The sequence below is a fragment of the Phocoena phocoena genome, chromosome X, assembly GCF_963924675.1.
Source record: "Phocoena phocoena chromosome X, mPhoPho1.1, whole genome shotgun sequence".
Lineage (NCBI taxonomy): Eukaryota > Metazoa > Chordata > Mammalia > Artiodactyla > Phocoenidae > Phocoena > Phocoena phocoena.
In genome coordinates this window covers 45,394,281-45,466,217 of record NC_089240.1, presented here as the reverse complement: position 1 = coordinate 45,466,217, position 71,937 = coordinate 45,394,281, and the positions used below count along the sequence as shown (strand labels likewise).

Sequence of the window (71,937 nt, the reverse complement as noted above, 5' to 3'; positions counted from 1 at the left end):
CGCCTAGACCTGATCTCTGATGCCTCCTCCGTCCAGGCTGCCTGAAGTAGCCACATGCTCTAATCGCTCCTGTTTTCCGGAGGCCTCCTGCAAATGAAGACTTCTATGGACAGTGTAGGGGAGTTCATTTGCTTCACACCCTCATCAACTCTTAGTATCCAGTCTTTATAGTTTTCTTCTTTCATGTGGTCATTGGGTGTGTGCACCCCATTTCACTTCTTGAACTTTGTAACCCGTGGGTAGGTCACCCGTTTCAAAATATATTGCATGTATTTGCTGAACCCCATACTAGGGCAGCTGGCCTGGAAAGGGACTGTTGTGTCACCCTCAGGTGTGCGAGTCCATTTCTGATGAGGATGCTGAAGCGTTGGCCTCTCCAGGACACAGGAGTGAGGATGTGTCGGGAGGCTGGGTGGGCAGTGGCAGGCCTTAAAAGCCCACGATGAACCTCAGGGGCAGGGAGACCGTGAAGGGTGGGGTGCTGGCTCAGTGAAGGGAGATGGGGAGCTGTATGGGTTGCCCGGGTGGTCAGGAGGGTGGGTGTCTGCAGAGAGGGGTGAGAGTTGGGGGTGTCACCCCACGACACTGTGAGTCCCTCGAAGGCAGTGGCAGCAGACTGCAGTGGGCAGAGCACACATTTGGCCTCAAAGCGTCCTGGGCTCGAGTCCCAGCACTGCCCTCTTCCTGGCTGTGGGACGTGGGGCAAGTGTCCTCCCTCTCCGAGCCTCAGTGTCCTCATCCATGGAATGGGCCTGATCATCACCTCCCATCAGGGCTGTCTGGTGAATGACGTCAAGGCCATACGAGTAGTGGCCTGCGAATATTCAGAACGACTTTATACATAATCGTCAGTAACTGGAAACAAGTGAATCGGTGAGTGCTTGTCCATCAACAAGTGTCCCAGGAGTCAGAGGGCACAGGCCTGGGCTGGGGAGAAAGCTGCGGGAGCTGCCAAGGTGCACGCACACCTCAGCCACGGCCCCGCCGCATAGTAGGGCCTCAGAAAACAGTTGCTGAGACCTGTTGTGGGCCTTTGTGGAAGGGCTGAGGTTGGGGCCGGGAGGGAGGCCTGCCTTGGTCTCATGTTTGCCCTGTGGGTGAGGAGGTCAGCCGTCTTCGAGGTGACCATCCTCAGAGATTCAGGCCCCTTCCAGGTGCAGGTTTCTGGGGGACCCAGTGTCTTTCCGCGATCCCCAGTGCCCTCCTTCCTCCCTCCCCACCCTGCTCTCAGCACTGCTCCCTGCAGAGTGTCGGGGAGCAGGGCCCAGGTGAAGACAACCATGGGGAAGGGGGTGGAAGGGGAGAGTGCTGCAAGCCTGGAGGCCTGGGGAGGTGGTACCTTCCCCAGCACCCTGTCTCTGAGGGCTGCTCTCTCCTCCTTTCTAGATGAGCTGCCTTATCTCAGGTGTCCTCTGAACACAGTGCTCCAGCTCATCCCTGTGGCTTGTGGTGAGTGCCCCACCCTTGTCCATGACAAGGCAGGTGCCTACTGCGTGCACAGCAGGGTCCTGGGAGGTCCCAGGGCAAGGGAACCAGAAACATTCCAGTGTCATTCATCATGCCAGGGCTGGGTTCCCAAATCCCGGGCCGTGGACCGGGAAACCTGCACCTGGAAGGGGCCTGAATCTCTGTCGGAATCACAGAGTGTCCACAAGGCCAGGCATCAAGCCCACAGCCAGGGAGGCAGAAATCAAAGCAGCAACAAATAAGGCAGAAACCCGCGTGAAGCCTGTCTTTAGGGGAGGGGGGTCCATACAGAGCCTGCTTCCTGGGGGTGCGGCCTGGGCCGTCCCCTCAGCAGGTCTGCACTAGAGGTGCAGTGCTCTGCTGCTGCTCTCTTGCGATCGTTAATACATTTTGAGCCAGGTGACCAGAGTTTCTGTCTTCCACTGGCTCTGGCAAATGATGTAGCTGGGTCTGGGTCAGGATCCGGGTCTGGCTGAGGGAGCAGGACCACTTCTTGGGGCAAAGAGGCAAGCGGGGGGTGGGGGAGCTGGGCGGGCTGGGGTCCTTACACTACTCTCTCCTTCCTCTTAACCTGGAGCCCTGTCCTCCAAGCTGTGGACGTCACTGGGGGACCCAGAAAAGCCCGAGATGGCCCCTTCCTGCTACGGAGTCCTTCCCAGGGTTCCAAAGTGTCTCTGCCCTCACTGTCGTGCACCTGGGGAATGAGAGTTCTAGCCTCCGCCCCCGCAGGGATCACGCAGCCCTTGAAGACACAGAGACCTAGGCTGGCCTTGGCCTCGCCGGGAGAGCCCTGCTTCCATGGAGAAGAGCCCCGGAGCCTCCCAAAGGGCCTCGGGTCATGGTCACAGGCAATGGGCTGTCCAGGTCTGCCTACAGCTTTCTTTCACTGAATCGGCTCTTGCGGCAGTAATGGCTCCTCCTTCTACCTGCTGGAGGGGTGAGAGTGTCACTGTGAGGCCTACCTCATTGTCCTTAAGACTCGGTCTGAGGGAGGAGGTCCTGAAATGGTGTGGATGATGAGGGAAGGATTCCAGGACAGCGCCTCCAGAGATGGGGCGGAGGTGGGTCCTAGGGGATGTCTGTGGATCCCGTCCCTTGGTGGGAGGGACGGTGGCACCGGCTCATGGCCCTCCACCCCACCCCTTCTCCTGAGGACCCCCACTGGCATTTAACCGGGGCCACACAGTGTAAGAAATCATGAAACTGTATGGACCGGAGCCCCTGGAAACCCTTGGCCTCCACACTCAGCTGGCATCTCCGCGCGTCCCAGTGCCTGACCCAGCCACACCCGCCTGCCTTTTAGGGAGAGGCGGCCCCCGCCTGTCCCGGAGGGCCTGACCACCGGCCACTCAGAGCCACACCTGCCCCGGAAAAGGAGAAGACGTCCGACTGATTTTGCAACTTTAATGCAATACTGATACCCAAAACACGACAGCACGACAAAAAGCACACAGGAAAGCAGGAAGGGCAGAGAGCGCGTCATCTGGCATGCCATCTTCCATGGACGGGGAGTAGCTGCCTAGAGTGCTCTGTCGGGGAGGGGGCAGAGGAGGCACTCTGGCTCAGCAGGGGGCTGCTGCAGCTCCTCAGCGCTGCCTGGAACCGGGAGACACAAAGGCCAGAACACAAGGGTCAATACAGGTGAACCGTCAGGGATAGGAAGAACAAACTGAGTGTCCCGTCAGGCTCTCTTCGTTCCCCCATGACACCCCAGGCCTTCCCCTGACTCCTCCCAGTCCCTCCACACCCCATCCTTCAGAGTCTCATCTAATGACCTCCAATCTTACTGAATCCAGGAGAAGAAGCTGGCACTGGTTCTGGCGGCGTTTCTGGTCCGGATGGTGGAGCTGGTGCTGGGGCCATCGAGCATGCTGGTGCTGGCCGCACCATTGGTGCCACTGCTGACGCCAGCCCTCCAGGTGCCTCTCCTGTTGGCACGGTTGCTATTCAGAATGTACTGATGGTATCTGGCCCAGAAAGCGAAGGGGATCCTGGACCAGGCGTCGCCAAAATCTCCGTCCTCATCCCAGGTCAGGAGCTCGACCTGTATGTCGTCCCAGCTCCACCGTCCAATCAGAGCTTCCTCCCCGATGTTCATCTGGGCCCTCATCTGGGCCCTGGCATGTTCCTCAGCCATATCCACATCCATCGTCTTGAAAGCATCATCCACAGCCTCCAAGAAATGAGCCCTCCATTCCCGGGGGTCTCGGTTCTGATACTGCGGTGGAAGAACAACAGCCGTCGGAACAGCTACCCCACCTCGCTCAGCACCTGCTTCCTGCCATACGCCCTCCTGAGCGCTTTGCAAAATCATGATAGAAACCCACACGACTGGAATCGGGCTCCCATTATTCTGTGCCAGACCTGGGATTTCGCCCCACCCACTCACTACGTCTGTGAACTTGTGTCAGTGACTTAGGAACCTTTCTGGGCCTCAGCGAACCAACGAGGTATGGGAAACTCCAGCCAGAACAGAGGCTCTGCCTTACCTGGGCGATGAATCTCAGCACCCTCATCTTGCTGGTCTCGTGGCGGGCGCGCAGGCCCCAGAGGAACTCATACTCGGGTGGGCTGCTATTGGGGATCTTCTTGTATTCCAGGTACCTGCGTGAGAGAGGAAAATAAACTTCTGCTTCCAGCCAGGCAGACCTGTTGCTGCACCAGTGGCTCCCAGGTGGCCCCTTCCCAGCCCCGAGGCTGCAGCTTGGCTGCCGCAGGAGGCCTGCCCTGGCCCCGCAGCCCTTGCCTCGCTCCCACGCTCACTCCCAGGGGTTTCTGCCTCCAAAACTGAGGTGCTCACACCCTTAGGCCACTGGTCCTGCCCAGCAGCCACGTGGAGGTGCAGGGGGCACGTGTAGGGTATTTGTTCATAGGAAGGCCACGAGTTTTGTGCCCCTTGTCACAATAACCCAGGTTCCTGTTGGGTGTGTTGTAAACAGAGGAGCCATTTCTTCAGGCCCCCTGCTCTGAGCACACCCCACCATGGGGCTCGTCGAGCACGGCCTGGCTGAACCCTGGGACAGTCCACCCTAGAAAATGACTGTACAGGAAGAAACAGTCAACCAAGAGCAGTGGACTCCATGCATACTCTCGACCATCTGCGTGTGTGTGTGTGTGTGTGTGTGGTGCGGGGGGCGGGGGTGGTGGTGGTGAACATGCATAGGGGCCTGTGTGAGGGCACATGAGATCTCCAAGCACCGAGGATGGGGTGGGCCTGGGCTAGAAGGTCAGCGGGGCTGGACTCCAGGCCCAAATGGGCCTTATCCCAGCCGGAGCCATGTCAGGCTTCCACTCTCTGAGCCCCAGGCTCCTGAGATGTAAAGCCGGGGACACTGCCTAGAGGGCAGGTGCTGAACGAGATGGGGGCTGTACCACCCCACCCGGTGCTCGCAGTCAGCATGTGCTCCCTTTCCCCAAGCCTCCCTGGAATTGCCCTCCCCCCAACGCTCACATTCCCCCCCACCCCACACTCACACCAGACACCCATCCCTCTGGTGTTAAGACATGGGCTGGGGAATGGCTTCCTCAGGCAGAGCAGCACACGAGGAAGGCCTGAGTGGGAGGCAAAGTGAACTCAGTCGATACTCACTTCTGCTTCACAAAGTCCTCTGTAATGAGTTTCCTCAGATCGCCCAGGAATGGGTGCCTCACCCTGAGTGCAAGGAAAGGAACGCATGACTAGAAACAGTGGCAGTGCCCGGGGTGGGCGGGAGCACTCCCAGCAGGACTGAGAGCTTCCCAGCCTGTGGGGTGTCCCCATGGATGCCTGGGCCGGCAGCAGAGGCCAGATGGCCACTTGTCAGCGACGCCCCAGGGACGCCCCAGGGGGCTTTGACGGAGCCCCCAGGTCCGATGGTTTCTCTTAGTTCTCATCTGGGAACAGAGAAGGCACACGGAGCAGAGGGGGTGCTCAGTGTTCAGGACCGTTTCCCCACGCACCCTGGTGGGACCCTTTGCGCTCTACCTAGTCCAGGACGCCACGCCCCGCAGAGGCCACTAGGCCACTGCAATCCCGGGGCCTCTTGTGCCCAAGGACAGACACACTGAGGAGTGGGAGCCGAGAGACCCCAATCATACCCGGGGCGCAGTCCCATCTTGCGTAGTGCCTCCCAGAGGACAGCTGCGAGGGGAGATGAGGTACAAGAGTTTAGCACACGAAGGTGAGACGGCGGGCAACCCCCCAGCTGCAGGTCCAGCCACTCACCCTCGCTGGCACGGTTGCCGTTCATGAAGATGACGCCCAGAATCACCAAGAGGAGACTCAGCCTGGGAGTGTCCTTGGTCCTGAAGGTGTAGAAAGAGGGATCCTGTCCAGCAGCCATTTGCCCGGAGGGACCACAGCCAGCTCACTCAACTAGCCTCTCCCAGATTGCTGGGCTACAGGGCAGCTCCTCCTACTCTGTATGGCTTGCGCTACCTGGTCCAGACAATTCATTCCTCGGCCTGAGACTGAGTCCCTTCATCCATCAAATGGGGATGCTAACACCTCCTCCCAGGGCTCTGCCGAGGATGGGGTTAGGCAGGGAGCAAACGGTTGGCAACCCTGTGTCCAGAGGCACATCCAGACCTTCCCTGCCCTTTGCGCATTGCGTCGGGAGCACAACTCCACTGGAGAGCACCCCCACACCCCCGTCCCCCTCCCGAGGCCCACTCTGCCAAGCCCTGGCCAGGACCTTAGCAGGGAGAGGCAACCAAGGAGCTTGCTTTCCTAGAAAGATGGGGGTGGGGAAGGGTGGGCAGGGGCGAAACCCGGAGAGCAGCAAATCCTCGGCCCAGGCTACTGCCCCTGCCAGCCCTTAACTGCTCAGCACCGCTAACTCTGGGTGGGAGCCGTGCTAGGCCCCCCAACCCCACTTTCCCGTTTCTCTGAGAGGAGCGGGGAGGCACCACCAAGGAAGGCCACCACCCTCCTGTGCTCTCTCACTTTCCCAGGAGGCGGGCTGACGAATCCCGTGTGCAGACAAGAATGTAGAGGTGTTCTTCCTTGTCGATTTCCTTCAGGTGGATCCCAAACTTCTACATGGGGGAGAAAACAGAATGTGAGATCAAACATCCATGTTGGGTGTCCTGCAGGCAGTCACTCAATTCCCCGTTAGAGCTTTTCCTTGGCGGGGAGCCCCAAGCCCTGGGGGAGGAGGAAGAAGAGAGGCCGCAGAGGAAGTACCCTGTGGGAGCACTGACACTGGCTGAGACAATGGGATCCACCTCAGGAGACCACAGACACTCAGTGAGCACGAAGGGCAAGAAGGAGGGAAGGAGGCAGGCAGAGGAAGCTCCCAGGTGGAGAGGCCAGGGAGGGCTTCCTTCCAGAGCACATAGTCCTGCCCTTGGGCCTCGAGGGGATGCAGGGGGCAAGGGTTCCCTGCAGCCCCTGCTCCACAGAGCTGCCCCCGGCCCCGCACCCACCTTTTCCAGAGTGTACGTTGCTCGTTCAATGATCTCAGGGAAATGTTCATCGTATTCTCGGATGACATCCTTCAGCATGTCTGCAGGAGGGGAGGGGTGGGCAAAGCACCGAGACTGAGCAGGGGCCACAGAGCTGCAGCTTTTCTGTCAGCCCTGCTGAGGGGAGCACACTCAGGACCCCACACCGTGCAAATGGAGCCATCAGCCAGGCCTGATGTGTGTGTGTGGGCATCTGCTGGGAGGCCCACAGGGCAGGGTTGTGGGAGGGGGGAAGGGCAGAGCTCAGGGAGGGGGCACAGGTTGCCCACCTGAGCGCTTGATGGGGATCTTCTTGTAGTCTTTAATCATCAGATATTTCACCAACTTATTTGCCTGGAGAAGGAGGGAGCACACGGGTAGACCAAGGCGTGGGCGACCTCAAAGAACAGGCCCGCAAGGGAGGAGAGGAGCGAGATGGGGGAAGGGCAGGCTTCTTACCCTCTCTTGCAGAAGGGTCACATTGCGGGGTGGCAAGCACAGTACGTGCCTTGAGGGTACCTGGGACCTCAGGGCCATGGGGGGCCGAGGGGCCATCTGAGGCCGCACAGTCGTCAGTGCGGGCTGCGATGCCCTCCAGGTCGGTGGGACCGCAGGAGGCTCTCTCTCCTCCTCGCTGCTCTCATATTCGTCATCCAGGTGCTTGGACTGTACCATTAGACAGAGGAGAGACTCAGGGCTACCAGGCTACCCGTGCAAAAGCACCTGGCACACATCTTAACCAGAGCAGGTACTTGGAGATAAGGGTAGTAGGAACAGCGGATGACACGTGCCGAGTGCTTACTAAGTGCCAGGCACTGAGCCAACCGCTTCTCCCTCCAGGCCCGAGGGTAGGGACTACGTGGAGTAAAAACATGCTAGTCAACCTGTCTTGGAGAAACATGCACAAGCTGAGAGAAGAGGGGAGGGAAGGAGAGGGAAGGAGAGGGGAGGGGAAGGGAGGGGATGCGGGGAGGGAGAGGAGGAGGCGGAGAGGAGAGGGCCCAGAAAGCAGGGGAGCAAGGGGGGTTGGAGAGAGCAGGGAGGTCTCACCTTCTTTGTCCTCTTGCCTCCCATCCTGGCCCAGGGCTCCGCACTCTGCTGAGAGGTGGCAGCTGCACCCTCAGGCTCAGGGATGCTCGTGGCCATCTTGGCCTTGGCAGCAGCTGCTGCCACAACATTCTGAGGCTCCACCCACCGAGTCTTGGCGAGAGCCTTCCCAGACTTGGTCGTCTTTGGCCGGGTGGCTGCCCCCTCCCCGGCAGAGGCTGCCTGGGGCCCCCCGGAGGCAGCACTGGGGCCCTCTGTGGCAGCCTCTTGGGCCGGGGCGGGTCTCTTGGGGCGTGGGAAGGCCATGCCACTGACACCTGCCGGCTGGGTGAAATCAAAGACATCGTTCTGACCCAGGAAGGCTGTTTTGGGCCGGGTGGCATCCATCTCACTGGCACGCGGGGCCTGGGAGAAAGCACAGGCCGTACTAGGGCCCTCGGCAGCAGCCTCCTGGGCCCGGGAGGATGTCTGGGGCTGCGTGGACCTTGCTGGAGCCCCGGAGGTGGCCATCTCGCTCTTGACTAGCATCTGGGAGCTGTGCGGAGAAGCAAGGCTTGTCTCAAGGGTGGCTGCCTGAGCCTCGGCAGCGGATGTCATGGGCTGGGTATCGCCTCCTGAGCCCTGGTCTGTGGCCACTGAGTGGTTAGCGACCACCTGATGGTAGGTGGCACGGGCAGCAGCAGCAGCGGCCCGAGCAGCTTGGTTAGAGGAGGCGGCCCGGGCTACGTTGGCAGCACGGGCAGCCGGCTCGTTGGCAAGTGTTTCTGGATCCATCCGAAATGCCTCCAGCAGAGTCCTGGCCAGCATAGGGTTTTCAAGTTCCCAGGGCTCATTCTGCAAGACCAGGGAGGGGAGGGCAAGGCAGACAGCTGTACGCACTCGCCCTGTGCTGGCCAGCCCCCGACCAGCCCCCAGACCCTCCCAAATCTCCCTTCTCCCAGCAGGAGAGGGAAGGTTTGGTGAAGCTGGGCAGTCCTTCCCCATTCAACTCCAGCCTTCACCCACCCCCTCCTCCCATCCTCCCTGACGTCGCAGGAGGGAAGGCCCAGGGCTAGCAGGTGGCCGACAAGGGGCCTCACCGCTAAGATGCGAAAGCCTGGACCCAAGCTCCCAAAGGCTCTGAGGATACGGATGTCAAAGCTGGTGAGGGCTCCGTAGCCTCCAAAAGCACCAAATTCTTCATAGTCGTTGCCTTCAACCATGTCTTCCTCCCCGACTTCATCACTACCCTCGTCCATGTCTTCAACGTTGTACCCTTCAGATTCTTTGTGGTAGCTTCCCTCAGCCATGCTGGGGGTCCCAAGGAGAAGAGAGCTCAGCCTGAGAGGGACGGGGAGGCCTCTTCACGGGGAGGGGTGCAGGACCCAGCAGGAGGCCGGATCTCTCAGGAAGTGGGGAGCTGCAATCATCAGGTTACCAGGCAGTGTAAGGTCGGGGTGGGTGGGGGAGTGAAGGCTGCTGGGGTAGATTCCCTCAGAGACAGAGCCCTAAGAGAAGGATAGAGGAGGTTGGAGGAGTCCCTACACTGAAAGGGGAGTTTAGGACAGGCAGGCTCCCCGGCCCAGCGGCCGGATTTGAACAAGGGGTGCATTGGCAGGCCTGGGTCCAAAGAGTCCCATAGGAGATGCATTGAGAGAGGGAGAAATAAAGCGCCTGAATTTAATGCCTGGAGCAGGGGGCCAGGACGGTGGGGAGGAGATGACATGAGAGGGCTGAGACAAACGGGGACCGCTGGAAGCTCTGGGAAAATGAATCCCAGGGACCCTCTAAGTGCCGGTGGGGGGATTCAGCTGATTCAGGTCTAGGTTGGGCTCATACAGGAGCGCTCAAGGTGTATGGGGTGGGGGTCTTCGGGCTAGGTGAGGCTCGAACTGGAGCGCTGGAGGTCTCAGAGGCCAGGACTGCAACTCCAGGAAGGGGGCAAAACGTTCAGTTCCACTGGATTGATCTCAGAGTGTTTGGGGTGGAGGTGGGGCCTCCGCTCTAAGGAAGCTCAGCACGGAGCACAAGGGTCTGTTAAAGGGGTTCGGATGGTGGGCTCCGGTGTAAGGAGGGCTCAGATCGGGGAGCCTGCGTCTGACGGCGGTGGAGGGGGGAGGCTCCTATCTAGACCGCGGGTCTAAGGGGGTTCAGGTTCTGCGTGCTTGGGCTTTGTTCAGATCCGGGGGCGGGGAATTGGGGATGGGGAGGGCACAGCGTACCCTCGTTCCACTCGCTCTCTCCCGGTCCTGTCTGGGGCTGGATCCTTACCTTCCCTGGGGCTCCAATGGCGTCCGTCCTCAGCACCAGGAACCCCGCAGCCGCGCCCTCGCCTACTGCTGCCAGCACAGCAGCTCCGACCACCCCGCCCCTTTTCTCCGCGCAACGCGCCCCCCCTCCCCGCCGCGCGGCTGAGCAGCCTGCGCATGCGCGGACCCCTCCAGCCGGCCCGCTTTCCCAACAAAAGCCTTTCCTACCAGGTCCCCTGTGCGCATGCGATTCCGCCAGTGGGTGGGCGGGGTGGGGGGCGTTTTCTCCTTCCCGCCAGATTCCCCTCACCGTTCCCCACCTCCGCCTCCGCGCCCCCGACCGCAGGCGCGGGCACTCACACCCTGTACTGCGGTTCCAACCCATCCATCATATACCCTCAGTCCCCCCACTTTTGCACAATGCTTCTCAGCCCTGCCCTCCCCCTTGCCTCTAAGCTCCTCCAGTGTGGTCTGGAATGCACTGAGCCCTGCTTCCCCAGCGTGACCCCTAGGTCACCAATACAGAGGTCTCTAGCCCAGTCTGCAACTGCAACAAGAGAAATGGAAATGGCGAGAGGACACCAGTTCCCTTTGTGTTCCCCTCCACTATCCATCTCTAGGGCCCCCAGACACACTGGGAACATCTGCTTCCCCAGCCACTCTTCATGCAGCTTGTGTGTCACAGCCTGAGCTGTGCTGGGCATTATCTTCCTCTCACAGCAGCCCTGGGAGGTGGATGTCAGCATCCCCATTTTACAGATCAGGAAGCTGAGGCACAGACGGACACATCGCACGACATAGACAAGGCCACAGAGCCAGTAGGTTGAAAATGCAGAATTTGGGCCGGGGTCTCGCTGACTCCAAAAATCCATGTTCCGCTAGCACTGGCCCCGGGGACTGAGGCACCCTCCCTTCTTCAGTTTGAGCAGCAGATCCACCCCACCTCTCCTGCCCTGTCAACATCTGTCCCAACAAGCCAGGTTTCTGTTCTCTGAGACCTAAGCTCACTCTCTGCATTCCAGGGGGAACAGGTAGGAGCCCCAGGCCCACCCCTTGCCTGCTCTATGTGGGTCCATCCAGGTGTGAGAATTGCTCCTTGGGGTCCACTCCCTGCTCCGACTGTCAGGCCTCTTCGCTGTGAGTGGCACAAACACGCTGCCTGAGGCCTTCCTGGTGCCCACTGGAGCAGCCAGGACAATCAGGCACTTGTGTGTCTGAGCCATGGCAAGCCCTGATTCAGAGTAAATGTTTCGCCTGGTTCCTTCCATGGCTGGGGCCTGGGGCAGCTGTGATCTTGTGGATAGAAGCTGGGCTGGACTTCCCAAATTCCAGGGACGGAGTGTTGGACCAGTCTGTCGCTAGCTGTGTGCAAGCCCGCTTGGGTCACTGGACATCTCTGAGCCCGGTTTCTCAATATGCAAAATGTGAGGCAAAAGGAGAACTTACTGGGGTCCTACCTAAGGACACACATGCTGCTGCACTTCCAGAATGACTGGAGAAAATGCTATGTTCCCACCTCAAATTGCACTTCTATTTTTTTACAAAGAAACATAGTGGACTTTTATATTCGTTTTTATATCAGGCTGTCCACCCCTGTGTCTGAATGGAAGCTATTGCTAGGACCAGAGCTTTTACTCTCCAGTGACCAACATCAATTCTGCCTGTCTGGATGGCTTTCCTCAGCTGTTGCATAGCAACCTTCCCTGTCAGCTGCTTGTGTCTCTCAGCCCTTCCTGTGCAACACGTTTCTGTGGGACGTGACCAGACCTTAGAAGCGAAAGCCTTGACAAACCGCTATACGCTAATAGAAAATGCTATGTTCCCATCTCGTTTTGAAACTGTGCTTTTTTTACAAAATCCATAGTGGACTTTTATATTTGCTTTATTTTATTTTTTATTCTTATTTTTTCTTTTTCTTTTTTTTTATTGAGATATAATTGACATATAACATTATATTAGTTTCAGGTGTACAACATCATGATTCATTATTTGTATATACTGTGAAATGATCACCACAATAAGTCCAGTTAACATCCATCATCACACATAGTTACAATTTTTTATGAGGAGAACTTCTATTGTATTCGTTTTTATACCAGCCCCCCTATATGCTAGATGCTTTATAACTATATATGCTAATATGCTTACAACTCCCAAATCTACAACCCCAGTTCGAACTTCAGCTTTGAGATCCAAATCCATATATTCATTCGTCTACTTGACATCTCCACTTGGATGTTTCAAGGGCTCCTCACAGTGAGTCTGTCTCACCGTGGTATTGCTATATCCACCACTCGCACACACTCACGTCCCCCATCTCTCTTGTTTTTAAAACTCCCATCTTCACAATCTCAGTAAATGACACCATGATCCACACAACTACTCACTCCAGAAAATGGAAGTCAGCTACCACCACTGCCCTTTTCTCATACACTGCACCCAGATGGGAAACCTCTGCAGCTCTCCAGGGCTACCTCAGTGTGCAGCTCTCTCCCCTCCATTACCCCCAGAATATTCTAGTCACACTGGCCTCTTGGAATTCTCAGCTCTGTCTCCTTCATTTATTCACCTCTGTTTGTGTTCAGTCTCCCTGTGCCGTATCCAGGCAAGAAGTTGAGGGGAATTGGGCAATCCTGGGGATCACCTTTTTAATTTCCCTTATCTTGGGGATCAATGTCCTGCATGGCTCGTGGAGCCACGACATAAAGCTTTATAACTTTTTTGGTTTATAGATATTTAGGTGGCAGAGCACATCGGATTCCTGTTAATTCATCGTGGCTGCAAGTATAAGTATCCATCCTGGTTTTTAATATTTTTTTAGTGACTCTTATGCTTTAATACGTATCCAAGTTGCTATGCACAGTTAATGCATGGTGTGCATTCATGATATTTTGCCAATCTGCTTCCCCAGGGTTTTACTTCTATTCCTAGACAAGTATAAAACCAGAAAATATAGAATCATTAAGAGGACCAATGATAAGAATTAGAGGACACTTCTCATAAGGAACAATGCAAGTCAGAAGGAAGTGGCATACCATTTTTAAAATAGTGAAACAATAATTGTCCAATCAGAATTGTATACTCAATAAATATATTTTTAAAAATGAAGTTGAAATAAAAGGTTTTCATGCATACTGAAGCTGAAAAAATTAATCATCAGTAGATTTACCCTACAAGAAATGTTACAGGATGTCCTTCAGGCACAAGAAAAATGACTGTAAATGGAAATATGGTCTACATAAATGAGTCAACAATAATGGAAATGGTAGATATGAAAGTAGATATAAACTATTAATTTTCACATTTAAGAATATTTTGTTATTAATGATGTAAAGCAAAAATTCATAATGCATTGTGGAGTTATAACTTATGTGGAATTAGCTTCTTGCAAAATAATAGTACAAGGATGGGGGAATATAAGTGTATGTAAGATTCTAAATCTACATGTGAAGTGGTACAATATTACTTGAAGGTACATTGTGATACGTTAAAGAAGCATGAACTATAAACACTAACGTATGTATCCAAAGAATTATGACTAGTAAGCCTATATGGGAGATAAATGGAATCATGAAATGCTCATTTAACTTAAAATGTTTTAAAAGAGAAAAAATAAAACAACAGATGAGAAAATAGAAGAAAATTAACATGACAGCTTTAAATCCAACCATATCAGTAATCATATTAAATACTATTTGTCTAAAATTGGACTCCTTTCTCTTTTAAATAGAGTTTATTTTTTAGTGTAGCTTTAGGCTCATAGCAAAATTGAGCAGAAATTACAGAGCCATCCCATATACCTCCTGCCCCCACAGAGACAGAGCCTCCCCCACTGTCAACATCCTGCCCCAGAGAGGTGTGTTTCTTACAGTCAATGAACCTACATTGCCATATCATTATCACCCAAAGTGTATAGTTTACATTAGGACTCATTTTTGCTGTTGTACATTCCATGGGTTTGGACAACATGTAGCCACCACTACAGTATCATACAGAATAATTTCATTGCCTCCCAAATCCTCTGTGCTCCACATATTCATCCCTCCCTCTCTCCTAACTGCTAGCAACCACTGATTTTTTAACTGTCCCTATAGGTTTGCCTTTTCCAGAATGTCATATAGTTGGAATCATACAATATATACACTTTTCAGATTGGTCTCTTTCACTGGTTAATATGCATTTAAGGTTCTTGAATGTCTTTTCAGGGCTTGATAGTTCATTTCTTTTTAGTGATGAATAATATTCCATTATCTGGATGTGTCACAGTTTGTTCATCCATTCGGCTACTGAAGTACATCTTGGTTTCTTCCAAAGTTACAGCATTGTGAATAAAAGTGCTATAAACATGTGTATGCAGGTTTTTCTGTGGACATAAACTTTCAGCTCATTTGGGTAAATACCAAGGAGCACAATTGCTGGACTACATGGTCAGAATAGGTTTAATTTTATAAGAAACTGTCAAACTGTCTTCCAATGTGGTTGTATAATTTTGAATTCCCACCAGATATGAAGGAGAGTTCTTGTTGATACACATCTTTGTAGGCATTTGGTATTGCCAGTGTTCTGGATTTTGGCCATTCTAATAGGAGTGTAGTGGTATCTCATTTTTAAAATTTGTATTTCCCTAATAACATACGATGTGGGGCATGACAAATTGGATTTTAAAAAGATCCTGCTATATGCAGTGTACATGAATCCCATTGTACCTATAGGTTAAAAGTAAAAGTATGGGAAAAGATATATCATGATACTAATAATCCAAACAAGGCTGTAATGTATATATTAATATCAGATAAAGCAGATTTCAGAATAAAATATATTGTCAGGGATAAAGAGGATCATTTATAAGAGGATTGTTTATATTTATGATTGCCTAAGGAGGCCAATTCATCAAGAGGGCATAAAAATTCTAAATGTTGGGCTTCCCTGGTGGCGCAGTGGTTGAGAGTCTGCCTGCCGGTGCAGGGGACGCGGGCTCATGGCCCGGTCTGGGAGGATCCCGCATGCCGTGGAGTGGCTGGGCCCGTGGGCCATGGCCTCTGGGCCTGCACGTCCGGAGCCTGTGCTCCGCGGCAGGAGAAGCCACAGCGGTGAGAGGCCTGTGTACCGCAAAAAAAAAAAAATTCTTAATGTTTATACACCTAAAAACGGAATTTAGAAATATATGAAAGAAAGGAAAATCCACAATTAGGGTCAGAGATTTGTCTTTTCTCTCCACAGTTGAACAAGTTGACAAAAAACATCAGTAAGTGTATAGAATGCTTGAAAATGCTATCACTTGAATTAATCTAATTAACATTAAAAAATTTTATTGAGGTGTAATTGATTTAGAGTGCTGTGTTAGTTTCAAGTGTACAGCAAAGTGAATCTGTTATACAAATAATTATATCCACTCTTTTTAAGATTCTTTTCCCATATAGACTATTACAGAGTATTGAATACAGTTCCCTGTGCTATACAGTGGGTCCTGATTAGTTATCTATTTTATATATAGTAGTGTGTGTGTGTCAATCCCAATCTTCCAATTTATCCCTCCCTTCCTTACTCCCTGGTAACCGTAAGTTAATTTTTATATTTGTAACTCTATTTTGGTTTTGTAGATAAGTTCATTTGTAGACTTTTTTTTCAGATTCCATATATAAGCGATATCATATATTTGTCTTTCTGTGTCTGACTTACTTCACTCAGTATGGCAATCTCTAGGTCCATCCATGTTGCTGCAAATGGCATTATTTCATTCTTTTTTTTATGGCTGAGTAATATTCCATTGTATATATGTACCACATCTTCTTTATCCATTCCTCTGTTGATGGACATTTAGGTTGCTTCCATGTCCTGGCTATTGTGAATAATGTTGCAATGAACACTGGGGGGGCATGTATCTTTGTGAATTATGGCTTTTTCTGGGTATATGCCTAGGAGTGAGATTGCTGGATCATATGGTAGCTCTATTTTCAGTTTTTAAAGGAACCTCCATACTGTTCTCCATTTTAAGGGCACTATCCCTAAAAAAAAAAGAACACACATTTTTTTCATATGTACATGAAAATTTACCATGATAGACAATATTCTGGGCCATAAATACATCTTACAAATGAAAGAATTAACATCACCTAAAGGATTTTCCTGAAGGACAATGAAATTAAATTAGATATAAATAACAGGAATGTATCTGTAAAATTCCCAAAATATTTGCAAATGATATAACATACTCTTCAATAACATATCGGTGAAAGAAATAAAAAAGAAATTTAGAAATTAATTTGAAATGAATGAAAAGTGAAGCACAACTTATCAAAATTTGTAGGATGCACCTAAAGCAGTCCTTAGAAACCAATTTATAGCACAAAATGCCTATATTTAAAAATCAGAATTAAATCAATCATTTAAATTTCAATATTTAGAAAAAAGAATGCAGATACAATTAAAACCAAAATAGCAGAAGAAAGGAAATAAGGGGAAATGTAGCAGTCACTGAGGTAGACAACAAAAAAAAGAAATAGGGCTTCCCTGGTGGTGCAGTGGTTGAGAGCCCGCCTGCTGATGCAAGGAACATGGGTTCGTGCCCCGGTCCGGGAAGATCCCACATGCCACGGAGCAGCTAGGCCCATGAGCCATGACCGCTGGGCCTGTGCATCCAGAGCCTGTGCTCCACAATGGGAGAGGCCACAACAGTGAGAGGCCCACGTACCACAAAAAAAAAAGAAAGAAATAGAGGAAATTAAAGAGATCAAATCTGATCTTTAAGAATATCAGTACAGTATATGTATAGCTGATTCACTTTGTTATAAAGCAGAAACTAACACACCATTGTAAAGCAATTATACCCCAATAAAGATGTTTAAAAAGAATATCAGTACAAGTGATAAGCCTCTATCCAGAATAATTAGGGAAATAAATAAAACATGAATTACCAATATCAAGAATGATAAAATTAGTGTTAATTATATCACTAATATTAAAAATTTATGTCAATATTCAATAACTTTATTCTAATCAATGGAAATTTATACAACAGAAATAATCAAGAAAATGAAATTTTAAATACCATTTCCAATAGCAAAAATACCACTTACAAGAGCATAAAAAGAAGAATTATATAAGGGTATATGTGACAAAAGCTGAGCAACACTTTACTTGAAAATATTAAGACATTACTGATAACAATTAAAGAAGACCTAAATAAATTGAATATATAATTCTAAATTCATATGGAAATACAAAAGAATCCAAATAACCAAACAATTTTAAGAAAGAAGAACAAAACTGGAGGTAACACAATCTCTGATTTCAAACTACACTACAAAGCTACATTCATCAAAACAGTATGGTACTGGCACAAAAGCAGACACATAGATAAATGGAAGAGAAAAGAGAGCCTAGAAATAAAGCCACAGTTATATGGGCAATTAATCTATGACAAAGGAGGCAAGAATATACAACAGAGAAAAGGCAGTCTATTTGATAAATGGTGTTGGGAAAACTGGGCATCTACATGCAGAAGTATCAGACTGGTTAATTTTCTCACACCATATACAAAAATAAACTCAAAATGGATTAAAGACTTAAATGTAAGACCTGAAACCATAAAACTTCTAGAAGAAAACATAGTACGGTCTTTAACATCACTCTTAGTAATATTTTTCTGGATATGTCGCCTCAGGCAAGGGAAACAAACATAAAAATAAACAAATGGGACCACAAGAAGCTAAAAAGGTTTTGCAAAGTGAAGGAAACTGGCAACAAATCTAAAAGGCAGCCTGCTCAATGGGAAGAGATATTTGCAAGCAATATATTGGATAAGGGGTTAATATTCAAAATATTTAAAGGACTCATACAACTTAACATCAAAAAAACAAAAAACCCGATTAAAAAATAGGCAGAGGACCTGAATAGACATTTTTCCAAGGAAGACATACAGATGACCAACAAACATGAAAAGATGCTCAATGTCACTAATCATCAGGGAAATGCAAATCAAAACCATGATGATATATCACCTCACACCTGTCAGAATAGCTATCATCAAAAGACAACAAATAACAAGTGTTGGCAAGGATGTGGAGAAAATAAAGGGCCCCCTGTGGACTTTGGTGGGAATGTAAATTGGTGCAGCCAATGCAGTATGAAGTTTCCTCAAAAAATTAAAAATAAAAGTACCATACAATCCAGTAATTCTACTTCTGGGTATTTTTCCAAAGAAAACAGAAACACTAATTTGAAAAGATATATGCATCCCTATGTTCATTGCAGCATTATTTACAACAGTGAAAATATGGAAACAACCTAAGTGCTCATCAATAGATAAGTGGATAAAGTAGATGTGGTATATATACAGTGGAATATTCAGCCATTAAAACGAATGAAATCTTGCCATTTGCAACAACATGGATGGACCTAGAGGGTGTTACACTAAGTGAACAATCTCAGACAGAGAAAGACAAATACTGTATGATATCATTTATATGTGGAATCTAAAAAACAAAACAAATGAACAACAAAACTAAAGAGAAATAGAGCCATAGATACAGAGAACAAACAGGTAGTTGTCAGAGGGGAGGAGGTTTGGAGGAAAAGAGAAATAACTGAGGGAGATTAAGAGATACAAGCTTTCAGTTACAAAATAAATGAGTCACAGGGATGAAATGTACAGTGTGGGGAATATAGTCAATAATTACGTAATAGCTTTGTATGGTGACAGATGATAACTAGACTTATTGTGGTGATCATTTTGAAGTATATAGAAATATACAATCACTATTTTGTGTACCAGGAACTAATATGATGTTGTAGGTCAATGATACTTCAAAAAGAAACAAAACAAAAACATCATGGAAAAAAGAGATCGGATTTGTGCGTACCACAGGCAGGGTGTGGGGAGAGGGGGAATTGGATGAAGGCAATCAAAAGGTACAAACTTCCAGTAACAAGATAACCAAGTACTAGTGATGTAATATACAATGTGATAAATATAATTAAAACTGCTGTACGTTATATATGAAAGTTATGAGAGTAAATCCTCAGAGTTATCATCACAAGGATATTTCTTTTCTATTTCTTTACTTTTGTATCTATATGAGATAATGGATGTTCACTACACTTACTGTTGTAATCATTTCATGGTATATCTATGTCAAATTATTATACCGTATACCTTAAACTTGTACAGTGCTGTATGTCAATAAATATCTGAAAATAAGGAAGAGAAAGGATACTTAGAAAAAAAACTAGAATACCTTGTTTCCATGAGAGGCATAGAGAGGGAGTGGAAAATGGGAATGAAAAGGATTGAAAACATAACTGACAAGTGAGGGGCCTGGCCTGAAAGAATGATGACAATAGTGATATGAGCTGGAATAAGATTTTCACAACCGTCTGACCCTAAAGTATTCCCACCCTTCTTTGCTTGAACTAGTCTGACCTTCTCTTAGGCCCTGTGGGAGCCATACATACCACTTACTGCCTTAGAGACTTTATAGTGCTGCTCCTGGGAACCCTGAAGTGATAACCCTTTGTGTTCTCCTGTTCATCTGTCTACCTCATGCTTATTTCTGAGGTCTCAGCTTCTTCCTGAGGGCCTTTCCTGGCCACAGACCACTTCATCCTCAATTTAAATTACTTATCCTCTTCTCCTTTCTCTCAGCACCTTGAAAACTTCCTCCATAGCACTTATCAGTATTTGTCATAACTAATGTATTTGTATATATTTGTTAGAGGGATCCTTTTGAAACACCTGCCGCCCCGTTCCAGTGCAAGCCCCATGGTGAAAGTTTCCATTGTCTGTTTTGTTCTCTGCTGTATATCCTGAGGGTCTAGTCCAGTGCCTGTTCCCTTATAGACTCTCAAGTACATTTGTGGGAGGAATAAATGAACAGAGGAATTAATGAGTTAAAAAACAGAATGGAAAGGATGGAAGAATCGGTAGAGGGATCGGTGGATGAATGTATATATCCACGGTCTTCCCACCGATGTGGGAAGCAATGGGAAAACAGACAGGGATATGCCAGGGAGAGCCAGGGTGTGGAAGTTACACAGACGTGGATGGGGGATAAAGGATGGAAGGAGAAGGGGAGACTGAGCAGAAAAACCAGTCAGAAGACTGTAAAGACATAGGAAAGAGGGAGACAGAGAGGTAGCAGCAAAGAGAGAGGGAGGATGCAGGTGAGCTGAGGGAGAGGTGGAGGAGAGAGACAGCAAGTGGGACTGCAAGGTGACAAGCAGAAAGCCAGGGACAGGCAGAAAGTAAAGGAGCATCTCTCCCCAGCAACACACTTTACTGGGTGGTGATCAAAATAATGAATTCCAGACATCCCTCCTTTTCTTTCTAGCACCACCAGCTCTTAACATTGGCCATGAAAAATTAGAGCCGTTTGTAAAAATTCAAGGCAACAAAGGTCTGACTCCACTCATTGCTTCTGGTGAAAGCCTAGTAGCTGAGGTTTTACCAGTGATAAGGCTACAGGGAAAGGGACAGGGACAAGTAGACACTCCTCATTCTGAAGCAAGCTCCATTCAGGTGGCTATGTGGGAAGCACATCCAGGGAAGGTAATAGACTGATGTATGCATGGGTTTTGTAGAAAGGAAAAAGGAAATAAGTCTTTTGTCTACATACCATGGAAAATTCTCCATCGTGAGGCACTGGAAATAAATTGAATCCTCTCAGGGACAAAACAAGCATTCCAGGTAGAAGTTGCCCTGCTGCTGGTATTGGGCATTTATTATATCAAACCTCTAAGATGAAGTAGAGAATTTAACATCACAAAGCATGAAGAGGTTGTAACCATGATCACTTGATCCCAAGGACATTCTTCCATGTGGTGTTAGACTAATGAGACTCAGTGGAAACAAGCAGCCATATTTTGACATTTAAATGTCAATATTTCCCAAGCTCTACGTTTTATTGTAGTTCACCGTGGGCCTGAATTATTTCCTTAAGCCGATGGAAGGTTACAGGCAACATCTTGAGGACTTGCATGGACTTAAATGGAGAAGGGCTAACCACACTGATTCCTCTGTGACACACCGATCTTAGTTCTACCATAAGATCTTCCCTCCCCTTCCCTGAGATAATGACTAAAAGTTTACAATGAGCCCAGTTTGGACACTTTTGTGTAATGGTGTATGCAGCATGGGTATGGCCTCTCAATGGGATATTTAGGGAAGACAGAGAGAAGCAAGCAGGAGAGAGCTTATGGGAGTGCAACATCAGTTTCCCAATGGTTAATAGCAGCCCTAGGACAGTTAACACAGGCCTAACCAAGAGGCTGATCAAGCAGCACACATGTGAGGCTTATTCAGAGTGGTCATCAAGGAAAAGTTATTGGTGGACAAATGCTTTTCATCCCCAGATCTTCTTTTATTTGGGGAAGGGGATGAGGAGTATGGCTATTGGCTAGGTATAATAAGAATTGTACAAAATATTAGCAATAAACAATTTAATGATAGCTGGACGGCATGTCTCAAAAGGGAAATAGGGATATGTGTTGTCTAGTTGTAGACAATTGTAAAAGGTGAGGTACATAAAATAAATTGTGTGCGAAGTAAGTGGATGATTATTTCAAATGTGGCATATGGCTGGAAGTAGCCAATTCTATCTGAGAAATATCAGAAGCCCGTCAGTTGGCCATGAAATGTTTTTACAATTTGGGCAGTCTAAAAGTCAAGGCCAAAGTGCTGAGAGATAACATGAGGTCTGAACAAGGACCAGCTTAAGAATGAGAACACTGCCTTCATGGTACCTGACATTGGTGCATGAGCCCCTGATGGAAAGCAGGTATGGGGGAACCACTGGAATTCAGGAGGCTTTAACCTATCAACAGACATTTACCTTATCATTCCATGAGTTGTGTCCACCACCATGTCTGCAAACACCAAGTGCTGGCCTCTGGCTGAGAGCATGGCAACACCTGAGGGCATGTCTATTTGAATGGGTACCTGTGACATTTAATTGTGGGTTATGACATTTGGGTGAGTGTGTTCACCATCTGCAGTAGAGTGAGAGACGTGAAGGTGTGGAGTTACTGGTGAGAATCTGACAGTACGGGGCCAGTATTTGTTCAGCGATACAACAATGGCCTCCTCCTACCCAACACAGCCGCTCTGCCCTCTCCCAGGGCTTTCTCTAAAGGAGACAGACACATAGGAGTCTGGAATATCCTTCACTGGGCCAGTTCTCAGAGTCCCTCAGTGAAGCGCCCTCTTGTGGAGTTGGGGTGAAGCACAGGCTTGGGCTCAAGAATGAAGCAGGATCTCCTAGACTCTAACTCTACCTCTTACCACCAGCTGATCCCTAATGTGCAAGGATGACAGAGCCCCAAATCTCCAGTGAGAAGAAAGGAGGAGAGAGTGATGTGGCAGCTCCCAGCCTTCATGGGTAGGTAGGCAGTGGCTCAGCTTACGTACCTCTTAGTATTGTAAGAAAGAGAGGGCATGGACATGTCCTCCACGCATAGGTGTCCAGTCCCAGTGCACACTGGTACTGCTCACAGTGCTCCGGAATCTGGCCCATCACATCAGTCTTCCCTCTAAGGGAAGAGTAAGGAAAGGGATTGGGAGAAGAGGCTTTCTCTGGGGTGGGAAGTGGAAAAAGAAGCCTGGCCCCCACCTCCAGTGACCTAGAACCATGGATAGAAACTGCTTGGATCATAGAAAAAGTAGGTCATGTGTAAAAATTGATCTTGCTGTTAAAATCTCAAATGCACCTATTCTAGAAACTGTTAAAGTATGGGCCTCTTGAGAAAAACAGTGAATTCGCAAAAGCGAATTTTCATTAGAAAACAAGGGAACAATAAATTCTAGCATATAATCGCTGATGATTTTAAAACTTTTATCATGGTGTAAGTAAGTTACTCAATTTGGTTGATAACATACAGCTATATTTACAAAAGGTAATGGGGAGAGGTTTATGTGAATTAAAAAAACAAAGGATGGCCATTTCATAGATTTACTGTAACATTTTCATTGTTAAAAAAGTCAAGCACAAGGAAATATGAAGGCAGATACAATAAATTATATCAAATTGCAACATTCAGAATTAGCTAGTTCTAACACTTATTCAAAATCATTACATATAAACATCTTTCTTTTCACTTATGAAACATGTTATTTATTGATAGGTTGTAAGGTGGATAGCCAGAACGGGATCTAACCTACAGAAATGATTTTACAATGATGATCTTATACCATACATGCTCTTCAAATAAAAAAGTATTAGATTTCATTTTATTAGACTATGATAAGATAAAGGAAAGGAAGCAAGAAAGAGGTGAATCTTTAGTTAATGATTTCTTTAACTGAAAAGATGTTAGTTCCTGGAAGATTCCTCCCAGATTAAGAAAAAATAATTCTGGAAAATGTTTATACGTGGATCCACTGACAAAAACAAGTGTAAATTCACAAAATGAATTATCATTATAAAAGAAATTAATAACAAAATCTAGCATATAAATGCTGAGGATTTTGCAGCTTTTAATCATGGTGTAAATCAATCACATGGTTTGGTTGACAACATATAGCTACATTTACAAAATATGAGGGTGAGGTATATATAAATTAAAAAATATAGGAGTGTAACTTCATAATTTTGTTATAATATGCTGATTGTTAAAAAGTTGACCACTGAGAAAACATAAATGCAAAACAATATATTATGACAAATTTCAACATCCACATTTATGTAGTTCTAATGCTGGATCAAAATCACTTCAAGCATCTTATTATTCATCTATGAAATAAAAGGGTAGGACAGCAGGTGGAAAGCAATAAAGAGACATAACTTGAAAGAAAGGAATATCGCAACAATTAGCTTATACCATACAATGTTATTCAAAATAAAAATAGATTTAGTTTTATCAAGTATGCAAAAATAAGTGGAAAGGTGACAAGAAAGAGATGAGTCTTGGTTAAGGATGTCTTTAGCTGATGGGATAAATGTTCCTAGAAGATTCCTCCAAAGTTAAGAAAATAGATTCTCAGTAACATTTTAGATTTGGGGCCTTTTTTATTTTCATGGCTCATTTAAATTTTGGTAGGCTCAGGAGAATACCTGTCTTGGAAGATGAAATATGAGGATGATAGTTCCCTTGCACTTCCTGACCCAATCTCTCCCATCTCCCAGTTTTTTTCAAATACACTTATTTATTAAAGTATAACTTCACATACAAAAATTATACAAATTATAATTGTATTGCTCCATGAAATTCCACAAAGTAAACACACCACACCTATGTAATCCGCATTCAGTTTGAAATGTAGAACATGACATAGTTCCCGACAAGGCCTTCTTGTGCCCCTTCCCAGATACCCCCATCCCTCCTCACCAAAGTAACCACAATCCTCGCCTCCAGCAGCACGATCTAGTTTTGTCTGATTTTAAATTTATGTTAATGGATTCATATAGTATTAAGTTTTTTGTGTTTTTTTCTTTGTAGCTTTTTTTCACTCAACATCATTTTCCTGTGTTTTATCCATGCTCTTTGGGTCTGGTAGTTATTCAACCATTTAATTGTATTCTATATCAATGTGCATAATTTATTCATTAATTTTACTTGTTATGGATATTTGGGTAGTTTTAAAATCTGAGATATTACATATTTTGTTATATCAAATATTTTACATATTTTAGTGATAATGATACTTACCTATGTGAATTTGTGTAAGAATTTACCTGGGAGATGAACTACTAGGTCATAGGACATTGCCTACACTCAGCTTTATTAAATACTAATAAAGAAATTTCCAAAATGGTCATACAATTAAAAAATTAAGTGTGGTGTAATGTATACAACATAATAGTTGCCATTTTAACCATTTATACGTGCAGAGTTCAGTGGCATAAAATGCATTCACAATGTTGTGTAACCATCATCACTATCTATACCAAAAGTCGTCATCTTTCCCAACATAAACTCTGTACCTGTTAAAAATTAAGTCCCCATTTCTTCCTCCCATTAGCCCCAAGTAACCTCTATTCAACTTATTGCCTGTATGAATTTTCCTGTTCTACTTAAGTCATATAAGTGAAATACATTATACAATGTAAATACAATATTTGCCCTTCTGTATCTGGCTTATTTCTGTTAGAAAAATGCTTTCAAGGTCCATCCATGTTGTAGCATATATCAAAATTTCATTCCTCTTTATGCCTGAACAATACTTCATTGTATGTATATACATTTTGTTTACCCAGTCATCTGTTGATGGACACATGGTTGTTTACACCTTTTGGCTATTGTGAATAATGCTGCTATGAACATGGGCATACAAATTTCTGTTTGAGCTCCTGCTTTCAATTTTTCTGAATATATACTGAGGAATGGAATTGCTGGATCCTATGATAGTTCTACATTTTACTTTTTGAGGAGCTGCCTGCACCTCAGCCATGAAAAACTGTGATCAGCGATCAGAACAGAGAACACTGATACTTAGAGAACAAGGTCCTTATTGCCCACCCTGGCTCCAGCAAGCCACACCAGCTGCCTGCTTGTATTTTCTTCTAAAAGTTTTATTGGTTTACATTTCTCATTTAAATCTGAAATACATTTCAAATAGATTATTTTACATTTCATGAAGATGGGGGAATATTCTTTTTTCCTCCATAGAAATATACCATTGAAGTCGAACAAGTTACTGAAAAGTCTATCTTTTCCCCACTGCCCTGAAATGGCATTTACATCATCAGTGACCCTATGTGTGTATGCATGTTTCTGGACTCTATTCCATTGGTCTGTTCATCTTTGTACCAGTACCAGTGTCTTAATTATAACTTTCTATTAACTCTTCTTATAGTCAGAGTCTTTTAGCTATAGTTTTCTTCTTCAAGATTACCTTGTTTCTTTCTTTCCATTTACATTTCCATATGCATTGTAGAATGAACTCGTCATTTTTCAAAAACCTGCTCCATTTAAAATTGTTTATTACACTGTCTCTATGGAGCAATTTGGGGAGTATTTTTTTTTAGTTTTTAAGTAAGTTGGGGAGTATTTACATCTTACATTATTGAGACTTCCAATCCTGGAGCATGGCATTTATTTAGATTTCCTTTAATTTCTTTAAATAGTGTTTTGTGTCTTGCATTTCTTCAATTAGATTGATTCCCAGGTATTTTATTATTTATGTTAGTAAATGGCATCACCTATACTATTTAATTTCCTTTTGTTTGTTCATTTCTGTTTATAGAAATATAATTAATTATTATGTGTTGACCTTGCATCATTGTTAAATTCACTTATTAATTCGAATAGTTTGTAAATTCTTTTGGGTTTTCTATGTGCTTAGTAACACCATGTGTGAGTAGTAGCATTTTTATTCTATCCTTTCCAATCCAATTTCTTTTGGATAATTCACCACCATTGATGTTTGCTACATGTTTTATAAAGGTAGTATTTATCAGATTAAGGACTTTTTTCTATTCACTAATTTTCTAAAAAATTTTTTTAAATAATTAATGTTGTCAAATTATTTTTTCTGTATCCATTGAGATTTTCATATGACTTTGCTCCCTTTTATTAATGTGAGGAAGTACACTGATAGATTTTCCAGTATTAAAGCACCCTTTCCTTGTTCAATCATGCCTTAATCATCATGAACTACCCTTCATATATACTCTTGGATTCTATTTGTTGATATTTTGTAATTTTCCTTTCCCACAGACTGGACTGTCTGTGTCCATTCTTGGGTCAAGATTTTGCTAGAGAGTTAAAATAGTTGGAAACTGCACTTTTTCTATCCCTGGAAGAATTTATTTAAAATTAGTGACATTTCTCTAAGTGTTCAGGAGAATTCATTGGTTAAGCTATCTAAGCCTGAAATTTTCTTTGTGGGGAGGTGTTTAATAACATACACTTTAAAAAATAACTTTAAGATCAGTCATATTTTCTGTTTATTCTGTCAGATTTGGTAAACTGTTTTTCTCAAGGAATTTTTCATTTTATGTAAACCCTCAAATTTATTATAGACAATTTTATACCAATTACCTTTTTAATATCTATAATGTCTTTGAATGTTGTCAACTTATTCATTGTTGATATTGTTAATTTATGCTTTCTCTATTTTTCTTGATCAGTCTTGCTATTGGTTTATCAGTTGTATTAAACTTTGCAAATAATAAATGTTTAGATTTATTTTCTCTATTCTATGTTTTTCTGTTTTATTTCCTTCTATTTATTATTTTTAGTCTGTTAAAGTTTAATGTAATTACACATATATTTTTGTTTAAATCTATCATCTTACTATTTGTTTCTGTGTCTCCAACATATTCTGTTATTTTTTCATTTTGTTTTTGTCATCTTTTCGATTAATCAAGTATGTATCATCAGTTTATGTTTCCCTTTTAGTACCTTGTTAGTTATATAACTCTTTTTCTTTTACTGACTATTCTCAAGGTTACACCATGAATTTTGCTTATTAGAGTCTAATTTTTATGGGTACTTTTACTACTTCCCAGAAAAGTACAAGAATATTAGAACACTTTAATTTGCCCCAGATCCCTCATCCTTCGTGTTATTTTAAACATGTATTTTAATTTTACATATATTTTAAGGCCCACAGGACAATGTTACTATTTTCCATAACAAATATTAATTTACAATAATTCATATATTTTACCCTTCAATTTCCATTTATTCTTTTTTGTATCTCCATGCTTCTATTTCTCAACATTTCATTCTGCCTGAAAGATACCCATTCTGCCCCATTCTCTCTCGCTCTTTCCTCTCTCTCTGACTCAAATTTGATATATTTTATTCTCCATTTTTCATATATCTTACATTGACTTCTTTGTCTTCAATCCTTTTTGCTCTATATTTTTAATTCTGGATATTTTTATCTGATATAATTTCCAGTTCATTTTTCTTCTCTTCTTGTCTTATGTGGTGCTAAACCAATCTATTGTGTTTTTAATTTATTTGATTTCCATTTCTAATATTTCCATTGTATTATTCTTTTTTTTTTTAAAGAAGATGTTGGGGGTAGGAGTTTATTAATTAATTTATTTATTTTTGCTGTGTTGGGTCTTCGTTTCTGTGTGAGGGCTTTCTCTAGTTGTGGCAAGCGGGGGCCACTCTTCATCGTGGTGTGCGGACCTCTCACTATTGTGTCCTCTCTTGTTGTGGAGCACAGGTTCCAGACGCGCAGGCTCAGTAGTTGTTGCTCACGGGCCTAGTTGTTCTGCAGCATGTGGGATCCTCCCAGACCAGGGCTTGAACCCATGTCCCCTGCATTAGCAGGCAGATTCTCAACTGCTGCACCACCAGGGAAGCCCCATTGTATTATTCTTGTATATTTCAGTTATCTGGAGAAATTCTCCTTCTTGTCATTCACTATTTTAAATTCTAAAATCTGGATCATTTATGGGCCTGTTCCTCTTCTTTATTTTTCTTTACTTTTGTAAACTGTAGTCCCATTTATTTTATTCAATCTTGTTCAAGCCTGCTAATTTTAAAAAATTGTCTACTATATTTTGTGTATAGAACATGTGGAGACCATTTAAGGTTTTGGTCTCCAGAAAGCAATTACTTTTGCTCTCTGACATAAAATAATAATAGGAGAAGTTCATCTTTAAAAAAAATTTATTGGAATATAGTTGATGTACAATGTTGTGTTACTTTCTGCTGTACATCAAAATGAATCAGTTATACCTATACATATATCCACTCTTTTTTAGATTCTTTTCCCATATAGGCCATTAAAGTTTTTGAGGATTTAATTAACTATTACACAGAAGTGGCTTAGAACAGTGCCTGGCATGTAATAAGCACTCAATGTGTGTAGCTATCAATCTTTCAATTTTGTTACTTTTTATGGCTGAGTAATATTCCATTTTATATGTATGCCACATCGTCTTTATCCATTCATCTGTTGATGGACACTTAGGTTGCTTCCATGTCCTGGCTACTGTAAATAGTGCTTCAATGAACATTGTGGAATATGACTCTTTTTGAATTATGGTTTTCTCAGGGAATATGCCCAGTAGTGGGATTGCTGGGTCATATGGTAGTTCTTACTGTTTTTTTTTAACTTTTTCTAAGGAACTTCCATACTGTTCTGCATAGTGGCTGTATCAATTTACATTTGGTAGTATATATCTACTACCAACAGTGCAAGAGGGTTCCCTTTTCTCCATACCCTCTCCAGCTTTTATTATTTATAGATTTTTTGATGATGGCCATTCTGACTGGTGTGAGGTGATAACCTCATTGTGTTTTTGATTTGCATTTCTCTAATGATTAGTGATGTTGAGCATTCTTTCATGTGTTTATTAGCAATCTGTATATCTTCTTTGGAGAAATGTCTATTTAGGTCTTCTGCCCATTTTTGGATTGGGTTGTTTGTTTTTTTGATATTGAGCTGCATGAGCTGTGTGTAAATTTTGGAGATTAATCCTTTGTCAGTGGCTTCATTTGCAAATATTTTCTCCCATTCTGAGGGTTGTCTTTTCGTCTTGCTTATGGTTTCCTTTGCTGTGCAAAAACTTTTAAGTTTCATTAGGTCCCATTTGTTTATTTTTATTTCCATTTCTCTAGGAGGTGGGTCAAAAAAGATCTTGTTCTGATTTATGTCATAGAGTGTTCTATGTTTTCCTCTAGGAGTTTTATAGTATCTGGCCTTACACTTCAGTCTTTAACCCATTTTAAGTTTATTTTTGTGTATGGTGTTTGGAAGTCTTCTAATTTCATTCTTTTCCATGTAGCTGTCCAGTTTTCCCAGCACCACCTATTGAAGAGACTGTTTTTTCTCCATTGTATATTCTTGCTTCCTTTGTCAAAGATAAGGTGACCATATGTGCTTGGGTTTATCTCTGGTCTTTCTATCCTGTTCCACTGATTTATATTTGTTTCTGTGCCAGTACCATACTGTCTTTATTGGCTTTGTAGTATTGTGTGAAGTCAGGGAGCCTGATTCCTCCAGCTCTGTTTTTCTTTCTCAAGACTGCTTTGGCTATTTGCCATCTTTTGTGTTTTCATACAAATTTTGAAATTTTTTGTTCTAGTTCTGTGAAAAATGTTATTGGTAATTTGATAAGGATTGCATTGAATGTGTAGATTGCCTTGGGTAGTGTAGTCATTTTGACAATATTGATTCTTCCAATCCAAGAACACAGTGTATCTTTCCATCAGTTTTGTCATTTTTGATTTCTTTCATCAGTGTCTTATAAGGGACTGGTGCCTGTCTTCTGGTTGTTGGGGCTGGATCTTGTCCTTCTGTTGGGCAGGGCTACATCCGGTGGTGTGTTTTGGAGTGTCTGTGAACTTAGTATGATTTTAGGCAGCCTGTCTGCTAATGGGCAGGGTTGTGTTCCTGTCTTGCTAGTTGTTTGGCATGGGGCATCCAGCACTGGAGCTTGCTGGCCATTGGGTGGAGCTGGGTCTTAGTGTTGAGACAGAGATCTCTGAGAGAGTTCTCACCGAATAATCTTACATGGGGCTGGGAGGTCTCTGGTGGTCCAATGTCCTGGACTCAGCTTTACCACCTTGGACACTCAGGCCTGACACCCAGCCAGAGCACCAAGACCTTGCCAGCTGCACCGCATGAAAGAAAAGGAAGAAAAAACAAAACAAAACAAGATAACCACCACCACAACAAAACGAACAGACAGAACCCCAAACAAATGGTAAAAGCAAAACTAAACAGACAAAATCACACAAAGAAACATACACAGATACACTTACAAAAAGAGAAAAAGAAAGAAAAAAATGGTAGAGGGCAACCAAACAAATAAACAAACCCACAAATGAAAACAAAAACTAAAAACTAAACTAAGATAAACATAAAACCAAGAACAAATCAAACACAGAAAGCAAACCCCATGTCCATGTTTGCCCCCAAAGTCCACCGGCCCAATTTGGGAACACTTGTTGTCTATTCAGGTATTTCACAGATGCAAAGTTTCCCAAGCTGCTTGTGGGGATTTAATCCACTCCTCCTGAAGCTGCACAGAGAGATTTCCCTTTCTTTTCTTTGTTCACACAGTTCCTGGGGTTCAGCTTTGGTTTTCCCCCTGCCTCTGCATGTAGGCTGGCCTCAGGTGTCTGTTCCCCACCCAGACAGGAGGGGGTTAAAGCAGTGGCTAATTAGGGCTCTCTTGCTCACTCAGGCTGGGAAGAGGGACGGGTACAGTAGTCATAATTGGGATGCGGGGAGTGCCAGCAGTGGCAGAGACCAGTGTGTAGTTGCAAGAGCCTGAGGCACGCTGTGTGTTCTCCCAGGGAAGTTGGCCCTGGATCATGGGATCCTGGCAATGGTGTGCTGCACAGGCTCCCAGGAGGGTGTGGATAGTGATCTGTGTTTGCACACAGGACTCTTGGTGGCAGCAGCGGCAGTGATAGCAGTCTGTACCTGCTTCTGGGGTCCTAGCTGATAGCCACAGCTCATGGCCATCTCTGGAGCTCGCTTAGGTGGTGCCCTGCCATCTGTGGGCACGTGGAGCAGGAAGCCCCTCTCCTTGCACATCCAGAAACAATGGTCTCTTGCCTCTCTGGAAGTTCCAGACTTTTTCCCAGACTCCCTCCCAGTTAGCTGTGGCACACTAGCCCCCTTCAGGCTGTGTTCACGTAGCCAACCCCAGTCCTCTCCCTCGGATATGATCTTCAAAGCCCAAGCCTCAGCTTCCAGCCCCTGCCCGCCCCAGTTGGTGAGCAGACAAGCCTCTCGGGCTGGTGAGTGCTGGTTGGCACCAATCCTCTGTGCGGGAATCTCTCCACTTCTCCCTCTGCACCCCTGTTGCTGCGCTCTCTTCCATGGCTCTGAAGCTTCCCCCTACCACCCCCATCTCCGCCAGTGAAGAGGCTTCCTAGTGTTTGGAAACGTTTCCTCCTTCACAGCTCCCTCCCAGATGTGCAGGACACATCCTTATTCCTTTGTCTCCTTTCTTTTTTCTTTTGCTCTATTCAGGTACATGGGGATTTTCTTGAGTTTTGGAAGTCTGAGGTCTTCTGCCAGCAAGTTGTTCCACATATAGATGTATTTTTGATGTATTTGTGGAGAGGAAGGTAATCTCCACACCTTACTCCTCTGTCATCCTGGAGGTCCTCCTAGATTTACTCTTAACAATTTTCATATATAACATAGAGCAGTGTTAATTATATTAATCATGTTGTACGTTACAACTCTAGTATTTATCTTATAACTGGAAGTTTGTACCTTTTTTCTGCTTTCATCACCTTACAAAGATATTGCATTATTATTTAGTATATTCTCCACACTATACAACAGTTCATCACCATAACTGATTCATTTTGTAACTGGAAGTTTGTACCTCTTCATTTCCCTCACTTATTTCATTCATTCTCCTCTTCCCTCTGGCAACCACTTTTATTTCTCTGTATCTATGACTCTGTTTCTGTTTTATTATGTTTGTTCATTTGTTTTGATTTTTAGATTCCTCATATAAGTGAAATCATATGGTATTTGTCTTTTTCTGTATGGCTTTTTTCACTTAGCAAAATACCCTCTAGGTCTCTCCATATTGTCACAAATGGCAAGATTTCATTCTTTTGGTTTCTTCCATATCTTGGAATTGTGAATAACACTGCAATGTATATAAAGGTGCATATATCTTTTTGAACTAGTGTTTTTGTTTTCTTTGGGAAAATACCCAGAAGAGGAAATTGCTGAATACTATGATCATTTTATTTTTATTTTTTTGAGGAACTTACATACTGTTTTCCATAATGGCTTCATCAATATATATTCCAACCAACAGTGTATGAAGGTTCCCTTTTCTCCACATTTTTGCCGGCACTTGTTATTTGTTGTCTATTCAATAATAGACTTTCTGACTGGTGTGGAGTGATATCTCATTGTAGTTTTGATTTGTTTTTCCCTGATGATTAGAGATGTTGAACATCTTTTCATACGTCTGTTAGCCATCTGTATGTCTTCTTTGAAAAAATGTCTATTTAGGTCCTCTACCCATTTTTCAACTGGGCTGTTTGGGGTTTTTTGTTGTTGAGTTATATGAGTCTTTTGTATATTTTGGATATTAACCCTTTATTGGATATATTGTTTGCAAATATCTTCCCCCATCCAGTAGGAACGTTTTTATTTTGTTAATATTTCCTTCTCTGTGCAAAATCTTTTTAGTTTGTTGTAGCACCACTTGTTTATTTTTGCTTTTGTTTCCCTTACCTGAGGAGACATATCCAAAAAAATATTAAGACCAATATCAAAGAGCATACTGCTTATGTTTTCTTCTAGGAGTTTTATGGTTTCAAGTTTTACATTTAAGTCTTTAATCCATTTTGAGTTTTTATTTTTCTATATAGTGTGAGGAAGTATTCCTGTTTGATTCTTATGCATGTAGCTGCCCAGTTTTCCCTACACCATTTATTGAAGGGGCAGTCTTTTCCCCATCGGATATCCTTGCCTCTTTTGTCATAGATTAATTGCCCATGTAAGTGTGGATTTATTTCTGGGCTCTCTATTCTGTTCCATTAATGTATGTGTCTATTTCTATGCCAGTATCATACTCTTTTGATTATTGTATCTTTGTAGTATAGTTTAAAATTGGCAAGAGTGATAACTCCAATTTTGTTCTTTCTCAAGATTATTTTGGCTCTTTGTGGTATTTTGTGCTTCCAAACAAATTTTAGAATTATTTATTCTAGTTTTGTGACAACAGCCATTGGTATTTTTGATAGAGATTGCATTGAATCTGTAGATTGCCTAGGTAGTATGGTCATTTTAGCAATATTAACTCTTCCAACCCATGAGCACACTGTATCTTTCCATTTATTTGTATCAACTTCAATTTTTTTCATCAGTGTCTTATAGTTTTCTGAGTAGAGGTGTTTTACCTCATTGGTTATATTTATTCCTAGGTATTTTATTCTTTTTCATACAATTGTTAATGGGATTTTTTTAAAATTTCTTTTTCTGGTAGTTTGTCGTTAGTGTATAGAAATGCAACAGATTTTTGTATATTAATTTAGTATCCTGCAACTTTACTGAATTAATTTATTAGTTCTCACAGGTTTTTTTGGCATCTTTAGAATTTTCTACATATAAGATCATGCCTTCTACAAACAGTGACAGTTTTACTTCCTTCTTTCCAATTTGGATTCTTTTTTCCTTTTTCTTGTCTGATTGTTGTGGCTAGGACTTCCAGTACTATGTTGAATAAAAGTGGCTAGTGTGGGCATCTTTGTCTTGTTTCTCATATTAAGGGAAATGCTTTCAGCTTTTTGCATTTGAGTATGATGTTGGCTGTGGGTTTGTCATATGTGGCCTTTATTATGTTGAGGTATGTTTCCTCTATGCCCACTTTCTGGAGAGTTTTTATCATAAATGGATTTTTTTTTGTTTTTAATGTTTATTTATTTATTTTTCTTATTAGTCATCCATTTTATACACATCAGTGCATACATGTCAATCCCAACCTCCCAATTCATCACATCCCCACCCCCACCCCATGCCACTTTCCCCCCTTGGTGTTGATACGTTTGTTCTCTACTTCTGTGTCTCTATTTCTGCTCTGCAAACCAGTTCATCTGTACCATTTTCTAGGTTCCACATATATGCGTTAATATACGATATTTGTTTTTCTCTTTCTGACTTATTTCACTCTGTATGACAGTGTCTAGATCCATCCATGTCTGTACAAATTACCCAATTTCGTTCCTTTTTATGGCTGAGTAATATTCCATTGTATATATGTACCACATCTTCTTTATCCATTCGTCTGTCAATGGGCATTTAGGTTGCTTCCATGATCTGGCTATTGTAAATAGTGCTGCAATTAACATTGGGGTGCATGTGTCTTTTTGAATTCTGGTGTTTTCTGGGTGTATGCTCAGTAGTGGGATTGCTGGGTCGTATGATAGTTCTATTTTTAGTTTTTTAAGGAACCTCCATACTGTTCTCCATAGTGGCTGTATCAATTTACATTCCCACCAACAGTGCAAGAGTGTTCCCTTTTCTCCACACCCTCTCCAGCATTTGTTGTTTATAGATTTTCTGATGATGTTCATTCTAACTGGTGTGAGGTGATACCTCATTGTAGTTTTGATTTGCATTTCTCTAATAATTAGTGATGTTGAGCAGCTTTTCATGTGCTTCTTAGCCATCTGCATGTCTTCTTTGGAGAAATGTCTATTAAAACGATGTTGAATTTTGTCAAAAGTTTTTCTGCATCTATTGAGATGATCATCTGATTTTTATTCTTCAGTTTGTTAATGTGGTATATCACATTGACTGATTTGCAGATATTGAACTATTTTTGCATTGTGGGGATAAATCCCACTTGATCATGGTGTATGTTCTTTTAAATATAATGTTGAATTCAGTTTGCTGATTTTTTTGAGGCTTTTGCATGCTCAAAATATTCATCACTGTTATTGAGTTTTTAGTTTTACATCAGTGATGGAGCATCTTCAACCTATTTCTACTTTTGGCCTCTTTCAAATGGAGCCTTATATTTGTGCTGGAAGCTGGAGGTCTCAGATTAGGACCAGCACAGTTAGGTTCTGGGTTGCTGGGAGAGGAGTGGTTGACATGGTGAAGTAGGAAGGCTTAAGCTCACCTCCTCCCATGGACACACCAAAAGTACAACTATTTACAGATGAGAACCTGAAGACTAGCAGAAAAGATTTTTCAAAATTATAGACACAAAAAAGGAACCATAATGAAATGGATAGGAGTAGTGGAGACACAGTAAGGAAAGACCCATACTCCCAGGTAAGCGACCCCCACACAGGAGGATTATCAGAATTGCAGAGGTTGTCCCCAAGGAATAAAGGGTATGAGTCTTACATCATGTTCCACAGTCTGGGCATCCTGCACCAGGAAGATGAGCCCCCAGAAATTCTGGCATTGAAGGCCATTGGGGTTTGCATATGGGAGACGTGGGGGCCATAAGAAACAGGTATTCCACTCCAAAGGACACATGCAAAATCTCACATGTTCTGAGACCCAGTGCAGAGGCAGTAGCTTGAAAGGAGTCTGGGTCAGACACACTTGCTATTCTTGGAGAAGCCTCCCAGAAAGGCAGTAAGCTGATGGGATTCCCCCTAGGGACATAGACACTGGCAGCAACCATCTTGAGGAGCTTGTCTACCACAAAGACTCTGGGGCTGGAAAGTGTCATTTTGGAGTCCCTTCTCTAGACTGTTATTGCCTGGACCTAGCTGGGCCCACTAGCTGGTCAGCACCAATCCCAGGATCCCTGAGTTGAGCAACCAGTCCCTTGGGGACCCAACCATGCCCATCAGTGGACAAGCATCAGCTCCAGGCTCCCCAGCAAGCTGCCCTGGGACCTTGCACCAGACACTACTGGGCTGGAGACAACCCCAGGACTTTTAAGGCCCAGCTCCACCCAGTAATGGGCTAGAACCAGCTCTGGGACCCTCCCCACTAGGATGTGCAACCAGGCACTCTGAGACACAGCCCCACCCACCAGCAGGCCAAAACCAACCCCAGGACGTTCAAAGCCAGGCCCCACCCACTAAGGGGCTGGCACCAGCCCCAGGACACCCTGAGATGCACAATTGGCTGCCCCAGGACTTGGTCCCACCCTCAAGCAGTCTGGCACAAGCTTCAGGACCCCCCAGTTCCCTCCATCAGCCACAGAAAGACCTAGCCTTCCCTACCAGCAACTGGCAGCCTCCTCACTAGACAAAGCCTGGCAGCCAACCAGGTTGGGGACCAGCCTTACGTACCAGTGTGCCCGCAGTTGTTGACCTTGTTCCAACAGAAAGGCCCACTTCAGCCCACATAGAGGCTAGATCAAATAGTTTTGCTGACCAGAGGGGAGTATACTGCTGTGCCCCATCTCTTACATAAAGCCACTTCTCCAAGATCAGTAAACACAACAACCTACCTAATACATAAAAATAAACACAGAGAATTAGGCAAAATGAGGTGAAAAAGGAATATATTCTAAGTGAAGGGACAAAATAAAAACCCAGAAGATGAACTAAGCAAAGTGAAGATAAGCAATCTACCCAATAAAGATTTCAAGGTAATGATCAGAAGGATGCTCAAAAACTCAGGAGAAGAATGGATGATCACAGTGAAAAGTTAGAAGTTTCTAACCAAGAGTTAGAAAATATAAAGAAGAAAAAAACAGAGATGAAGAATACAATAAGTGAAATAAAAAATACACTAGAAGGAATCAACATTAGATTAATTGATACAGAGAAAAGATCAGCAAACTGGAAGACATAGTAGTGGAAATCACTAAAGCTTAATAGAAAAAAGAATTTAAAAACTGAGGACAGTTTAAGAGAGCTCTGGGACATCAAGTAAAGTGACATTTACATTATATGGGTCCCAGAAGGAGAAGAGAGACAAAAGGGCAGACAACTTATTTGAAGATATAATAGCTGAAAACTTTCTTAACCTGGAAACAGACATCTAGGTCCAGGAAACACAGAGATTCCCAAATAAAATCAACCAAAAGAAGTCCACACCAAGACATATTGTAATTAAATGGCAAAAATTAAAGATAAAGAGAGAATATTAAAAGCAGCAAGGGAAAAATCAACTAGTTATGTACAAGGAAACTCCCATAAGGCCATCAGTTGACTTTTCAGTGAAATTTTACAGGCCTGAAGACAGTGGCATAATATATTTGAAGTGATGAAAGAAAAAACCTACAACCAAGTATATCCAGCAAGCCTATCATTTAGATTTGAAGGAATTATCAAGAGTTTTACAGTCAAGTGAAAGCTAAAAGTGTGCAGCACCATGAAACTGGCTTTACAAAAATGTTAAAGGGACTTCTCTAAGGGGAAAAAAGAGACAACAGCAAGAAATATGAAAATTACAAAAGGAAAAATCTCATTGGTAAAAAATATACAGCAAGGTTAGTACATCAACCTTGCATAAAGTTAGTAGGAAGGTTAAAAGAAAAAATATTAAAATGGTTTATATCCACAATAAGTAGTTATGGGTTACACAAAGAAAAGATGTAAACTATCATGTCAAAAACAGTAAATGTGAGAGAAGGGGAGTAAAAATGCAGAGTTGTTTGAATGCATTCACCCTTCAGAGATCATCAACTAAATCAAATATATGAGTATATATACTATGTAGATATACATGATATATATGTGTGTATATATATATATATATATATATATATTACTATATATAAACCTCATGGTAACCACAAACCAAAAATATATAACAGATACACACATAAAAAGAGAAAGGAGGTCTTCCCTGGTGGCACAGTGGTTGAGAGTCCGCCTGCCGATGCAGGGGACACGGGTTCGTGCCCCGGTCTGGGAGAATCCCGCATGCCGTGGAGTGGCTGGGCCTGTGAGCCATGGCCACTGAGCCTGCGCGTCCGGAGCCTGTGCTCCACAACGGGAGAGACCACAACAGTGAAAGGCCCGCATACCGCAAAAAAAAAAAAAAAAAAAGAGAAAGGAATCCAAACATAGCATTAAAAGTAATCATCAATCACAAGGGAAGTGAGCAAAAGAAGTAGAAAGGAACAAAAAAGAACTACAAAAACAACCAGAAAGCAATTAACAAAATTACAATAAATATGTACCTATCAATAATTACTTTAAATGTTAATGGAGTAAATGCTCTAGTCAAAAGGCTTTAAAACAAAGACAGTAAAAAGGGACAAAGAAGGATATTACCCAATGATAAAGGGATCAATTCAACAAATAATATATAACAATTGTAAATTGCTATATAATAACAATTACATAGGAGGAGCTAAAAACATAAAGCAAATATTAACAGACATAAAGGAAAAAATCAATAGTAGCACAATAATATTAAGGGATTTTTAACACCCCACTTACATCAATACACAAATCATCCAGACTGAAAATCGACAAGGAAACACTGGCCTTAAAGGACATGTTAAGCCAGATGGACTTAATGTATATTTAAATAGAATATTCCATTCAAAAGCAGAAGAATACACATTTTTTTTTCAAGTGCAAATGGAACATTCTCCAGGATAGATCACATGCTGGCCACAAATCTCAGTAAATTTAAGAAGATTGAAATCATATCAAGTGTCTTTTCTGACCACAATGTTGTGAGACTAGAAATCAACAATAAGAAAAAAACTGCAAAAAACACATATGATGGAGCCTAAAAATTATACTGTTAAAACAACGAATGGGTTACTGAAGACATTAAGGAGGAAATTTAAAAATACCTTGAGACAAATGAAAACAGAAACTCAATGATCCAAAATCTGTGGGACACAGCAGAAACAGTTCTAAGATGGATGTCTATAGGAAAGCCTACCTTAGAAAACAAGACCACATAGCACAGGGAGATCAGCTCTGTGCTTTGTGACCACCTAGAGGGGTGGGATAGGAAGGGTGGGAGGCAGATGCAAGAGGGAGGACATATGGGGATATATGTATATGTGTAGCTGATTCACTTTGTCATAAAGCAGAAACTAACACACCATTGTAAAGCAATTATACTCCTATAAAGATGTTTAAAAAAGAAAGAAAACAAGAAAAATCTCAAATAAGCAACTAACTTTACACCTAAAGAAACTAGAAGAAGAAGAAACAAAACCCAAAGTTAAGGAAAGAAATAATAAATATCAGAGCAGAAAGAAATAAAATAGAGACTAAAAAAATGACAAGATAAACAAAACTAAGAGCTGCTTCTTTGAAAAGATAAATTTGATAAAACTTAAGCTAGGCTCATCAGAGAGAGAGAGAGAGAGAGAGAGAGAGAGATGACCCAAATAAATAAAATCAGAAATGAAAAAGGAGAAGTGACAACTGATACCACAAAAATACAAAGGATCATAACAGATTACTATGAACACTTTTATGCCAATAACATGGACAACCTAGAAGAAATTGATAAATTCCTAGAAATGTACAATCTCCCAAGACTGAATCAGGAAGAAGTATGAAATATGAACTAATTACTAGTAATGAAATTGAACAAGGAATAAAGAAAAATAACTCCCAAGAACAAAAGTCCAGGACCAGATGGCTTCACAGATGAATCCTACTAAACGTTTAAAGAAGAATTAACATATATACTTCTCAACCTGCTCCAAAAATTTGAAGAGGAAGGAATGTTTCCAAGTCCATTCTACAAGGCCAGCATCACCCTGATACCAAAACCAGATAAAGCCACCACAACAAAAGAAAATTACAGGCTAAGAACTTCATTTTTTGTGCAATTGTATTTTTTGTGCAAATAGTATTTTTCATTCCAAATTTGGATTTCCCCTCTGGTGTATAGGAATATAATTGAATTTTTTATATTGACTGTATACTCTCTGTCCTTGCTAAATTAACTAGTAATTTCTAGATGCTTTTTTAAAAATGGTTTTTGGATTTTCTACAGAAACAATCATATCATCAGCAAATAAAATTACGTTTATATATTTCTATCCAATTGTATATCTTTTTATTTCTTTTTCTTTCCTTATTAAATAGCTTGGAGTTCCTGTATGATGTTGACTACAAGTACTGTGAGAGACTTGCCTTGCTCCTGATCTTGGGATCTCTTGTCATTATCTTTATTGTCTGTCAATATTATCATTTAGTCTTTTATCATTAAGTATAACATTAGTTGTAAATTTTTCATAATTACCTCCTCTATTATTTTAAGGAAGCTCCCTTTTAAACCAGTTTTCTGAGAGTTTTTATAATGAATGAATTCAGAATTTTGACAAATAATTTTTCTCCATCTATTGCGATGATTATAATTTTTCTTAGTCTGTTAATATAGTAAATTACATTTTAAAATTTTCAAATGTTAAGTTAGTTTTGCATGCTTGCGTAGAACCTACTTGGTTATGTTATCTTTCTTTTTAACCCTGCTGAATTTGGGTTTTTAATATATTGTGTCTATGTTCATGAGAAATATTTTGTCTATGTTCATGAGAAATATTTTTCAGCAGGGATCTTTTCTTGTAATGTTTTTGTGTGATTTTGGCATTGCACTGATGCTGGCCTCATGAAATAAGGTAGGGAATGTTTTCTCTTATTTTTATTTTTGGAATGTTTTATAGAATTGCTAATATTATTTCCTTAAATGTTTGATATAATTTTCTGGTGAAACGGTAACTGGAGTTCTATTTATGGAAGATTTTAAATTACAAATTCAATTTCTTCAATACATGTAGGAAAACTCAGGTATCTATTGATATTTCTTGTTGAATTAATTTTGTTAGCTTGTACCTTTGGAGGAAATTATCTATTTCACTTTATGCTGTCAGATGTATGGGCATAGAGTTGTTTGTAGTGCCCCATTATTAGTATTTTAATGTCTGTAGAATCATTAAAGTTGTTTTCTTTTTCATTCTTGAAATTGGTAATTTGAGTCTTCTCTCTTTTATCTTAGTTATCTGGCTAAAGTTCTATTAATATTGTTGACACTTTAACCAACCAGCTTTTGTTTCACTGATTTTTCTGCACTGATTTTCTATTCAATTTCATTGCTTTCATTTTTTTAAACAACTTTATTTAATATATAATACACATAGCAAAAATCCAATCATTTAAAGAATGCAATTAATGTTTTTTAGTATATTCACAGTGTGGTACACCATCACCACAATATTCTTTTCTTTAGTGCATATTCTTTCCTTTTTTGAAGCATGGGAATGAGAAATAAGAATTCTCAAGCCTAACAATGGTTACATAATATACTTAAATATGCCTTAAGAAAAGTTCATTGCATTAATGTTTCTCATTTGCATTAAAGATTGCAGTGTAAATTCAACAAAGATTTAAATGTTTTTGCCCCCAGAGTTCCATAACTTTTACAGATATAGTGTATACAAAAGGTAAAAAGTAAAAACATTCAATTAAAAAAATTCAAAACCATCTCACAAATGAGTTCATAATATAACTGCTACTTCAGCTCATATAAAGCAGGACAAAAACGTGTTAAACTAGGTATAAGTAAACAAAAAGAAGAACCAGGATTTTAAACATGAAGATGATATTTGATAAAGCTAAATCAAATGAATTAACACATTTCTGTATATATTTACGTAATTTAAAATATTTTCAATAAATACACAGTGTAAAAGAAATAGAATATCTACCAAAGTGTGGTTATTATATAAAATCCAAGCAAAAGAGATACAGCTACTACAATGAGCCTCTAAACAGGTGAAGTATAACTCAGAGAACAGGACAAGTAATCAATGTTTTAGGGTCTGCCAAACCTGCAGACATCATTTCCTTTTACCCTTGATGTTAATATTGTATCTATCATTATTTTATTTAATTTTAATTGTATTTATATATTTTTTAATTCCACTGACAAAATTCTCAGGACACTGCAAATTATTAGGTTTTCCTTAATCCATTTATTTTCACCAAAAAGTGTAAAGGGAAAAATCACTAAGCAAAATAACGTTAAGCAGGAAATTATTTATTTCTTTATAGTGACCACATGAAGCCTTTTATTCTTTTTCCAAGAAAGGGCTCAGTGAAATTGGCCTACCTACAGTGAGTACAATAGTGACAATGTGTTGATCCCAAGTTTTCTATGAGAAAGAAAATAACTGCATGGCAGTTTTAGAGGTTTAAAGCCATATTTGGTAATTTTCTCTAAGATCCTCCATACAACTAATCAGATATATGGATATATGTTTATGTATAGTTGGTTCACTTTGTTATACAGCAGAAACTAAAACAACATTGTAAAGAAATTATACTCCAATAAAGAGGTTAAAAAAAAAGTTGATGGTGCTTTACATAAAAAGAATTGAGAGTAACAATTGCACAATGAAATAAATATTTCTGGTGTTTTTTTCTAAATTCCTGTATTTTTTTAACATCTTTATTGGAGTATAATTACTTTACAATGGTGTGTTAGTTTCTGCATTATAAAAAAGTGAATCAGTTATACATATACATATGTCCCAATATCTCTTCCCTTTTAATTCTCCCTCCCTCCCACCCTACTTATCCCACCCCTCTAGGCGGGCAAAAATCACTGAGCTGATCTCCCAGTGCTATGCGGCTACTTCCCACTAGCTACCTATTTTATGTTTGGTAATGTATATATGTCGATGCCACTCTCTCACTTTGTCACAGCTTACCTTTCCCCCTCCCCATATCCTCAAGTCCATTCTCTAGTAGCTCTGTGTCTTTATTCCCGTCTTGCCAGTATATAATCCATGACCTTTTTAAAAAATTTTTTTAGATTCCATATAAATGTGTTAGCATATGGTATTTATTTTTCTCTTCCTGACATACTTCACTCTGTATGAGAGTCTCTAGGTCCATCTACCTCACTACAAATAACTCAATTTCTTTCCTTTTTAAGGATGAGTAATATTCCATTGTATATATGTGCATCTTCTTTATCCATTCATCTGTTGATAGGCACTTAGATTGCTTCCAAGTTCTGGCTATTGTAAATAGAGCTGCAATGGATATTTTGGTACATGACTCTTTGAATTATGGTTTTCTCAGGGTATATGCCCAGTAGTGGGATTGCTGGGTCGTATGATAGTTCTATTTTTAGTTTTTTAAGGAACCTCCATACTGTTCTCCAGAGTGGCTGTATCAATTTACATTCCCACCAACAGTGCAAGAGTGTTCCCTTTTCTCCACACCCTCTCCAGCATTTATTGCTTCTAGATTTTTTGATGATGGCCATTCTGACAGGTGTGAGATGATATCTCATGGTAGTTTTGATTTACATTTCCCTAACGATTAATGATGTTGAGCATTCTTTCATGTACATCTGTACAATCTGTACATCTTCTTTGGAGAAATGTCTATTTAGGTCTTCTGCCGATTTTTGGATTGGGTTGTTTGTTTTTTGATATTGAGATGCATGAGCTGCTTGTAAATTTTGGAGATTAATCCTTTTTCAGTTGCTTCATTTGGAAATGTATTCTCCCATTCTGAGGGTTGTCTTTTGGTCTTGTTTAAGGTTTCCTTTGCTGTGCAAAAGCTTTTAAGTTTCATTAGGTCCCATTTGTTTATTTTTGTTTTTATTTCCATTTTTCTAGGAATTGGGTCAAAAAGGATCTTGCTGTGATTGATGTCATAGAGTGTTCTGCCTACGTTTTCCTCTAAGACTTTGATAGTGTCTGGCCTTACATTTAGGTCTTTAATCCATTTTCAGTTCATTTTTGTGTATGGTATTAGGGAGTGTTCTAATTTCATACTTTTTCATGTACCTGTCCAGTTTTCCCAGCACCACATATCGAAGAGGCTGTCTTTTCTCCACTGTATATTCTTGCCTCCTTTATCAAAGATAAGGTGACCATATGTGCGTGCGTTTATCTCTGGGCTTTCTATCCTGTTCCATTGATCTATATTTCTGTTTTTGAGTCAGTACCATACTGTCTTCATTACTGTAGGTTTGTAATATAGACTGCAGTCAGGGAGCCTGATTCCTCCAGCTCCATTTTTCGTTCTCAAGATTGCTTTGGTTATTCGGGGTCTTTAGTGTTTGCATACAAATTGTGAAATTTTTTGTTCTAGTTCTGTGAAAAATGCCAGTGGTAGCTTGATAGGGACTGCACTGAATCTGTAGATTGCTTTGGGTAGTAGAGTCATTTTCACAATGTTGATTCTTCCAATCCAAAAACATGGTATATCTCTCCATCTATTTGTATCATCTTTAATTTATTTCATCAGCGTCTTATAATTTTCTGCATATAGGTCTTTTGTGTCCTTAGGTAGGTTTATTCTTAGATATTTTATTCTTTTTGTTGCAATGGTAAATGGGAGTGTTTTCTTAATTTCACTTTCAGATTTTTCGTCCTTAGTGTATAGGAATGCAAGAGATTTCTGTGCATCATGTTGTATCCTGCTACTTTACCAGATTCATTGATTAGCTATAGTACTTTTCTGGTAGCATCTTTAGGATTCTCTATGTATAGTATCATGTCATCTGCAAACAATGACAGCTTTACTTCTTTTCTGATTTGGATTCCTTTTATTTCTTTTTCTTCTCTGATTGCTGTGGCTAAAACTTCCAAAACTATGTTGAATAATAGTGGTGAGACTGTGCAACCTTGCCTTGCTCCTGATCTTAGTGGAAATGGTTTCAGTTTTTCACCATTGAGGACGATATTCGTTGTGGGTTTGTCTTATATGGCCTTTATTATGTTGAGGAAAGTTCCCTCTATGCCTACTTTCTGCAGGGCTTTTATCATGAATGGGTGTTGAATTTTATCGAAACTTTCTGTGCATCTATTGAGAGGATCATATGGTTTTTATTCTTCAATTTGTTAATATGGTGTATCACATTGATTGATTTGCATGTATTGAAGAATCCTTGCATTCCTGGGATAAACATCACTTGATCATTGTGTATGATCCTTCTGATTCCCTGCTGGATTCTGTGCGCTAGTATTTTGTTGAGGGTTCTTGCATCTTTGTTCAACAGTGATATTGGCCTATAGCTTTCTTTCTTTGTGACATCTTTGTCTGGTTTTGGTATCAGGGTCATGGTGGCTTTGTACAATGACTTTGGGAGTGTTCCTGCCTCTGCTATATTTTGGAAGAATTTGAGAAAGATAGGTGTCAGCTCGTCTCTAAATGTTTAATAGAATTCACCTGTGCAGCCATCTGGTCCTGAAGCTTTGTTCGTTGGAAGATTTTTAATCACAGTTTCACTTTCAGTGCTTATGATTGGTCTATTTATATTTTCTATTTCTTTCTGGTTCAGTCTTGGAAGCTTGTGCATTTCTAAGAATTTGTCTATTTCTTCCAGATTGTCCAATTTATTGTCATAGAGTTGCTTATAGTAATCTCTCATGATCCTTTGTATTTTTGCAGTGTCAGCTGTTACTTCTCCTTTTTCATTTCTAATTCTTTTGATGTGAGTCTTCTCCATTTTTTTCTTGATGAGTCTGGCTAATGGTTTATCTATTTTGTTTATCTTCTCAAAGAAACAGTTTTTAGTTTTATTGATCTTTGCTATCGTTTCCTTCATTTCTTTTTCATTTATTTCTGATGTTTATGACTTCTTTCCTTCAGCTAATTTTGGGGATTTTTCGTTCTTCTTTCTCTAATTGCTTTAGGTGTAAGATTTGGTTGTTTATTTGAGATGTTTCTTTTTTCTTACGTTAGGATTGTATTGCTATAAACTTCCCTCTTAGAACTTCTTTTGGTGCAGCTCATCGGTTTTGGGTCCTCGTGGGGTTTTTTTTGTTTTTTTTTTAAGCAAAGCCTTTATTTTCAAGGAAAAAAGTATATTTTCTCATTTTCTGTTCTTGTCATAAATTTTAATTATTTCCAGTGGAACCAAAACCTCCTGAACCCCTTTCAGTGTCATCTAAAACTTGAACTTCCTCTATTTCTGGGTAAAATATCCGTTCACAAATGAGCTGTGCAATTCGATCACCCTTTTTGACTTCGAACTTTTCTTTGCCAAAATTAAACAGTACAACACCAACATTTCCTCTATAATCTTCATCTATGACACCAGCTCCTACATCTATGAAGTGTTTTGCAGCCAAGCCAGAACGTGGAGCTACTCTCCCATAGCACCCAGAAGGAAGAGCTATTTGAATGTCTGTTTTCACAAGGGCTTTCTCCATAGGTGGTACTGTGTAATCATAGGCACTGTATAGGTCATAGCCCGCGGCGCGCTCGGACCCCTTGGTCGGAGCGGTGGCGTGCTCCAAAAGCCGGACAAAGCGGAGCCGCATGCCGCCCTCCTCCGCAGGCCGGGCCCGTTTGCTGGGGGAGATGATTTGCGCCTCTTGAGAGCAGGGCATGGCAGGGCAGAACGTGAGCACAAAGGGCGGTCCTCGTGTTTTCATTGTCACTTGTTTTCAAGTATTTTTTGATTTCCTCTTTGATTTCTTCAGTGATCTCTTAGTTAGTAAGTAGTGTGTTTTTTAACCTCCATGTGTTTGTATCTTTTAGATATTTTTTCCTGTAATTGATATCTAGTCTCATAGCATTGTGTTCGCAAAAGCTACTTTATACGATTTCAATTTTCTTAAAGTTACCAAGGCTTGATTTGTGATCCAATATATGATCTATCCTGGAGAATGTTCCATGAGCACTTGGGAAGAATGTGTATTCTGTTGTTTTTGGATGGAATGTCCTATAAATATCAATCAAATTCATCTTGTTTAATATATCATTTAAAGCTTGTGTTTCCTTATTTATTTTCATTTTGGATAATTTGTCCATTGGTGAAAGTGGGGTGTTAAAGTCCCCTACTATGAATGTGTTACTGTCGATTTCCCCTTTTATGGCTGTTAGTATTTGCGTTATATATTGAGGTGCTCCTATATTGGGTGCATAAATATTTACAAATGTTATATATTCTTGGATTGATCCCTTGATCATTATGTAATGTCCTTCTTTGTCTCTTGGAATAGTCTTTGTATTAAAATCTATTTTTTCTGATATAAGAATTGCTACTGCAGCTTTCTTTGATTTACATTTGTGTGGAATATCTTTTCCATCCACTTACTTTTAGTCTGTATGTGTCCCTCTGTCTGAAGTGGGTCTGTTGTAGACAGCATATATACGGGTCTTGTTTTTTTATCCATTCAGCCAACCTATGTCTTTTGGTTGTAGCATTTCATCCATTTACACTTAAGGTAATTATCAATATGTTTGTTGCTATTATCACTTTCTTAATTGCTTTGGGTTTTTTATTTAGGTCTTTTCCTTCTCTTCTGTTTCCTGCCTAGAGAAATTCCTTTAGCATTTGTTGTAAAGGTGGTTTGCTGGTGCTGAACTCTCTCACCACCAAATCTTGTCTGTAAAGGTTTTAATTTCTCCATCAAATCTGAATGAGATCCTTGCTGGGTAGAGTAATCTTGGTAGTAGGTTTTTCTCCTTCATCACTTTAAATATGTCCTGCCACTCCCTTCTGGCTTGCAGAGTTTCTGCTGAAAAATCAGGTTTTAACCTTGTGGGGATTCCGTTGTGTGTTATTTGTTCGTTTTCCCTTGTTGCTTTTAATATTTTTTCCTTGTACTTCATTTTTGTTAGTTTGAGTAATATGTGGCTTGGCATGTTTCTCCCTGGGTGTATCCTTTATGGAACCCTCTGTGCTTCCTGGATTTGATTAACTCTTTTCTTTCCCATATCATGGAAGTTCTCAACTCTAATCTCTTCAAATATTTTCTCAGCCCCTTTTTCTCTTCTGCTTTTGGGACCCCTAAACTTCGAATGTTGGTGCGTTTAATGTTGTGCCAGAGGTCTCTGAGACTGTCCTCAATTCTTTTAATTGTTTTTTCTTTATTCTGCAGTAGTTTTTTCCACTATTTTTTCTTCCAGGTCACTTATCCGTTCTTCTTCCTCAGTTATTCTGCTATTGATCCCTTCTAGAGAATTTTTTATTTCATTCATTGTGTTGTTAATCACTGTTTGTTTGCTCCTTAGTTCTTCTAGGTCCTTGTTAAACATTTCTTGTATTTTCTCCATTCTATTTCCAAGATTTTGGATCATCTTTACTATCATTATTCTGAATTCTTTTTCAGGTAGACTGCCCATTTCCTCTTCACTTGTTCGGTCTGGTGGGTTTTTCCCTTGTTCTTTCATCTGCCGTGTGTTTCTCTCTCTTCTCATTTTGCTTAACTTACTGATTTTGTGGTTTCCTTTTTGCAGGCTGTAGGTTCATAGTTTCCTTTTGTTTTGGTGTGTGTCCCCAGTGGCTAAGTTTGGTTCAGTGGGTTGTGTAGGCTTCCTGGTGGAGGAGACTTGTGCCTGTGTTCTCGTGGATGAGGCTGGATCTTGTCTTTCTGATGGGCAGGTCCACATATGGTGGTGTGTTTTGGGGTGTCTCTGGCCTTAATATGAATTTATGCAGTCTCTCTGCTAATGGACTGAGTTGTGTGCCTGTCTTGCTAGTTGTTTGGCATAGGGTGTCCAGCACTGTAGCTTGATGATCATTGAGTGGAGCTGGGTCTTGGTGTTGAGATGGAGATCTCTGGGAGATTTTCGCCATTTGATATTACGTGGAGCTTGGAGGTCTGTTGTGGACCAGTGTCCTGAACTTGGCCCTCCCACCTCAGAGGCACAGCCCTTACACGTAACTGGAGCACCAAGAGCCTGTCATCCACATAACTTAGAATAAAAGGAAGAAAAAGAAAGAAAGAAAGAAGATAAAATAAAATATATTTATTAAAATAATTATTAAGGAAAAATAATTTTTTGTTGAAAATATGTTTTAAAACTAATAAAAAAAACCGGACTGACAGAACCCTAGGACAAATGTAAATCCAAATCTATACAGAGAAAATCGCACACAGATACATACACATACACACTCACAAAAAGAGAAAAAGGGGAAAAAAATATATATCATTGCTCCCAAAGTCCACCTCCTCAATTTGGTATGATTCATCCTCTATTCAGGTATTCCACAGATGCAAGGTACATCAAGTTGATTGTCGAGATTTAATCCGCTGCTCCTGAGGCTGCTGGGAGAGATTTCACTTTCTCTTGTTTTTTCGTACAGCTCCTGGTTTCAGCTTTAGATTTGGACATGCCTCTGTGTGTAGGTCACCTGCGGTTGTCTGTTCTTCGCTCAGAAAGTAAGGGGTTAAAGGCGCAGGTGATTCGGTGGCTCTGGCTCACTCAGGCCCGGGGGAAGTAGGAGTACGGATGCGATGCGGGGTGAGCCTGCAGCGGCAGAGGCCGGTGTGATGTTGCACCAGCCTGAGGCCCGCCGTGTTTTCCCGGGGAAGTTTTCCCAGGATCACGGGACACTGGCAGTGGTGGGCTGCACAGGCCGCCCAGAGAGGATGTGTGGATATTGACCTGTGTTTGCACACAGGCTTCTTGGTGACTGTAGCAGCAGCCTTAGCGTCTTATGCCCGTCTCTGTGGTCCGCGCTGATAGCCGTGGCTCGCGCCCGTTTGTGGAGCTCCTTTAAGCGGCGCTCTAAATCCCCTCTCCTCATGCACCAGGAAACAAAGAAGCAGGAAAAAGTCTCTTGTCTCTTAGGCAGTTCCAGACTTTTTCCCGGACTCCCTCCCGGCTAGTTGTGGTGCACTCGCCCCTTCAGGCTGTGATCACACAGCCAACCCCAGTCCTCTCCCTGGGATCCGACCTCTGAAGCACGAGCCTCAGCTCCCAGCACCCGCCCGCCCCAGCGGGTGAGTAAACAAGCCTCTCGGGCTGGTGAGTGCTGGTCAGCACCAATCCTCCATGCAGGAACCTCTCCACTTTGCCCTCCACAGCCTGTTGCTGCCCTCTCCTCCTGGCTCCAAAGCTTCCCCTCTGCCACCTGCAGTCTCCGCCGGCGAAGGGGCTTCCTAGTGTGTGGAGACCTTTCCTCCTTCACTGCTCCCTCCCACTGGTGTAGGTCCCATCCCTATTTTTTGTCTCTGTTTTTTCTTTTTTCTCTTGCCCTGCCTAGGTATGTGTGGTATTTCTTGCCTTTTGGGAGGTCTGAGGTCTTCTGCCAGCATTCAGTTTTTCCACATGTAAATGTATTTCTGATCTATGTGTGGGGAGGACGGTGATCTCCACGTCTTACTCTTCCACCATCTTGAAGCTCCTCCCCATTTGTTTATTTTTGTTTTTCTTTCCATTTCTCTAGGAGGTGGGTCAAAAAGGATCTTGCTGTGATTGATGTCGTAATGTGTTCTGCTTATGTTTTCCTCTGAGAGTTTTATAGTATCTGGCCTTACATTTAGGTCTTTAATCCATTTTGAGTTTATTTTTATGTATGGTGTTAGGGAGCATTCTACTTTCATTCTTTGCCATGAAGCTGTCCTGTTTTCCCAGCACCACTTATTGAAGAGGCTGTTTTTTCTCCATTGTATATTATTGCCTCCTTTATCAAAAATAACTTGACCATATGTGTGGGGGTTTATCCCTGGGCTTTCTATCCTCTTCCATTGATCTACATTTCTGTTTTTGTGCCAGTACCATACTATCTTGTTTACTGTAGCTTTGTAGTATAGTCTGAAATAAGGGAACCTGATTCCTTTAGCTCCGTTTTTCTGTCTCAAGATTGCTTTGGCTATTCAGACTCTTTTGTGTTTCCATAAAAATCGTGAATTTTTTTGTTCTAGTAGTAGTGAAAAATGCCAGTGGTATTTTGATAGGGATTACATTGAATCTGTAGATTGCTTTGGGTAGTAGAGTCATTTTCACAATGTTGATTCTCACAATCCATAGAATATGGTATGTCTTTCCATCTGTTTGTCTCATCTTTGATTTATTTCATGAGTGTTTTATGGCTTTTGGAGTACAGGTCTTTTGCCTCCTTAGGTAGGTTTATTCCTAGGTATTATATTCTTTTTGTTGCAATGATAAATGGGTGTGTTTCCTTAATTTCTCTTTCAGATTTTTCATTAGTGTATAGGAATGCAAGAGATTTCTGTGCATTAATTTTGTGTCCTGCTACTTTACCAAATTCATTGATTAGCTCGAGTAGTTTTCTGGTAGCATCTTTAGGATTTTCTATGTATAATATCATGTTGTTTGTAAATGTGACAGCATTACTTCTTCTTTTCTGAGTTAGATTCCTTTTATTTCTTTTTCTTCTGTGATTGCTGTGGCTGAAACTTCCAAAACTATTTTGAATAATTGTGGTTAGAGTGGACAGCCTTGTCTTTTTCCTGATCTTAAAGGAAATGTTCAGTTTTTCACCATTGAGAACGATGTTGCCTGTGGGTTTGTCATATATAGCCTTTATTTTGTTGAGGTAAGTTCCATCTGTGCCTGCTTTCTGAAGGGTTTTTATCATAAATGTGTGTTGAATTTTGTTGAAAGCTTTTTCTGCATCTATTGAGATGATCATATGGTTTTTCTCCTTCAATTTGTTAATATGGTTTATCGCATTGATTGATTTGCATATATTGAAGAATCCTTGCATTCATGGGATAAACCCCACTTGATCATGGTGTATGACCCTTTTAATGTGTTGCTGGATTCTGTTTGCTAGCTGAGGATTCTGTTGAGGATTTTTGCATCTATGTTCATCAGTGATATTGGCCTGTAGTTTTCTTTCTTTGTGACATCTTTGTCTGGTTTTGCTATCAGGGTGATGTTGGCCTCATAGAATGAGTTTGGGTGTGTTCCTCCCTCTTCTATATTTTGGAAGATTTTGAGAAGAATAGGTCTTTGCTTTTCTTTGAATGTTTGATAGAATTCGCATGTGAAACCATCTGGCCCTGGGCTTTTGTTTGTTGGAAGTTTTTAAACCACAGTCTCAATTTCAGTGCATGTGATTAGTCTGTTTATATTTTCTATTTCTTTCTGGTTCAGTCTTGGAAGGTTGTGCTTTTCTAAGAATTTGAGGCTGACTAGTTTATATTCCACATGTGATTGAGATCAGACAGTATTTTTTTTCTCTGTCTGGCTTATTTCAGTCAGCATAATGTCCTCTAGTTCCACCCATGTTGTCACAGATGGCAGGATTGCCTTCTTTTTTAAAGGCTGAATATTATTCCATTGTATGTATATACCATGATTTACTTTTCCATTTATCCAGTAATGGCTATCTACGTTGTTTCTATGTCTTGGCTATTGTGAATAATGCTGTGATGAACATAAGAGTGCAGGTATCTCTTTGAAAATCATGATTTCAAATCCTTTGGATAAATATCCAGAGGTGGGATTTCAGGGTCATATGGTAGCTCTATTATTATTTTCTTTGTGAAACATATGTATTGTTTTTCCATAAAGAATGTACCAACTAACATTCCCACCAACAATTTACAAGTGTTCCCTTTTTTCCCAACCTTGTTAACACTTATCTTTTTAAAAAAAATAATAGCAGTCCTAACAGGTGTAATGTGATATTTTGTGCTTTTGATTTTCATTTTCCTGATGATTAGTTGAGCACTCTTTCATCTACTTGTTGGTTATTTGTACATGTCCTTTGGAGAAATATATGTTTAGGTTCTTTGCTCTTTTTAACCTGAATTATTTGTATTTTTGCTATTGATTTATATGAGTTCTTTACATATTTGGGGTATTAATCCCTTATCAAATATGTAGTTTGCAAATGTTTTCTCTCAGTTCACATTTTCATTTTGTTAATTGTTTCTTTTGCCATGCAGAAAGTTTTTAGTTTGATGTAGTCCCACTTGTTTATGTTTTGTCTTTGTTGCATGTGTTTCTGGTAACATAGCCAAGTAATCAATGACAAGACCAATCTGAAATACATTCTCCCCTATGTTTTCTTCTAGTAGTTTATGGTTTCAGGTTTTATGCTTAAGTCTTTTATCCATCTTGAGTTGATTTCTGCATATGATGTAAAATATGGTCTAATTCCATTGTTTTTCATGTGGATATCTAATATTTTCAACACTATTGAAGAGACTATCTTTTCCCATTTTGTACTCTTGGGGCACTAATAAAAAATTAGTTGACTGTTTACATGAGTTTATTTCCAGGCTTTCTATTCTGTACCATTGGTCTATACATCTGATTTTATGCCTGTATCATACTGTTTTGATTACTATGGCTTTGTAATATAATTTGAAATCAGGAAGTCAGATGCCTCCAGCTTTGGTCCTCTTTGTATGATTGCCTCAGCTATTTAGGGTCTTTTGTGTTTTCTTTTGTATTTTAGTATTGTGTTTTCTATTTTTGTGAAAAATGTACTGCAGTTTTGATAGGGATTGCTTTGAATATGCTGACTACTTTGAGTAGTATGGACATTTTAACAACGTTAATTTTCTAATGCACCAACATGAGATATATTTCCACTTCTTTGTGTGTTCTTCAATTTCGTTCATCAATGTTGTATAGTTTTCTGAGTACAGGCATTTCACCTCCTTAGATTTATTCCCAAGTGCTTTATTATTTTTGATTCAATTGTAAATGGAATTGTTTTCTTAATTTCTATCTCTGATAGTTTGTTGTATTTATATAGAAATGCAACAGGTTTCTGTATATTAATTTAGTACCCTGTAACTTTAAAGAATTCATTTATTTGTTCTAATAATTTTTTGTTGGAATTTTTGAGATTTTTTTAATATACGTATCATGTCATCAGCAAATAGTGAAAGTTTTACTTCTTCCTTTCCAATCTGGATACCTTTTCTCCCAAGCCAAACTGTATCCAGCTTTATTAAAGATACCTTTTATAAACCATCATGTTATTTCAGGTAGGACATGGGCAGATAATTGTTAACAGTATACAACAATTTTCAAACTCCCATTTTCAATGGACTACCAAAATCAGAAATCCACTATAAAACCCAATGAAGTCTTCATGTGATGCTCTGAACAGGGAAAGTTTAGAGTGTGGGTTGACATTTCACATTTAACATGTTATTTAACAACTTTTTACAAGCCAACCCTGACTTTCAGGAAATGGAAATGAAAATGGTAGAAAAATCAATCTGAAGACCCACAATCTAAAAAAGGAATCATTCATCTTTTGAGGGATGCTATCTCAATGGTGACACTGGAAAGTCCAGATTGCCTGACATACTAGCAACCAATTTTGGGGGGTCGGGTTCCAACAGGTCTCTGGGTTTAAGAGAGTTAAGTCTATGCTGAGAGTGGAGAGGGAGAAGAGCACCTAAAAACTTATTTTAGTTGTTCCATACCACAAGGAGTTTGTGCCAACATGGCTAATGTGTGTCAACATCAAGGAATCCCTCCTTCCTGGGAACCAAGAGGAAGTGTTTCAAAACTGGACAGGAAAGGTGTTTTTTCCCCACATCAATCCAGCTTCAGAATTATTCTATTAGTGACATGTGCCCTTCCCAAAAAAACAACAATTAAATGTTCTGTGTGCTAACAACATAGCTTTAAAAAAGGTAAAACAAAATTCTGAATTTTTATAAAACTTGATAAAAAAATAGTATTTCAAACTACTGTCACCAGAAGTACACAGTTATCAAAAATGTACACACTTCACTTGGCATCTCCAGCACCTTCAGCTTTCTGTACCTGGTCCGTTATAACACTTCTATTTTTTGCAGGGTTATTCCCATCCTTGTCAGCATCAACTTTCCCCTTTTTCCCTTTGGGTACCTTCTCTCCCTTCTTTGCAGGGGCCTTTTTAAGCTTGGGCTCTGGCTTTGGAGGAGCAGGTTTAGCAGATAACCTTGCAGATCTTCTCTGTGGTTTGTCCTTCACCTTGGCTTTATCTCCTTTAGCATCCCCTTCAGCATTTCTCTTGGGCATGGTCGCAACGACAGTGAGATGTAGACAATGAACACAGGAATACAGTGGTGCACGGGCTTTGGTCGGTCCAGGGATCGCTCATGTCTCTTTTTTGCACTGCTCCTAGCTAAATTTTCTTTCTTTTTCTTGCCTAACTGCTGTGGCTAAGACATCTAATAATATGCTGAATAAAAGTGGTAAGAGTGGGCATCCTTGTCTTGCACCTGACCTTAGAGGGAAAGCTTTCCTTTTCACCAATGGGTATGATATTAACTGTGGGTTTATAATATATGGTCTTTATTATATTGAGGTATGTTCCCTCTATACTCACTTTGTGGAGAGTTTTTATCATGAATGGATGTTGAATTTTGTCAAAAGATTTTTCTGCATCTATTAAGATATTCATGTGAGTTTTATCTTTTGTTTTGTTAATGTGGTGTATTACACTGATCTAGTGATGTTAAACCATTTTTACATCCCTGAAATAAATCTCACTTGATCATGGTATATGATCCTTTTAATGTATTGTTGAATTCATTTTGCTAATATTTTGTTGAGGTTTTTGGCGTCTGTGTTCATCTGGGATATTGGCGTATAATTTGCTTTCTTAATAGTGTCTTTGTCTGATTTGGTATCAGGGTAATGCTGACCTAATAAAATGAGTTTGGAAGTGTTTCTTCCTCTTCAATTTTTTGGAATAGTCTGAGAAGGATGGGTGTTAACTCTTCTTTAAATATTTTGTAGAATTCACCTGTAAGCCATCTGGGTTTTTTTGGAGCTTTTTGGGTTTTTTGAAGCTTTTTGATTACTGATTCAATTTCCTTGCTAGTAATTGTGCTTTTCAGATTTTCTCTTTCTTCACGATTCATTCTTAGAAGATAGTATGTTTCTAGAAATTTATCCATTTCTGCTAGATTGTCTAATTTCTTGGCATATAATTTTTCACAGTATTCTTTTATGATCTTTTGTATTTCTGTGGTGTTGGTGGTAATTTCTTTTCTTTCATTTCTGATCTTATTGGTTTGGGCTCTTTTTTTTCTTGATGAGTCTGTCTACAAGTTTGTCAATTTTTTTAAACAGAGAAAACCATTTTTAACTTCTAATTTAAAAAAAAATTTCTCTTGCTGCTAGTTCCTTCCCCTCTGAAAACATGTTTAACTCCTCTCCCATTTCTCATCCTTCAGTTAGTGGTATTATATTTTTTATCTTACTATCTTTTATTCAGGCAAGGTAGACAGTAGAGAATCATCTTTGAGTCTTCACTTTTATCAATTCATCATAAAATTCTACTGACAATATCATTCTTCTTACTTGTGTCAGGCACATTTCTAAGTACATAAGCTTTGTTTTCCCAATGAATCTTTCACTACACTGCATTATTCTTTTTTTACATGTAAGAAAACAGAAACTTTGAGGTTCACAGCTAAGTGATGAAGTCAGAATTTGAACTCAAGCCTGTTTATTTCCAAAGCTGTGTCTTGATGTCTTTTCAATTTGTCCTCTCCTGTCTTTTTCCACTGCTGTTGCTCTTGCTCACATCATCACAATGGAAGCTCTGTTAGCCAATCCCCAATTAGTCAAATCACCTCATTAACAATACTTTCCGATCCTCTTTCACACTCATCATTGGAGACTAGTAGGAGATTATCTGGTACATTGAACTTTCCTGGTCCCAACAATTTGGTTGTATGTTTTTACCAAGAAACAGTTGTATTTTTTCCACAAGCCAGTCAATGTAGTTGTACTTTTCATTATGTTATAGTATTTAATTAAATATTATGTAAACCAATGAAACCTGAGTGTGTAAGAGAGCTGTTCCTATGAAAACTAAGTTGTAATTCTTTGGAAAGACTTGGTGAGAGTGAGTGGCTGAAAATATTATAATTCAAATAAGTATGAGAAAAGTGAACCAAACATAATTGGGAAAAGTTCATAAACATGTCTTTAAGATTCAGTACTTGATTGCTCTTTGCTGCAATTTAAAGAAATAGAAATATGAGTGTGGCTCATGCAAGAAAAATGGTACAATTCCAATTAGCATACTTATACTCAGAGGAAGGGCCTTGGCACTGTATTATACAATTGCTGGATGAGTGTACGCGTATATGTCTCAGGTTAAAACTATAATCTCTAAGGTAAATGTATATATCTTTTCTTAATTCCTTGCTTGTTAAAGCAAATTACTGATCAAATTCAGTCCCTGATTTCATTGAATGAGAGGTCTTCCACCTTATCTTCCATTATTTTCCAAATAGTAACAGTACCTTTTATCTGATCCCCTAATCTTTAGCCATCATTTTCTCCATTCAGTTAACAAATACTTTTAGGAGCCTACTAATTTCCAGCATTACCTTCTTAAAACTCATATCTAAGCCTCTTGCTCCTTTACTCACAATAACTCAGTGCCTTTCCATGGTCTACAGAATGAAGCTAAAATTATGTAGGAGAATACTAAAGACCCACAGGGATCTGATTTCCCCCCTCATTTTAAAATAACTTTTATTTTTATTTTATTGCAGTATAGTTGCTTTATGTATACATATATCCCCTCTTTCTTGGATTTGCTTCTCATTTAGGTCACCACAGAGCACTGAGTAGAGTTTCCTGTGCTATACAGTAGGTTCTCATTAGTTATCTATTTTATGCATAGTATCAATAGTGTATATATGTCAATCCCAATCTCCTAATTCATCCCACCCACCCCCAAAGGATCATACAAATTTGTCAATTTTTTTATCTTGAAGATAAAACTTCAAGATAAAAGTTAAAGATAAAAGAGGTGGTTGAAGAACCACCTCTTAGTTTCATTGATCTTTTCTATTTTTTGTCTCTATTTAATTTATTTCCACTCTCATGTTTATTATTTCCTTCCTTCTAATTTTGGTCTTTACTTGTTTTTCTTTTTCTAGTTCTTTCTTTCTTTCTTTCTTTCTTTCTTTTTGCAGTATGGGGGCCTCTCACTGTGGTGTCCTCTCCCGTTTTGGAGCACAGGCTCTGGACGCGCAGGCTCAGTGGCCATGGCTCACGGGCCCAACCGCTCTGCGGCATGTGGGATCTTCCCAGACCGGGGCACGAACCCGTGTCCCCTGCATCGGCAGGCGGACTTTCAACCACTGCATCACCAGGGAAGCCCGTCTAGTTCTTTTACATGTACATTTAGGTTGATTATTTGAGATTTTTCTTGTTTCTTGAGAAACAAGAAAATAGACCAATAGACATCTATTGGTTTGAACTTCCCTTCTAGAACTGCTTTTTGCTGCATCCCATAGATTTTGGATTGTGGTGTTTCCCTTTTCATTTGTGTCAAGTTATCTTTTATTTCCTCTTTGAGTTCTTCATTGACATATTAATTGTTTAGTAGCATGTTGTTTAGTCTCCACATGTTTGTGTTTTTTGCAGTTTTCTTCTTGTAGTTGATTTCTAGTTTCATACATTTGTGTTGGAAAAGATGCTTGATATGATTTCAATCTTCTTAAATTTATTGAGACCTGTTTTGTGGCCTAGCATGGGATATATCCTGGAGAATGCTCCGTGTACAGTTGAAAAGAATGTGTATTCTGCAGCTTTTGGATAGAATGTTCTCTATATAAGTCCATCTGGTCTGCTGTGTCGTTCAAGGCCAGTGTTTCCTTATTGTTTTCCTGTCTCAGTGATGTCTCCATTGATGTAAGTGGAGTATTAAAGTCCCCTACTACTATTGTATTGTATTATCTTATTTCTGTTAATACTTGTTTTATATATTTAGGTGCTCTAATATTGGGTGCATAAATGTTTACAAATGTTAAATCTTCTTGTTGGGTCAACCCCTTTATCATTATGTAACGCCCTTCTTTGTCTTTTGTTACAGTCTTGTTTCAAAGTTTATTTTGTCTGATATGAGTACTGCTAACCCAGCTTTATTTTCCATTTGCATGGAATATCTGTTTCCATCCCTCCACTTTCAATGAATGTGTGCCTGAGGTAGGCCCTTGTAGGCAGCAAGGGCCTTTTTTATCTTTTATCTTTTTTATCTTTTATCTTTTATTTTTTATCTTTTATCTTTTTTTATCTGTTCAGCTATGTGTGTCTTTTGATTGGAGCATTTATTTAGTCAATTTACATTTAAAGTAATTATTGATATGTATGTACTTATTGCCATTTTGTTAATTGTTTTCTGGGGGTGAGAGACATTTGTCATTATTTTTTATTCCTGTCTTTCTCTTTTGGTTTCTTACTTTGTGGTTTCATAGACTCCTTTAGTGTTATGTTCGGATTCCTTTCTCTTTACTTTTTGTGTATTCATTGTAGGTTTTTGGTTCATGGTTATTGTGAAGTTCATGTATATTGACATGTATATATGGCTATTTATTTTAAGCTTATAGTCTCTTAAATTTAAAGGCATTCTAAAAGTATTACATTTTTACTCCCCCCTCTCTAACATTTTATATTTTTGATATCATATTTTACATCTTTTTATTTTGTGGCTCCCTTTACTTATTATTGTTATGGTCAACTGTACTACTTTTGGTTTTTAACCTTTGTGCTGGCTTTTAAAGTAGTTGATCCACTGCCTTTACCATATACTTGCCTGTACCAGTGAGATTTTTCCATTCATATATCTTATTATTTTTAGTTGTGGCTTTTTCTTTTATTCTTATATAAGACCTTCTAACATTTCTTGTAAGACTGGTTTAGTGGTGATCTCCTTTAGTTTTTGCTTGTCAGGGAAACTCTTTATCTCTCCTTCAATTCTGAATGATAACCTTGCCAGATAGAGTATTCTACGATGTATGTATTTTTTCTTTCTTTCTTTCAGCACTTTAAATATATCCTGCCACTCCCTTCTGGCCTGTAAAGTTTCTGCTGCAAAATTAGCTGATACTCTTATGGGGTTTCTCTTGTGTGTGGTTAGTTGTTTTCCTTTTGCTGCCTTTAAGATTCTCCTTATATCTTTAACTTTTACCATTTTAATTATAATGTGTCTTGGTGTGGATCTCTTTGGGTTCACTGTTCTTCTATGGGACTCTCTGTTCTTCATGTATCTGGATATCTATTTTCTTCCCCACGTTAGGGAATTTTTCAGCCATTATTTCTTCAAATAAATTTTCTATTCCTTTCTCTCTCTCTTCTCCTGCTGGGACCCTTATAATGTGAATGTTAGAATGCTTGCTGTTGTCCCAGATGTCCTTTAAACTCTCCTCATTTAAAAAAATTCTTTCTCTTTTTTGCTTTTCTGATTGAGTGATTTTCACTATTCTATCTTCCATATCATTTGTTCATTCTTCTGCATTATCTAATCTGCTGTTTATTCCTAGTGTGTTTTTAAAATTTTAGTTGTAGTCTTCAGTTCTGATTGCTTCTTTCTTACATTTTCTAAGTCTTTGAGGAAGTTCTCACTGGGTTCTTCTCCCAAGTTCAGTCTGTAAACTTATGACTGTTTCTTTGAACTCTTTATCAGGTAAAGTACTTATCTCCATTTCATTAGGTTATTTTTCCTGGGTATTTTATTTTGATCTTTTTTGGGGAACATAGTCCTCTCTCTCTTTGTTTTGTCTGACTTTCAATTTTTGCCTCTATGAATTAGGCAAAAGAGATTTCTCCCCTGGTCTTGAAGGAATGGCCTTGTTTGGGAGTGGCTCCTGTGTAAACTGCTTGAACCAGGTAGCTCTGGCAGGCCAGCTTGAGTTGGATCAGGCACAGTTTGGGGGAAGTTCCTGGGGAGTACTCCACCCAAAGCCACCTAGGTGGGGAAGCTGGGGCAGGAGTGGGCCTGGGCTGGAGGCAGCCCCTGAGGAGAACAGAGCCTGAGGCTACTTTGGCTCAGTGGATGGGGCTGGAGTGGGCAAGTGATGGTGGGAGACCCAAGGGCCTCTATAAGGGCACTTGCCAGTGCCTCTGACCCTGGAAGTGCTCCAGGAGTTCCCTGCCTATTTGACAGATGGTCTAAGGTTAGTAAATGGATTTCCTTCCCCTATTGCCTAGCTGCCTTTTAAACTGCTGTTTTTTCACTGTATCCCAGGGCAGGTGAGTCTGCATTTGGCTCCTAATAAATATCCTTTCCCAGATTGCTGAGTCAAGGGTTGTGTTCCCATGAATACCGGGTCTTCATCTCTCCTACCCATTTCTGTGTGGTCCATTTATGTGCAGTAACTGTTCATTCAGCCCTCAGGTCTTCTTCAAGAGGAATTGCTCTATATGTAGGTATATATTCAGTGTGTCCATGGGAGGACGTGAACTCAGTGTCTTCCTATGCCACCATCTTGGACACCCCTCCTATAATTGTATTTATTCTAGTCTTCTCTCTTTTCTGTTTCTTAGTCTAGTTAGGTGTTTGTCAATTTTGTTTTTCTTTCAGAAAAACTCTTAATTTTATCCATCTTTTTTTTTCCTAGTGTCTTTCACTTATTTCTGCTCTAATCTTTATTTTTCTCTGCTTCTGCTAATTTGGGGCTTAGTTTATTCTTCTTTCTATAAGTTAGAATGTTTACTTGAGATATTTCTTTTTCTTAAGGTGGGTATTTACCACTATAAACTTCCCTCTTAGAACTGCTTTTGCTGTTAAGCTAACAATTCAACTTCAATTGCAGACAAAAACTCTACACTTCTACTTCTCACTCCTCACAAACACTTTACATTATTGATTTCACATATTTTATCTTGTATATCCATTAACATATTTTTGTAGTTACAGTTATTCTTAATACTTATGTATTTTACCTTTTATACTACAATTAAAAGTGGTGGTCCATTTTGCAGCATGTGGGATCTTCCTGGACTGGGGCACGAACCCGTGTCCCCTGCATCGGCAGGCAGACTCTCAACCACTGTGCCACCAGGGAAGCCCATGTCTGAGCAAGTCTTAATCTCTCCTTCATATTTGAAGGAAAATTTTGCCAAGTGTATAATACTTGGTTGATATTTTTTTCTTTCAGCACTTTGAGTATATCATCCCAACCCCTTCTGTCTTGAAAAGTTTCTTTTCAGAAATCTACTAATATTCTTATGGAAGTTCCCTTGTACATGATGAGTTGCTTTTTTCTGGCTGCTTTCAAAATTCTCTATTATTAACTTTTGATAATTTGATTATAATGTGTTTTGGTGTAGCTATTTTGGGGCTCATGAGATCCTTTGAGCTTCATGTATCTGGATGTTTATTTCCCTCACCAAGTTTGGGTGTGTTCTGTCGTTATTTCCTTAAATAAGCTTTCTGATCTTTTCTCTTTTTCTTCACCTCCTTCAATTTCCATAATGCATATATAAGTTGCTTAATGGTGTCCCCAAAATCCCTGAGGCTGTCTTCTTTCTTTTTCATTATTATTGTTATTATTATTATTATTTGTTCCTCTGACCAGATAATTTCTGATGACCTGACTTCTAGCTTGCTAATTTTTTCTTCTGATTGATCAACTTTGATGTTAAACCCCTCTAGTGAATGTTTCAGTTTAGTTATTGTATTCAACTACAGAATTTTATTCTTTTTTAAATTGTTTCTCTTTGTCATTCTCATTTTGTACATGTATTGTTTTCCTAATTTTGTTTAGTTGTCTGTGTTCTATTGTAGCTCACTGAGCTTCTTTAAGGTGATTAGTTGGAATTCTTTGTCAGGCAATTTACAGATTTCCATTTCTTTAGGGTTGGATACTAGAGATTTTTTTCTTCAATAGTGTCATGTTTCCCTGATTCTTAGTGTCATGTATTTTTGCATTGGTGTCTGCATTTGAGGAAACAGGTACCTCTCCCATGCTTTACATACTGGCTTTGACAAGGAAAAAGCTTCATCAATCAGCCTGTCTAGAAATTCTGAGAGCCTCTGAAACAGCAAGCTGCCCACCCTTTTCCTTTGTTCTTAGCTGTCCCCACCAAACTATTCCAATTTTATCAGCATCCCAGGTGAGGTGCAACAGAAACTGACCCTTCAGGTAGCCCACTGAAAGGCCAGGATTTTGGAGAAACACTTCACCTCTCTCTCTCCATCCAAGAAGAAAAGACTCAGGTTCTGCTCCTTATCCATTTTTCAGAGCCATTCCAGACTGCTATAATCCATCCCACTCATTCTCCTTTGTTCTTAGCCACCCCCAGATGTCCAACCTATGGCAGTTCTGTCAGCATATGAGTGAGGTAAGAAGAATCCAGACCCTTAAAGATTACACTGAAAACAGGGATATTGAATGCATGCTCCATTCCTTTATCTCCCTCCTGGAGGGGAATCCTCAAGTTCTGTGCCACCTCTGATTATCACAGGTCCTTGCTAGGCCACAGAAAGCTTCCCACCTCTTTTCCTTTGTAACTGCCCCAGGAGACCAAACTATGGCCATTCCTTCAATGCTCCCTTGATGTGAGACAGTAATTCACCCTTTGGGCACTGCACCAATAGGCCAGGAACATTGGTGTATGCCTACCCCAGGGAAAAGTCATAGGCCAATGTGATCTCTCTTGGCACTGAGTTGTTCTGCTTTAAGGAAGAGGCTGATGTAGGTAAAGTGAAATTATTCTTCTTACCCATTTCTATGTGGCTGTTCTCAGTTTTGTGCTTGTTTGTGGTACAGAAACTTCTTAATTGCATTTTGACCTCTCATAAAGGTATTTTGGTCCATATATCACTGTTAAGTTGGTGTTTCTGTGGGAGCACAAAGACTGGGACTTCCCATTCTGCCAACTTGCTGACATAATTCCATTCCAAAGAATTTTTATTGTGAATGGATGCTAAATTTTTTTCAAAAGGTTTTTCAGCACCTATTGGTATGATTATATGTTTTTTTAAAAAATTAATTATTAGCATTGGTTGGTTTTTCAATATTGAGCCAGTTTGCGTTACTGGGATGAACACCACTTGATGATGATGTACTATCTGTTGCATATATTACTGAATTCTGTTTGCTAATATTTCATTAAGAATTTTTGTGTCTGTATTCCTGAGAGATCTTAATTTGTAATTTTCTTAATTTGTAATGTCCTTGTCTGGTTTTAACATAGGGTGAAGCTGACCTTATAAAATAATTGAGAGATGTTCTTTTTTCTTCTTTCTGGGAATAAATATAGAGAATTAATGTTGTTTTTTGCTTTCATAGTTTGGTAAAATTCACTAGTGAAACCATCTGGACCGGAAATTTCCTTTATTTTTTGCAAGATTTTTACTACACATTCAATTTTTAAAAATAAATCCAAGGATATTCAGGTTACCTCTCTCTTCCTTAGTGAGCTTTGGTACTTACTATTTTTTTATGAAATTGGTCCAGTTCACTAAAGTTGACAAATTTACTGGCATAGACTTGTTCATAGTTTTCCATTTCTATCTACTTAACATCTATGTGATGAGTAGTGATGTCCTCTCTTTTATTCCTGACATTGTTATTATGTGTCTTTCTTTCTCTCTCTCTCTTTTTGTTGTGTTGTTGTTTTGGCTAGAACTTTATTGAATTATTAACCTTGTCAAAGAACCAGCTTTTGATCTTTTTGATTCTCTATTGTTTTCCTGTTTTCATTTTCATTGATTTATCCTTTAATTTTTATTATTTTCTTTCTGCTTGTCTTAGGTTTAGTTTTCTCTTTCTTTCTAGTTTACTAGGATGAACTGTTAGGGTTTTAAAATTTTTAGATATATATTTTTTCTTTTCTATCATATACTCTTAGTGCTATACATTTCCCTCTAAGCTTTGTTTCACAAAATTTGAAATATTGTATTTTCATTTTGTTCAAAATAGTGTTTATTTTGCTTGTTACTTGCTCTCCTCCTTGATCCATGTGTTACAAGTTTATTGTTTAATTTCCATATATATGGGCATTTTCAAGATATATTTCTTTTCCTGAATTTTGTTTAATTCCCTATTTTCAAAGGATTCACATTACAATTTTTTCTTCTTTTAAAATTATTTGTTGTGTAGTCCAAAATATGTTCTACCTTGGTAAATGTTCTATGTTCGTTTGAGTAGAATGTGTGTTCTGCTGCTTTTGGATGGAGTGTTTTATAAAAGTCAGTTATCAAGTTAGTTGAGAATGCTGTCAGGCCATTTATCCTTGTGGATTTTCTGTCTACTTATTTATCAATTATTTAGAGAGTCATGTTGAAGTATCCAGCTATAATTGTGCATTTGTCTAATTCTCTTTTCAGTTTTAATCTCACGTATTTTAAAGCCCTGTGGTTAGGTACACGCATGTTTAGGATTGTTATGTCTTTTTGAAGCATGGGCTCCTTTTTAATTATGCAACATTCCTCTTGGAATGGTAGGCTTACATGTTCTGGAGTATACTTTGTCCACATTTAATATAGCTGCTCCAGATTTCTCTTTTTTAAAAAAAATTAATTCATTTATTTATTTGTTTTTATTTTTGGCTGTGTTGGGTCTTTGTTCTGTGTGCGGGCTTTCTCTAGCTGCAGCGAGTGGTGCACGGGCTTCTCATTGTCGTGGCATCTCTTGTTGCAGAGCACGGGCTCTAGAGTGCAGGCTCAGTAGTTGTGGCACACGGGCTTAGTTGCTCCACGGCATGTGGGAATCTTCCCGGGACAGGAATCAAACCTGTGTCCCCTGCATTGGCAGGCAGATTCCCACACACTGTGCCACCAGGGAAGCCCTGCTCCAGATTTCTTTTGGTTAGTGTTTACATGGTAAATTACTCCTGATATATTTACAAGTGCTCAATCTGCATCTTTACATTAATATGTGTTTCTTTTAGACAGCATAATGTTAGGTCTTGTTTTTATTTGTCTTGAACTCTTATGTGTTCAGTCCACTCACTTTAATGTGATTATTGATACAGTTTGATTTAAATATGTCATTTTTCTAACTTTTTCTTATTCATTGTATTTGTTCTTTATTTCTTTTTTCCTCTTTTTCTGCCTTCTTTGATTTTAATCATGCCTTTTATACTATTTCATTTCATGTCATAAATAGAGTTACTATTTGCCCCTCTTTTAAAAACTATTTTAGTGGTTACTCTAGGGTTTATGATATACATTGTTAAATAACCTGAGCCCATGCTTAAATAACATACCAATTTGCGAATATTTAAAGGATCTTATAAAAATTCTTCCTTTCCATTCCTTGCAACACTGCTGTCATACATTTAACATATGCTATAAATGCTCAGTGCTGTTTTTGCTTTACACAATTATATTATGCAGCAGTTTAAACAAAGTATTATATATTACATTCATTTATTCCATTTCTGATGCTCTTCATTTCGTTGTGTAGACCTAATTTACAGACTTGTATTCCACTTCTTCTGCCTAAAAAACTTCCTTAGGCATTTCTTGTGGGGTAAATCCGCAGGCAGTGGATTTCATCAATATTTGTTTGCCTGAGAATGTAATTTCTTTTCAACTTTGAAAGATAATTTTGTGAGATATAGAATTCTTGGTTGAAATTTTTTTCAATATTTATATGTCACTCCAATGTCTCCTTTCTTGCAAGGTGTATTAGTTTCCTAGGACTGCTGCCAAAAAGTACCATACACTGGGTGGCTATAAACAACAGAAATTTATTCTCTCTCAGTTCTGGAACCTAGAAGTCCAAAATCAAGTTATCAGAAAGGCCATACTTATTCTGAGACACTGGATAGAATCCTTCCTTGCTTCTTTATAGCTTCTGGTGGTGGCCAGAAATCTTTTGTGTTCCTTGGCTTGCAGCTGCACCACTGCAATCTTGTCACATGGTGCTCTCCCCGAGTCCCTGTTTTCTCTTTTTATAACGATACTAGTCATATTGCATTAGGACACACCCTGATCGAGTATAGCCTGATATTAACTTGTTTACATCTGTAAAGACTCTGAATAAGGTCACATTCATTCACAGGTACTAGGGTTTGGCCTTCATCATAACTGGCGGGGGAGCGGGGGGGACAATTCAACCCCCAACACAGTTTGTGATGAGAATTTACTCTCTTATTCTTCTTCCTCTGTAGGTATAGTGTTTGTTTTCTCTGGTTACCTCAAAGTTTCATTTTGTCTTTGTTTTTCAGTAGTTTCAATATTATATGCCTGTGTGTGTGTGTGTGTGTGTGGTATTTATCACGTTTTGCATTCTCTGAGCTTCTTGGATCTGTGATTTGGTGTCTGTCACTAATTTTGGGAAAATATCATCGATTATTTATTTAAATATTTCTTCTTCCCCACTCTCTCTTCTCCTTCTGTAATTCCAGTTACATATGTGTTACACCATTCGATATTGTCTCACATCTCTCAATTTCCCTATTCTCATTTTATCTTCACTCTTTTTTTTTTTTGCATGACAATTTGGGAAATTTCTATGGCTCTTTTTTCAAGTTCATTGACTCATTCATTAGCTGTGTAAATCTACTGGCAAGTCTTCCAAAGGCATTCTTCTTATTTGCTACCATATTTTTTTAGTTGCTCTTTATTTTTTCTTATTAGTAATCTATTTTACACATATTAATGTATATATGTCAATTCCAATCTCCCAGCTCATCCCCCTTGCCCCACTTTCCCCCCTTGGTGTCCATACGTTAGCTCTCTACATTTGTGTCTCTATTTGTGCCTTGAAAACAAGTTCATCTGTACCATTTTTCTACATTCCAAATATATATGTTAATATATATTTGTTTTTCTCTTTCTGACTTACATAACTCTGTATGACAGTCTCTAGATCCATCCACGACTCTACAAGTGACTTAACTTCATTCCTTTTTATGACTGAGTAGTATTCCATTGTATAAATGTACCACATCTTCTTTATCCATTCATCTGTCGATGGGCATTTAGGTTGCTTCCATGACCTGGCTATTGTAAATAGTGCTGCAATGAACATTGGGGTGCATGTGTCTTTTTGAATTATGGTTTTCTCTGGGTATAGGCCCAGTAGTGGGATTGCTGGGTCATATGGTAATTCTATTTGTAGTTTTTTAAGGAACCTCCATACTGTTCTCCATAGTGGCTGTATCAATTTACATTCCCACCAACAGTGTAAGAGGGTTCCCTTTTCTCCACACCCTCTCCAGGATTTATTGTTTGTAGATTTTTTGATGATGGCCATTCAGACTGGTGTGAGGTGATACCTCACTGTAGTTTTGATTTGCATTTTTCTAATGATTAGTGATGTTGAGCACCCTTTCATGTGTGTGTTGGCAATCTGCATATTTTCTTTGGATAAATGTCTCTTTACATTTTCTGCTCATTTTTGGATTGGTTGTTTCTCTTTTTGATATGGAGCTGCGTGAGCTGCTTGTATATTTTGGAGATTAATTATTTGTCCATTGAGTCATTTGCAAATATTTTCATGCATTCTGAGGGTTGTCATTTCGTCTTGCTTATGGTTTCCTTTGTGATGCAAAAGCTATTAAGTTTCATTAGGTCCCATTTGTCTATTTTGGTTTTTATTTCCATTTCTCTAAGAGGAGGGTCAAAAAGGGTTTTGCTGAGATTTATGTCATAGAGGGTTCTGCTTTTGTTTTCCTCTAAGAGTTTTATAGTGTTTGACCTTACATTCAGGTCTTTAATCCATTTTGGGTTTATTTTTGTGCATGGTGTTAAGGAGTGTTCTAATTTCATTCTTTTACATGTAGCTCTCCAGTTTTCACAGCACCACTTAGTGAAGAAGCTGTCTTTTCTCCATTGTATATGCTTGCCTCCTTGATCAAAGATAAGGTGATCATATGTGTGTGGGTTTATTTCTGGGCGTTCTACCTTATCCATTGATCTATATTTCTGTTTTTGTGCCAGTACCATACTGTCTTGAGTACTGTAGCTTTGTAGTATAGTCTGAAGTCTGGAAGCCTGATTCCTTCAGCTACGTTTTCCTTTCTCAAGATTGCTTTTGCTATTCAGGGTCTAAATGCATTTGTATGCGTTTCCATACAAATTGTGAAATTTTTTGTTCTAATAGTGTGAAAAATGCCAGTGGTAGTTTGATAGGGATTGCATTGAATCTGTAGATTGCTTTGGGTAATATAGTCATTTCACAATGTTTATTCTTCCAATCCAAGAACATGGTATATCTCTCCATCTGTTGGTATCATCTTTAATTTCTTTCATCAGTGTCTTATAGTTTTCTGCATACAGGTCTTTTGTCTCCTTAGTTAGGTTTATTCCTAGATATTTTATTCTTTTTGTTACAATGGTAAATGGGAGTGTTTCCTTAATTTCTCTTTTAGATTTTTCATCATTAGTGTATAGGAATGCAAGAGATTTATGTTTATTAATTTTGTATTCTGCTATTTACCCAATTCATTGGTTATCTCTAGTAGTTTTCTGGTGGCATCTTTACGATTATCTATGTATAGTATCATGTCATCTGAAGTGACAGATTTACTTCTTCTTTTCTAATTTGGATTCCTTTTATTTTTTTTCTTCTCTGAGTGCCATGGGTAGGACTTCCAAAACTATGTTGAGTAAGAGTGATAGTGGACATCCTTGTCTTGTTCCTTATCTTAGAGGAAATGCTTTCAGGTTTTCACCATTGAGAATGATGTTAACTGTGGGTTTGTTTTATATGACCTTTATTATGTTGAGGTAGGTTCCCTCTATGCCCAAGTCCTGGAGAGTTTTTATCATAAATGGGTGTTGAATTATGTCAAAAGCTTTTTCTGCATCTATTTAGATTATCATATGGTTTTTATCCTTCAGTTTGTTAGTATGGTGTATCACATTGACTGATTTGTGTATACTGAATTATCCTTGCATTCCTGGGATAATCCCCACTTGATCATGCTGTATGATCCTTTTAATGTACTGTTGGATTCTGTTTGCTCGTATTTTGTTGAGGGTTTTTGCATCTATGTTCTTCAGTGATATTGGTCTGTAGTTTTCTTTCTTTGTGACATCGTTTTCTGGTTTTGGTGTCAGGGTGATAGTGAATTTGCCGAATGAGTTTGGGAGTGTTCCTCCCTCTGCAATTTTTTGGAAGAGTTTGAGAATGGTGAGTGTTATCTCTTCTCTAAAGGTTTGATAGAATTCACCTGTGAAGCCATCTGGTCCTGGACTTTTGTTTGTTGGAAGGGCTAACATATTTCTATTTCCACCATTTTCTTTGAGTTCCTATAGTTTGCATGTCTCTTCTGAAGTCGCCTATCTGCTCTTGCATCTGGTCAAATTTTCCTGTTAGAGTTTTTAACACATTCATCATACTTATTTTTAATTCCACATCTGATAGTTCCTAAATCCATGCATATCTGAGTCTGGTTCTGATAATTGGTTTGTTTCTTCACATTGTAATTTTTCTGTTTCTCTTTTTTTCATTTTGACTCCCTTCACCCATTGTTTTATTTTAACTTTAAAAATCCACTGTAAATTCTTTTTGCAAGACTGACTTTTTTTTTAGGTTATTAGATATGGAGAAAATAAGCCTCTGATATGGGGATTTGTGTTAAGCTAGGCAGAAGTTTTATTCTATTTGAAGTTTTTTCTTACTATGGCTACCAGTGCTGAAATTTACTGTTGCCATGGATAGTAGAGGCTTGAAATTCCTCTAGTGGTATTGTTTTTTTCTCCCACCTTGGTTTTCAGCATTTTCTTTATCCTGATCCCAAGATAGATTCTGTCTCTTGAAGACCTCCTAGCTGTAACCCACTGTTATTACTGAATACTTTTTACTGTGGTGATAGGGTGTGGGGAACCGGGGGGTATTATGTAATGTTCTCATTATGCCTCAGTATTTGGAGAACACAGTGAGCCTATCTCTCAGTGATGTGGCTTTCACAGGCTTTTGTATTACTCTTGAAAGCCTGGAGTTTATATCATCCTCATTTCTTTCCCCCAGCTAAAGCAGATATCCACCAATATTACCTGTCTACAGCTTGAGGACCTTCCCCCTACAGATTAAGGGTTTCATTTTATATTTTACCTAGGTGAGATTGTGGACCTGGATCTGGGCACAGTTCTATTCCTCCAACCACACTGGTATTTCACTAGTGCCCCCAGGGGATATTCTGCACCCTTCTAATTAAGAGTTTTGTTCTGTAAAGTAAAAGGACCTGGGCAGATTTCCCAGTGAGTTGGACTTTCCTTGCCCCAGTCAGCAATATAAGGGTGGGAGGTGATTTCTCCAGGTTCTTCTTGGCCCTCATTTTCAGGGCTTGGTGCAGTTCCTCCAAAAGCTTGCAAAATACTGGGAAACTTCCTTTCTCAGGTCATTGTGTCTCAATGAAGGTCCCTCTCTAAATTTTGGCATGGCTATTAGTTCTGTGAATTCAGCTCTATGTTGAAATTACATAAAGTCATTAATATATTGTTTACCCAGCTATTTTCTATATCTCTCCATATCTGAGCTGTAAATGAAAGTCAAGCCTTCATATTTGAAGGGTACTTGTGTTGGATATAGGATATTGGTTTGACAATTTGGGGTTTTTTCTTTCAACAAGTTAGAGATGTCACTCAATTGTCTTCTTGTTTGAGAATTCTGCTTTAATTTATCTTTATTCTTTTGAAGGCAATGTGTCTTTTTTTCTATGGCTGGCCTTAAGATTTTCTCTTTGTTTTTCAGCAGTTTGAATATCATGTGCCTAGATATGTGTGTTTGTGTGTGTGCGCTGGCATTTACCTTGCTTGGTGTTCTCTAAACTTCTTGGTTCTGTGGCTTAGTGTTCTGTCACTGGTTTGGTTAATTCACAACAATTATTTCTTCAAATATTAATTCCGGTCTACTTTCTCTTTCTTTTCATTATGGAATTTCAATTATACATATAATACACTGTTTGATATTGTCCCCACAGCTCTTGAATGTTCTATTGTGTTTTTCTCACTTTTTTCTCTTTTTTTTTTTTTTTTTTTTTTTGCGGTACATGGGCCTCTCACTGTTGGGGCTTCTCACTGTTGGGGCCTCTCCCATTGTGGAATACAGGCTCCGGATGCGCAGGGTCAGCGACC

At 40.3% G+C, this 71,937-nt stretch overlaps 2 protein-coding genes, 1 non-coding gene and 1 pseudogene across 4 annotated transcripts; all 4 read right to left on the bottom strand.

Moving 5' to 3' along the window:
* Positions 1 to 3,250: 3,250 nt before the first annotated feature.
* On the bottom strand, positions 3,251 to 9,227 carry LOC136142501 (melanoma-associated antigen D4). 2 transcript variants are annotated; one of them, XM_065900701.1, is made up of 11 exons: positions 9,018 to 9,227; positions 7,942 to 8,772; positions 7,351 to 7,557; positions 7,182 to 7,245; positions 6,874 to 6,953; positions 6,392 to 6,483; positions 5,672 to 5,751; positions 5,545 to 5,587; positions 5,057 to 5,119; positions 3,957 to 4,116; positions 3,251 to 3,685 (listed from the first exon to the last, which is right to left on the bottom strand). In XM_065900701.1, the coding sequence occupies exons 1-11, from the start codon at positions 9,225 to 9,227 to the stop codon at positions 3,251 to 3,253; spliced, it is 2,265 nt and encodes a 754-aa protein (XP_065756773.1). The 2 variants fall into 2 exon arrangements, with proteins under 2 accessions (XP_065756773.1, XP_065756774.1); XM_065900702.1 differs by having other exon boundaries at positions 3,957 to 4,071.
* Positions 4,318 to 4,446, bottom strand: LOC136143170 (small nucleolar RNA SNORA11). The gene has a single exon (XR_010657867.1). It is a non-coding gene; the product is annotated as a small nucleolar RNA SNORA11 (small nucleolar RNA).
* A 37,027-nt stretch (positions 9,228 to 46,254) lies between the features above and the next one.
* LOC136142913 (deoxyuridine 5'-triphosphate nucleotidohydrolase, mitochondrial-like) lies at positions 46,255 to 46,833 on the bottom strand. Its single transcript, XM_065901215.1, has one exon. It carries the CDS (start codon positions 46,814 to 46,816, stop codon positions 46,322 to 46,324), a length of 495 nt encoding a protein of 164 aa, XP_065757287.1. The 5' UTR covers positions 46,817 to 46,833; the 3' UTR covers positions 46,255 to 46,321.
* An 8,060-nt stretch (positions 46,834 to 54,893) lies between these two features.
* Positions 54,894 to 55,166, bottom strand: LOC136142820 (non-histone chromosomal protein HMG-17 pseudogene; annotated as a pseudogene).
* Between the last annotated feature and the right edge of the window lie 16,771 nt (positions 55,167 to 71,937).

Bases quoted from the DNA above. Each gene is read 5' to 3' on its own strand.
- LOC136142501 (XM_065900701.1), bottom strand. From the start codon at position 9,227: ATGGCTGAGGGAAGCTACCACAAAGAATCTGAAGGGTACAACGTTGAA. The intron at 7,558-7,941 runs GTGAGACCTCCC...CTAATGGTACAG, and splicing joins GAGGCAAGAGGACAAAGAAG to TCCAAGCACCTGGATGACGA. The intron at 3,686-3,956 runs GTAAGGCAGAGC...CTTCCACCGCAG, and splicing joins TGCTGAGATTCATCGCCCAG to TATCAGAACCGAGACCCCCG.
- LOC136142913 (XM_065901215.1), bottom strand. From the start codon at position 46,816: ATGCCCTGCTCTCAAGAGGCGCAAATCATCTCCCCCAGCAAACGGGCC.